The sequence below is a fragment of the Oenanthe melanoleuca genome, chromosome 1, assembly GCF_029582105.1.
Source record: "Oenanthe melanoleuca isolate GR-GAL-2019-014 chromosome 1, OMel1.0, whole genome shotgun sequence".
NCBI lineage: Eukaryota > Metazoa > Chordata > Aves > Passeriformes > Muscicapidae > Oenanthe > Oenanthe melanoleuca.
In genome coordinates this window covers 5,607,822-5,665,009 of record NC_079333.1, presented here as the reverse complement: position 1 = coordinate 5,665,009, position 57,188 = coordinate 5,607,822, and the positions used below count along the sequence as shown (strand labels likewise).

The 57,188-nt window shown below is 45.4% G+C and overlaps 2 protein-coding genes across 4 annotated transcripts; one reads left to right on the top strand and one right to left on the bottom strand.

Moving 5' to 3' along the window:
- Positions 1-2,533: 2,533 nt before the first annotated feature.
- Positions 2,534-4,612, bottom strand: GJA8 (gap junction protein alpha 8). Its single transcript, XM_056489875.1, has one exon. It carries the CDS (start codon positions 4,610-4,612, stop codon positions 3,419-3,421), a length of 1,194 nt encoding a protein of 397 aa, XP_056345850.1. The 3' UTR covers positions 2,534-3,418.
- Positions 4,613-38,334: 33,722 nt separating this feature from the next.
- GJA5 (gap junction protein alpha 5) lies at positions 38,335-56,875 on the top strand. 3 transcript variants are annotated; one of them, XM_056499368.1, is made up of 2 exons: positions 38,335-38,609; positions 54,061-56,875. In XM_056499368.1, the coding sequence occupies exon 2, from the start codon at positions 54,110-54,112 to the stop codon at positions 55,223-55,225; it is 1,116 nt and encodes a 371-aa protein (XP_056355343.1). In that variant the 5' UTR covers positions 38,335-38,609; positions 54,061-54,109; the 3' UTR covers positions 55,226-56,875. The 3 variants fall into 3 exon arrangements, with proteins under 3 accessions (XP_056355343.1, XP_056355350.1, XP_056355361.1); XM_056499375.1 differs by having other exon boundaries at positions 38,341-38,615; XM_056499386.1 differs by lacking the exon at positions 38,335-38,609 and adding an exon at positions 43,221-43,810.
- Positions 56,876-57,188: the final 313 nt, after the last annotated feature.

The window sequence follows — 57,188 nt, the reverse complement described above, 5'->3', positions numbered from 1 at the left end:
AGCCATGTGATCAGTTAGGAATTTATTTGCACAGGGAGCCAAGGGGACAAACACGCCTTTGAATGATCCAGGCATGGCTCTAATTGTCCAGTGATTTCCCCCTTCCCAAGGAAATAATATTCCCCATTCATCATATATATCTCTATGTTTTGCTAAGTTATTTTTTGAGTAGAATCATACAGTGAATTCACAGCTCTAAGGCTGTTATGCAACTTCACTAGGAATTTCTTGAATAAACAATTAAGTTTGTCTCATTGAGAGGGAATAAATTTATGTGCTATCACATCCATAAACAGCAATAATCCTTTGCTCATCTGTCAGGCCTTCCATCCAAGGACCTCCCTTTCCATAACTAGCACATGTCAGGCCTCACATCATCATTGTAAGGTAGAAAACAGTTCCCAATTGCACAAGAAGGAAGAATGACTCGCTGACAGTCCCACAGCAATTTCCTTGCAGAGATGAGGCCGAGTGTCAGAGGACCAGACTGTTCCCTGCCCCATTTGCAGCATTGTCCTGATGTTGTGGGCCGTGCTTGGTGGCTACAGATTCACTGCCAGCCAGGCAGAGTACTTGAAAACTGGCTTTTAAAAAAAATAAAAAAATCAAGAAGCAGTTGAGTTGATGCAGGAGGAAAATGCCAGCTTCTCCTTGTGCTGTTGGGCCCCAGGGGAAGAAAGGAGCGTCCCTGTGGCAGCTGTGAGAGAGCTTCAGTGTCCATGGAATACACTGCACATGGTGCATTTTACTGAGGCTCTCCAGTGAAAAAGGACATAATTAACTTGTGGTGATTAAAGACTGCCCCTCCTGACAGCCACGTTGTGAACAGTGTGCTCCTGATGAGCGAGCACTCATCCTTAAGTAGTCCTGTAGTCTAATGAATGTATGAATGTCAGAGATCAGGAGTGGAATTGTTGAGTAATTAGAAGTCAACAGGGGTGGGTGTGATTCAACCTTGCTATCTGGAAGGGTCAGATGCTCTGATGCAGATACCTCATACTAAACTGTTAAAAGGTGGTGGTTTTCACCTGCAGGAAAATATATTTCCAACCCCCTTCAACAAGTGGGCTGGTTGATGCTTAGAATCATTCAAACGCTTTTATCTGTTTCTATAGAGAAAATAAAATAGATCCCATCTAGTGTAAGTGTGGTGATTGTGTTGTTCCTCTAAATCTTAGCCCTTTCTTTAGTTCTTGTAGCTTGAGCCGGGCACAGTGGACTCTTCCTGATGAAAAATATTCTTTTTCCTTAGTTGTGATAACAGTTTTCCTGTTTCTTTATTAAGAGAGTGGATAAATGGTAGCTTCCAGGTTCTCTCTCTGCCTGTGTTGTTTTGTCATATTCTTTCCCAAAGCTGAGGAGGGACCTTCCAGTCTTTCTGCAAAAGGAAGGACACCCAATGGCCTTTGCCTAAGGAATAAATGTTTTGACCTCAGGTTGCAAACCTTGGAAAAATACGCAGGCCCAAGAGGAGCAAAAGGATGAATAGTTAAAAAAAAAAAAAAAAAAAAAAAAAAAAAAAGGACAATACATGGCACCTCTGTGGCACTGAAGAATCCTAATGCATCCTACAAACTTTCTACATATGTACAGCTTATCATCACTCAGCAGTGAAGTCCAGCCACCTCCGTGGCTGCGTGGCCAGGCAGGGAATTCCACCAAAGGGGTGAGATCAGGAGCAACAGGACTGACTGTACTGGGGCTGGAGCAGGGCCCAAGCCTGCCCAGGGCTCTCACAGACACCCATTTGCCTTCCCTGGGCTTTGAGTCAGACCTGCTACAATAGGAGGCCGCAGGGGTCTTTTCTAGCTAATGGCGGGATGAGTTTGATGCATTGTGCCAAAGACCTTTTTTTTCCCTGACCTGGATTAGAGCCTGCCCTGGGAACAATGGGATGGGCTGCAGCCCAGCAGAAAGAATTTGCTGAGATGGCAGGGACTGAGGTTTGCAGAGCAGAGCAGAGCAGAGTGCATACCTGCACTTTTTTGGCATGAGGCTCAGTTTTGGGGGGACGTAGCTGTTAACCTGAAGCTTTTGAACGCATTGCTGCGCTGTCCCAGCCAAGAGTTGCTGCTGTAGTCCTAAAATTAGAAATCTATATTAGACATCTAAACATTTGCAAGCACATCATTTTCTGCCTTCTGTAAAAAAAGATTTTTCTGAGTCTCTGAGAGTTCTATACAGACCTGTTGGCACAAAAGGTCTAAATCATCTTTCGAAAGGCATTGTCTTAGTTGAGCTAGACTTTGGCATTTAATTAAGAAGTAGCCCACTGAATGGCTCCCATTTGTCAAATGATAAACAAAGGCTGTCAAAATACTTTTACCATATCAGTATTTTCAAACTTGATCAACCAGTTTTTGTATTTAGAGGTTTAAAAAGTCACATAGTTACCCAGACCCTTGGTTTAGGTCCACAGGTGCCTTCAGGACTCTGTACCTGAGATTTGCTGAGTGCCTGGGAGCCTGGGAGCTCTAGGAACTGAACACTTGTCAGGATCATACCATGAAGGCTTGTATTTGGTTACGTGCTCTGGGGGCTGTAGCTGTCCCCTCCTTTCTCAGAAGATTTTTCCCTCTTACTTGGCTAAATATAGCTTTAGATCTTTAAGTCACAAGGCTACAAGTAAAAAATATCACTTGAATTTATTCTTTCCAGTATTCTGAACTAGTCTCAGGGCTGGATGACCCTCTTGGGAACAAATAATCCATCTCTGGGCATCTGCTAACTCCTAGTAGAGAGCTACTGTTAACTTTGCCCACTGTCAATGTCACTTGAAGAGCAGAAATATTTTTGACCAGGGAAAATATTTTTACCTAACTCAGATATGCATTCACAGAGAAATTTGCAACATTTTTGCCTTTATTTTCTGAGTAAAGAAGGGAAGTTTGGCTTAGTATTTTAGTGTGTTGATGCTAAGCATAGAATTCATTTTGTGAATTAAATAACTGCAATTCCATGCCAACAGCTAAGGGGAGATCTGCTCAGTGAGCCATAGGAGGAAATAGAAAGACTAGATACAGTTGTTGATCAGTCTCTCCCCTCACTGGCTGAAAGAGAGATCCTCCCCACATTCCTAGAGAAATGTGGAACACACGGCTTTCAGTGAATATGATCACAGTGGCGACATTTGGGTATCACTGCCATGTTAGGTTTTAAAATAACATCAGTTATGTGTACAGTGTAGATATTACTGTAAGGAGTGAGCTGGCATGTGGAAACAGGGAAATACAGGGACATATGGGGCAAATAAGGCACAGTTACCATGGTAGTACCTTTCCAGTTGAGAATCATAAAAGGAAATAATATTCAAGTGGCCATTTTAGCACTTCACTTAAAAATATCTTTTGATTCTTTCTCTATCTCTCCTTTTCTCTTCAACCTTTTCCTTTTCATGTGCTCCCCGCATCCTGCACCTTCATACAGTCAAATCATCTGACCTGGCCCGGCTGCTGGCTTTACTTAGCCTGCTCAGGGGTCTCATATCAGCGGCGAGTTCAGCAGGTGCTGAAGGCCCTTCCACTTCATCCCTCACCACCTGCTCTTCTGCTTTCTTCGCCCCTGGCTCTTCCTGAGGCTGCTCCTCCTCTTGCTCCTCCTCCTCTGCTCGTACCTTCTCCTCTTCTGGTTCCTTGGCTTGCGCATACGATGGTAACCTCTCATCGAATGCCCTGGAGAGATCTTCCAACGGTCCCATCCCAATCTTCTCCTCAAACTCGTTGTAGGCTGATGGAAGGGGGCTGGGCTCCACCCCTACCTCTGTGAGAGGGAAATAGTGGGACACCGGCTTCTCTTCTTCCAGCAGCTTGTAGCCTTTGGCCTTTGGGATGGAGGGGACTGTGATGGCGTGGAGGGGCTTCTCCGGGACCTCTCCGAGCTGCTCCTCTGCCGGTCTCCTCAGAGCCCTCCGGATTCTTTTCAAGATCAAGTGACTGATCTCCACCAGGTTGAGGAAGAGGGATACGGAAGCCACCACCAGCATGAACATAATGAAGATGGTCTTCTCCGTGGGCCTGGAGACAAAACAGTCCACAAGATTGGGACAGGGCCACCGCCCACAGCGGTAAAGGGGGAGAATTCGGAAGCCATACAGGAAGTACTGACCTACTATGAATCCCACCTCAAAGAGGGTTTTGAAAATGATGTGGAAGATGTACGTTCTCAGGAGAGTACCTTCCAGGCGAAACTTCTTGGTTCCATCAGGGTTGTTGCCTTTGTTTTGGTTTGGAGCCAGGGGCAGCTTCTCTTCATCCACCTCGGCTTGCTGGCGCCTCTCAGCTTCCTCCCTCTCTTTCCTCTTCTCCTCCATGCGGACGTGGTGCACGGCATGCCCGAAGTACATTAGCGAAGGGGTGGACACAAAGATGATCTGCAGGACCCAGAGCCGGATGTGGGAGATGGGGAAGGCCTCATCGTAGCAGACGTTCTCACAACCAGGTTGCTGGGTGTTGCACACAAAGTCTGACTGCTCGTCCCCCCACACCAGCTCAGCGGCCGTGCCCAGGATCAGGATGCGGAAAATGAAGAGCACCGTGAGCCAAACTCTCCCGATGACAGTGGACTGCTCGTTCACCTGCTCTAAAATGTTCCCCAAGAAACTCCAGTCACCCATTTCTTACGGTCTAAGGGAAGAAAAAACAAAGAGGAAGACCACACATTATGCTAAATTTTAAAGGTTTCAGGTTTTCCCCCTGATGTTTTTTGTTGCTCTCAATCAGTATTTCCCTAATATGCTTTGAGAACAGAAAGGCAGTTGCTTGCTGATTTGCCTGTTCACCATGATTTATTAGCAGGAGAAGGGCTGGTAAGCCAGAGCAAGCTGCCTGCTAAATTCTTCCTTCCATGGTTCTAAATGGGCAATTACTTTTCAGCCAGAGAGTATATTTATCTCCTTTTGCAGGTGAGAGTCTTCTGTGGCGCCTTATAGGCTCAGTTCTGTGAGTCTGCTTAGATTTTGTACACGTACAAACACTCACCAGCAATACAGTGGAACAGATTTATCAGCAGGCAGCTGCAGTGGTTAGAAGAGAGGGTGAAGCTTTCAAGCACACAAGCACTTCTGCACCAGAACCCCTCATGGGTCGAACAGATCTTAAATCTATGGCCATCTTCACCTAAACAAACCTGAATTCTCTCTAGGTTGCAAATGTCAATTCTACTTTAGCAATCACTCTGTTAGGTAAGAACAGCAATTACAACACCATTACTGTGTTAGTAATGCTGTATAAGCTTAACAACTACTATATAGATTAATTTACTATATAGAATATGTTATATGCAATATAATTATTTGATGCTATTGGGGCTATTCTTTGCATCCTCTTCTGAAGTTGGTTGCCACACTGACAGTGGAACCAACCTGGGGAAAACACCAAGGTCTCTAACTGGAATCTAAAATACCATTTGCTGTCTCTAAAAGTGCCACTATCTCAGGCTGACACACAGTTCATAGCCAGCTACAGACACAGTATTGGAAAGCTGAGGCAGTCATCCATTTTCAAGCAATGCAAGTCAAATGTTACATCTGTCTTTACTTTTGCATGATAAGAAATTATGCCTAGGTCAGAGCTTCATTCTGCATATCCTAAACTTCACACTATATAATTTCAGGCACAGAAAGATGTATGAATGAGGAAAATAGAGATGAAAGTTGTTTTGTATGGGTTGATTTAACACATCACAGCAGTCTGAAGTCTCTGAGGAATGCAGAATATTACAGTGGCCCAGAAAGACTGACTTGTAGAGACTGACAAGTGAAACAGGGAACATTATTCATAAAATAGCTGTTCACAGGGATCTGGAATTTCATCTCTTAGATACTACCTCCATCTATAGTTCCCTAAATGCAGACACATACACAAGCACTGGGAAAAGGAAGGTACAGTCAACAGCATGAAAATCTGAGTATCTAAACTTCCCTCCTCCTTCAGATACCACTGGGATATATTTGTAATGCCATATGTTGTGACACACCAACGCATACCAGTCTGTTTCAACTACTCTGTGTACGTAGTCACACATAGACAAACACGCAAAATACTGAGAATTCTATGGCTCGGGGGAATTTCACAAATTTTCAATCAAAAAGAAAAGAAAAAAAAAAAGCTTATGATGGCATTTTGCTGAAGCAAGATGGACTCATACTCCTTGCCTTCAAACCTCAGAATATTTTTACCCTGGACACCCTTGTTAGAAAAGGAAGAACAGAACCCAGTACCTTCAGCTTGCACAAACACCTTGCATACATAAGCGGCAAACATATAATTTAATCACCAAGGAAAATTGCTACTTTCTCAGTCATTAAAGTCGTGTAAAGAAGCGTGTTAATGTCAGCGCTTACATTAACAAGTCTAGCAGAAGATTATGCTGTTTACATACATTATCTAAACTGATTTAAACATCCTCTTTCTGCAAATTCACAGAGCAAAGTACACCCGACAGTTACCAATCACGTGCAACTCTGTAAAAAACATGACTACACACGGCACAAGCTTCATTGTCCCCCAGGCACCTCGGTTAACTCCATCCCTTTCTTTCCCTGTGAGTCACACTGATATCTAGGCTGCCATTTGAGCATTTCCACTGCAGCACACAAGAGCCACGTTCTAGGTGTGATAAACCTTATCACACGGAAAACTCACTGTACAAGAGGAGGGAAAATGTTTCCTGTCTAACTCCATCACACGCCTTGCTACGTTTGGCTAAGCCCTCCCTGAGATCACTTCCAACTGGCCACGTTCTTCACAACTCTGCCATGTCCATCCCCTCTGTTTTCTGCAAGGGAAGTGGTTCGAGGTTGCTCAGTTGGTTCAACTGCAAGCAACAATATTGGGTGGACGGATGATGAGTGGCACAACCAGCTCGAGTGCCTGCGAGCAGAGCAGTCAGCCACTCAGCCTCAAAAAAAGGTGGTAAGCCAGGCATTTAGTCACCTCTCCCGTGAAATTGCCTGCCAGGAGGTAAGAGCAGGGCTCTAAGCCCACTGAGAGCCAAGAGATTTGTGTTCTGGACTCTCCCGGGCTGGCTGCAGACCCCCACCCTGCGCTCCCAGACGTCGCAACCTGCGCACGCTACCGGCAGAAGAGGCTGAGCGGGCGAAGGATGGTGAGCAAGCAACTTGCCGCTGTGAGAGGCTCCACCGAAGAAATGTGTCCCCCTCCTCTCTTGGCACTCTGCAGGGAAGAGTGAACTTTTGTCTCTCTTCTTCCCTACCCTAAAAGCCCCGATCTTGTCGCACGACTGAGCAGATATGACTGAATTGGCTCTGATGGTGGGTTTTAGTTGCCCTGCAATATTTAAGCTCCGAGCCAGACGGCTTTATGAAGTGAGTGACAGTCAGTGACGTGGGGAACAATAGGGAGAAAAAAAAATAGAGAGAGAGGCAGAGACACAGAGAGGAGAGTCCACTGAACATGAAAAAGCAGAGGGGGGAGAGGAACAGGCGGCAGGCAGTGAAAACCTAATACATGCATAAATGGGAGTTTGCTCAGTTAAGCGGGGACCAAAGCATCTCTGCAATTCCACTGTGGTTCAGCACAGCTCTGTGTGTCCACACTCACTGGTCTTTAGGTGTTGTGTGGCAGGTGAAAAAGGAACACCAGCATCTCTGAGAGTGGCAACATTAATTGAGTTAAATTGTTAGCCTACACCCAGCTCTGACAGACAAGTTGCATTACTGATTTTCAGGCAGATACTGAAGTGCTGGGTTTATATTTGGCATTGTCAGATACTTTGGTCTGCTCTTTAACATCTTTCACCTGGAAAAAGCAGCAGAATGGGAAAACAAGATTAATAGTCAATATTAATCAAAGCTGAGAAAGACCAGTTTTACAACCTCACCTCTCAATGAGGTTGTAAACTTAGCTCTTATTTTTTTCCTCCAAATGCATCTTGCATGTGCACATGCATCAAGAATGTCTAAATCAAACTGTTTTGTTAAGGAGCATAGCTGAATTCCAGCAGCCCAGCACACAGGAATGTTACCCCAGGCACACTTGCCTACCACCAGTCACCTGCAAAAATGCTGGAGAGGCCACAGAAGAGAGGAATCACGGGCTCAGTAATGCATCCACAAGTACAACCAAATGCCCTGAGAGTATTAATTATAAGTCAAAGGCTATAACCTTACTCTGAGGTATGGTTTTTGTAGTCTTTCTGGAAGCATTGCTCAGAATGTGCTCTTGGTGCTCATCTCTGAAGAAAAAGAGGATTACTGGAAGCAAGATTTGCTAAGCAGTGATACAGATGCCAGGCTCACAAAGTGATGAAGCAGCAAGTAGCTCTCGTCTCCCTTTATGCAAACTCAACACTGAATTAAATTTCCCAGAATGGCATTGGGAGACACTCTGTCTCCAGAAATGCTGTCATTTGAATGAGATATTAAAACACAAGAGCCACAAAATTTTGTACCTTCAAACCAACAGCTTCAGGCCACTCTTCTGTGTTTCTGGGCATTTGTGTCCATGTAAGTTCAGAGCTTCATCTCAGGAGTTGTCTTCCAAAAAAGCCTTTAGGCTGATTTGCAGAGCCCAAAGGTCCAAAGCACAACTGGAGGCAGAGATTATGTTTTTCAATCTGGATTTCAAAAGAACTAAAGCAAAAGTGAGAGATGGAAAAGAATCATATTTTGCAAGAGGAACCAGTCTGGAGACAAAAAGAAGTCACCCTCAATGCACATATTTGGACTGAAAGTCATATTCTAGACACCTTAAGAAATCACTCTCATAAACAGGGAACCAGAAGCAAATATTTTTCAGCCCATGCTACATAAAGCATGGGAACAGTCTTCCTGGAGAAAGGGAACACACAGTGGAGAATTCACAAGTCCCAAGGATACAAAGTTAATAGGAAAAAACATGGTTGGATCAATGAGAGGAGTAAGGGCAGTAAGGAGGAGGAAGGAACACCTTTGTTGTTTTATTTTGCTATATACTACTGAGATAAACTAGTACCAGTACATGAGTGAGTGGTCATCACTGCCATTCTCAACCCCTCCCTGGAAGCAGTAAGAGAGGGAGGACTAAACAGTACCACCAGCATCCAGCATTTCAGAGAGTGCCTGGAGGCTGGTGCATCACAGAAGGCAGGTGGGTCAGATGTTAAACTGCCCATTCCGTTTCAGACCAAAAATGTCTTTTTGGAAAACTCAGCTCTAGCTGAATATGCACATCCCTTTCTAGGCCTTTTATCTCTAATGAGCCAAACTCCAAATCTGGTATACTACATGGCTATAGTCCATCTCTAAATTACATCTAGCTACTGTCAGAGACCTTTCCCATTAACCTTCTATCTGCCTTTTACTAACACTATCCAAATATCAAACATTGTCTGACAAGTTGCAGAACAGCTTGCAGTATGCAGCTGATGCAGAAATTATATTCAAGTCTCTGATTATTGGGTCTGTGTTACCTTCATCCAAACAATGAGGCTGACTTTGGTATCACAGAGTGCAGAGCCTTTAGCATGGCGCACACCCAGATTGCAGGACATTTCTGGTTTGTGGAAAACCAGAGTCTCTTCATCTGGAGGCCTTTTACAAAGGCACCACTGAGCTCTGGGTCAGGTTCTCCAGCTCACTAGGGCCTCCTCACTCTGAAGAAAAGAGTCTAAATGAAAATGAAGCTGGGCAGTGAGGAATTCCTCTTGTACTGGGGTTATGCAGGGAAGTGGTTGTTTGAGATGGACATGAAGAGGAGAGGGCAGAACATGAGAAGAGCAAGAAGGAGACTTGATTCTCTTAGGCATCAGGGTAATGCTAGAAGTCAGGGCTACCTTTGTAGTATGAAAGCAGTGGCTGTGAAAGAAAGGAGACCATAAAAGAAAAGGTTGAGAAGACTGGACCTCATGTGCAACATGTGACAGTCACTGAGTCTGCAAAAGAACTGCAGCACTGATAGTGCCAGACTGAGAAGGGCAAACACTTCCAGCCTGTGTACCTGGCTTGGTATTTATGCTCTCATTAGGCAACCTGTAGATGTGCTGAGTACTTTCATCCCCAAAAACCAGTGCTAAAATAGTAGCAGCTAGTGAAACTTACTTCTGTTAAACACTGTTAACTCACAGTGGCTTTTCCTTGCCTTTGGGACTTTTCCTGCCTTCCAAGAATCATGGGCATCTCCTGCACTTTTAAAATACTATTTTCTTTGGAAAGAAGTTTGCTTCATTGCTGACTTCTCAGCCTTTAGCTGCTTTGAGGCTGGTGAGCTTCTGTCCCTGGCACCACTGAGTCTGCGAAGTCTCCACTGCAACTCAGCCTTTTGCTCAGAGACTACGAGGTCACTTGGGGAATGTGGGATTTTTCATTCCAAACGGATTTCCAGCACAGACATGATGTCAGGACAAGGCAGGGCCATGCTATTGAACAGCTCTGTTCATGCATGATAGCAGATTGTGCGATTATATAGCGCACAACCCTGGATAACGATACCCCTCCCTCAAACAAAGTTATCTTCTGGGGATCTGCTTAGCTAGGAAGTGGCACACGCTTCCTGTTCTTCTGCTGAACACACAAACCTCTCTCTCATGGCTGAGGCTGGACACTGGGAACATTCAGCCTCCCTACAAGAAGCTGGGAGCTTCACCCAGCTCTCTAGTAACACATGTCTTTGTCCACCCCAGCATCAACGTGATCTGTCCTCTGATCACCAGGATCCCAGATTTTATCATCTCTCTGCCACCTACTGGTCTCAGAAATCATCTAAGTGCAGCCAGCTGGACAAATCTTTGAGCAGACCTTACCATGCCCCTACAATCCTGGCAAATTTCACTGCCTGCATTTTTTAGGGCCAGGCTTCCAGATTTTTCCAGGACTCTCTTCAGGCACTGGTGGATATTAATTGCTGGGGAATATGTTTTGCTATGGAGCTGCAAGCAAACCACAAAGAAAAGAGAGGGAGGAAGATATAAAGCATCAAGGAGGAAGAAAAATGGGGAAGTATGTAACAGGAGGGCAGGAACACAGAAGAGGTGAAGATAGGGCTGGGTTGTGCTGAGCATCAAGTGGAGGATTAATACTTATGGGAAACATGTTTTTAATTTAAGGGATGGAACCAAGCTAGACAATTAATAAAGATAAGCAGGGCAAAAGTGGAATGTCTTTCAGTATCTGTTAAATGCAATTCTTCTCTGAAAATTACTGTTCTAGGAGGACCTGGGGAATTACAGGCCAGTCAGCCTAACTGTGATACCTAGAGAGATACTGGAACCAATTATGAAACAATCAATTTATAAGCAGCTAAAGGACAATATGCTGATAAGAAACTACCAGCAGGGAATTTGGAAGAACAAATCATGTCAAACCAAGCCAATTTCCTTCTTTGACTAACAGGCCTGGTAGATGAGGTGGAAATGGTAGGTGTAAAATACTTTGACTTCAGTGAACACTTAAAGAATATCTAGATTACAGGCTCCCAGGGCAGCAAGCAAAGTCACCGTGCAGAGGGTACACAGGTTGAAGTGCCATAATCAAGGGTAATTATCAGGCTTCACTTTTCCAGCTGGGAGGATTGTGTCCCTGAAGTTCTGCCTTCAGGGCTCTTCAGTATTTCCTTGAGTGTCTTGGACAACAGACTGGAGGACAAAATGAAGAGGATGACAGCTGGGCTGGGGGTCAGCAGTCCCTCCTGAAGGCAGGAGGCTGAAGTGATTGGAGTTTGAGAGGAATGTGAGACAGTGGGGAGCTGGGCTCTGCAGAGGTGACTGCACCAAGATCCAGCTCAGGAAAAGTGGCTGCACAGACACCAGGTGTGCTGCTGCAAACTAAATTGTGACTGGTCCAGCAGAGAGAGCTGGGGTGGGACCCCATGTGTGTCTGTTGAGATCCCCACAGAAGAGGACAAATCTCATTCTGAAGTGCTTTAATGCAGATTTTGTGTATAAGGCAATGGAAGCAATTATTTTGTGCATTTCCTTGAAACTGCTGAGCTCCCAGCAGCAAGAGTGTGTCCATGCCCAGGCACTACATTTTACAGGAGATGCAGACAAGCTGGAAAAAGTCCAAAACAGAACACAAAATGATAAGAGAAGTGAAAAAAATGGCTTATAAGGAATGGATAAAATAATTGAGTTTGTTTTCTCTAGGAAAAGAACAACAGGAGGGGAGGCATGATAACAGTCTTCCAGCACATAAACATTTGTTATAATGGGTGGAGAGACTAAACAGTTGTCCCCTACATTCACCAAAAGTAGAAGAGGAAATAATCAGCTTAATTTGCAATAAAAATGATATAGCTAAACATTAGAAAAACACTTTGCAGTGGCAAGAATAGCAAAGCACGGCAGCACACTGCTTGGGGAGGCTGTAGAATCACAGGAGGTTTTTATGAAGAGGTAAACAAACATCTGTTAAGGATGATCTTACCTCATAAGCAGAAAAACAAGGAGGAGGAGAGGGTGGCTTTCTGAGGTCTTTGTCTCTATGGTTTTGGGTAGGGCCAAAGGCCTGAAGAAACCTCAGAGAAATATTTTCAGTTTTAAAAAAACAAAAGAAATAGTGTCTTGCCACCAGTTCTGAAACCCAGCCTGGGCACTGTGGGCTGTCCACAGCACCCAGTGCAATGCTGACTTGAGGGACACCAGCTCAGGTTTGGGAGCAGGCTGGCAAGGAATTCCACCTGAGTTCATTATCTTCTCTGGAGAGGTGCTGCACTGCTTCCCACTGCTCACCCCAGGTGAGGAGGGCACCTCCGGGGGAGTTACAAACGTGTTCTTTGCCCCCAGCGACGCAGATTTAGAGGCGTTTGCTGCCCGTAACCCCATTTCGCTCTGTTTCCTCGAGGGCTGCTGGCAGAGGTGCTGCTCGGAGCCGAGGCGGGCGGCAGGTCCCGGTGCGGAGCATCCTCGGGCTGAGCCGCTAGCGGGCGGTGCGCGCCCGCCGTGCGCGGTACCCGGGGATGCTGCGGGATGTGCCTGCCCCGGCTGCACCCCCCTTCTCTTCGCTGCTCCTTAAACCTCGTCTGCAGACTTGTGGCGCTGCTCTAGTGACTGTTCTGAATACTGTTTTTAAACAATGGTTAAACAGATGGAGATAAACTGACCTTTTAATGTCTCTAATTTTACCTATAGATTCGGTGTAAACTTTGTTGACAAAGCACCTTTTTTTACTAGTAAAATGTGTATTTTCAGCTGAACCTGCATCCCTTTTTTCAGCTTCACAGGTATACCTGCTGACCTGCATGATTTTCCCTTTAATGATAACATGGTTGATAATAGAAACGTCACTAAAAGTATATCAGTAGTAAAAATTCATTAAAAGTACAAGGAAAAAGTAAGGCAAAAAAGATGAATTCTCATTTGCCAAAGGTGGGTGCTGTGCTACTGCAGCAGCAGCACCAGAACCAGGAAGAGAAGAGGACCCCTTTAGACACATGATTTCATGGATCAGCATAATTTCATTTAAAATCTGACCAGATTACATCTAGAAGCACAGACCTGTACAAGAGTGTGTTGGTTAGAAATCCTAAGTTCTTAGAGCATATGCAATGGCATTTCTGAAGAGCAGCTCACAGGCAAGTTGTAAACATGCATTATGCAGCCATCATAAACAAAATGCCTTTCCCTGGGCATTCCCATATAACCTCCTCTTACCTGTTCCTTTCTCTGCCTCCTGCCTAAAACTTTCCCCCAGTGACAGAGGTGGAGCACATCACTGAGAAGATATAAAAACATAGGCATGCTGCATACTTCAGTGGTCCATGGATTCAAATTTCTCTCAGTATATATTCGAGGTTATGGCCCTTCCAGCAGTGCTGAGATCCTCAGGAGAGGAGCAGAGGAGCTGCTGTAGGAGCTGTGAGGCACAGGCCAGTCAGGGAACATTGTTGCTTACAGCCAATCTGGGCTCTGTGAAGTGGATCCAGTGACAAGTACCTGATAATACTTCTGGTAATAATTAATTGCTCCAGGCCTGCCAGTAAAAGAGGAGCTAATAATATCTCCCAGCCTCTTGAGGGGATCTCCATATGTTTGCTTTATCAAGACTTTTTGTACAATCTCTTAACATTCCCAAGCAGAAGGAGCTAGAAGGGACAAAGCTTCTGAAAGAACTTTGTCTGTATGTCTGGAAGCATCCCATGTTACCTCACTGTCCATGGGGCTTTTTGCCTTCCAGTTTTTGATGGGGGCTCATTCCCTACTCCTCTCTCCCTTCTTCTGGGCTCTTCTTACACCACCAAGGCCTGCCTTGCTGAGTGGCAGGCTCAGGGCTCTCAGGAGCGTTGTCACCACCCACTCCTCACCTTTATCTCCCTGCCTTCATTTCCACACCACAGAATGGCACAGTGGAGGTGCACTTTGCACACAAGGTGTGAAGGTGGCCCAGGAGAGCCCTCCAGCAGGCCAGGGCAGGATGGGGATGGCAGAGCAGGCCATTATCTGCTCTCCCCATCCCAAGAGATGTGCATACCTGCTGTGCACTTTGGCTGACCTCAGCTTCCCACTTCCCACAGCACAGCCTGTTCCCAGCCTCTCTGGGGAGGACATCCATGGGGATGGTTCCTGTTTCCCTGCCCTTTCAGTCTTCCTGAGCCTGATAGAATTGTTTCTTTGGGCACAGTGTAAAAGATGCCAGCAAGGAACGGAAGCCTCTCATGCCTCAGCAATTCATTAAGAAGGAAAGGAGGTTACTGAACTTGGAAGCTGTTGAGCCAGTCATTCTCCTTTCCTGATCAAGAAGACAACCTGTCCATAGATTCATCATTCATCCAGAGGTGTTCAGCATTCACTGAGACAATTTGGCTTCAAACTAATAAACAGCCAGATGGAGGGAGTCAAGGATTATCTGTGTACAGACCTGCCAGAAAACATAGGTGGGAGAGCCAAAGGGCTTCTCTCCAGGTTGGAGAGGCCTGGAGAGTTTTTTCTTATTTCCAGCAAACTTCAATCCCTTGCAGCCCTGCTACTGCTCAGTGAATATGATATTCTTAGGAAGAATATTGTTTAGAGCATATCAAGATCCCTTTAAAAGAAGCATTAAAATTCTCTGGGGTCCCCTGTCCGTGTGAAACCTGCCAAAATTTTAAGGAGCTACTTTTATGGCAAACTTCTAAATCATACCTTGGCACATACCCTAAATTACTAGGCCCCATTCTTGTCTGATTGATCAACACTATCCCAGTGAATGCAGCTATTACAGGTAGTTCCTCAGCAAAATATAGGCTTGTTTTTCAATGGGCTGTGTCTCTCCAGTCTCCAAAGCTCTGAAGCAAGAACATGAGCTCTGATATTTCTGTTTGCCCCCCTGCTTTGGCCCAGGGTGCAGCAGGTTTGGAGGGCTTCTACTCCCCCTGAGCAGTGCTGAGTTTATCCAGCTGCAGCCCTGACTCTGCCTTTCAAAAGTGTGCCCTCCTTTACAGGAACACAATATAGAAGTCAAATCCATTCCAGTGCATCCTCTTTAGCTGCATACAATTGTGCCATTCCTTTCCAGTTTATATTCATCAAGGCTTTGCCTGCCCAGGGGACTACAGCTGTAAGACATTGGAATAAATGCTGGCATGGTTTATAAGACAATTATTAAAATCAATAGGTATAGCCCTAAGACAGACTGAGTGGGGCAGAAAGAAAAGTACTTGCTGGCTTGTTTGTGACTTTGAATCACAATTTCCTAGTTATCAGTATTCAATATTTGTGAGTTGGTGCTCCAGTAACAAGATTGATGATTTGGATGGATAACCAAGAAACACTGGAATATTGCAGGACTGGTTGCACAAGAACTCAAAAAAAAAAAAAAAAAAAAAAAAAAAAGAAACCTTAAGTTATTGCTTAGTGATGTTGCTGACTCAATAAACAACCTTGGGGATTTTTTAATGTTCTTAACTTAGCTTCCTCATTCAGCAAGCTTTAAATCCAAATTGAATAAAACTTGTATTTCCCTTATCAGGATGGGTAAAGTGGTAGCAGAAATGTGAGGCTGGTAGCAAGTTCACTGGTCCCCAGCTCACTGCACTCTTATATGAAAGCAGAAGGAGGTCCAAACTGGTAATGCAATGCTTTAAAAGATATATTGCTTTAAAAAGTCCCATTTCCCAGCCCTGAAGAGAATTCTGGGCTAAATAAACACAAAGAAAGTATTTAAATACAAAAACATAAATAATCATTAGCAACTGCTTAAAAATCATTTATGAAGTGCCAAAAATACACAACTGCCTGGTGAAGAAACTGAAAAAACACAACCTGATGTAAAATTGAAAGGAGGCAGCTTTAAGTAAGTGATGTATAACACTTGTAACAAATAGTATGAGAGAAGCTGAATATAAATTAGAAGATAAGAATTGTAAAAAATATGATGGAGGTGAAAGGGGGGGGGAAAGACTGACAAAGGGGTTTTTTTTAAATAGTAAATTAAGACCAGAATGAGTCCAACTCCTAGTATTCATCTGTTATCAGATGGAAATCTTAGATTACTCAATAACAATGCAGAAAACAACAAAAGAAATCAATAAGTACTCCTATCCTACTGCTCAGAGGAAAGAAAGTAGTTGATGAAGACTTTGTTAATAACATGTCTATTCTTGTAGTATCTCATAGGAGTTAAATACCACCCATTAAAATCAGGCATTTTAAATCACCAGGACTAGGTACTTTCCACTGAAAAATTCTAACTTTCTTTTGTTTGTCTTTCCATAAGCTGCATACATAATTCCATTATTATATTGATCTTCAGTATTTCTTGGTGCAATGGGTAAATCCCAGAGGAGATGAAGAAATCTCACAGTCTGACATTTTTTAAAGCCTATGTAGAAGGGCACAATTATTTTATAATTGTTTCATAATTACAGGTAACTACAGACCTGTGATAGCATCTCAGACCTGAACTAAATAATGAAGTGGCTAATGAAGGACACAGGGAATAAAAAGAGGAAAATATAACTAGGGGCAACCAACAAGGGTTTATAGAAAATTCACCCCACTGAACTGTGTTCCTGCTTTTCTCTGAGGAAATTGCATGTGCCATTGTTAAATATAACAAAGCTTGTACAATATACTTGAGATCCTGGAAGGCAGTTTCCCTTCTATCATGTGGCACTATGATTAAAGAACTTGCTTGGCATAAAAATAAGACAGCAGTCATTAAACAGACTATAAATGACCTATCAGACTGGTTCCAAAACACAACTGGGAACTAGAAGTGTGATTGGGGTATCTTTTATAGTGTGTTTGTACCAAGGTCCTGGAGGGTGTTTGGCATCAGGATATTTTAATCAACAACCTGGAAAAAAACATCAAGCGTTTTACAAAAGTCACAAAGTCTTGGAGAGGGGTTGATCATGAAAAAGGGGACTGCTGATCCAGAGCACACCTGATGGCTCCCAGGGCTGGACAAACACAGACTGGGTTTGCTTTAGCACAGGGAAGGGAAGGTCAGCTCCTGCCCTTCTGCAGGGAGAGCAGCTGTGCTCTGCTGGGGAGAACTTTGTCCCAGGAAGCAGTGCCTTCCTGGAGGGCTCTGAGCTCAGAGTAGCTGAGGAGCTGCACGTGAACTCCTGCTGCACATCTTTGGGTTGACACGTAGAGGCAAGGTGGATACAGCTCAGTCCTGCCTGGTTTATCCTCCAGTTTTCATGGAAGCCCTCTGCTGTCAAAAACTCCTGTTATGTGCTCTCCATGACCCCTAATTCATCAAATTTGAAAAAGAGTGCTTATTTTCTGGTTCAAAAGCCAGCTGATTTTAATGAGTACCTGGAGCTTGAATGAAGGTGTCAAGGTACCTCCCAGAAGTGCCTTCTTACCTTGATCACTTGAGATTGCAGATCTACATGTGGGCTGCTTGTATGTAACTTTAAGGGCTCAAATCTGCTCATCTCCAGCCCACCTCCCAAAAATAATTTATGATTTGTGAGGTAGCCCAGAAAGCAGAGTCACAGGTGGTGAAGTGCTGCATCATCCTGAGGATTCTTACACAGCATGAGGGTGCCAGCAGCCTCCTGTTGGGTACTGCACCATTTCAGCCCCTTGGGAGCACAAACACCAAACCTGGAGAGCTGTTGATGAACCTACAAAGAATTCTGAACAACCTGGAGACAGACACTTGCATGAAGAAGTGTCTTGCCTCTCCCTGATGCCCAAGACCAGTTAATGATGAATCTCAGATGTCAAAGGTTGGAACCACCACATTTTTCTGCCAACTAGTCCAGTGCTGTTGGGTTCTTTGAATGTCAAGGCATGGAAAACATGGATGTCTTCGAAACATCAGTCCTGGGAAAACCAAGTCTGCCAAAGAATTTAAGGAAAGGTCCTTTGCTTAAGGAAAGGTTCTTTGCTTAAGGAAAAGATGCCCGAGCTTGCCTGGGCAGAAAGGTTTCGTTCATGGAACAACAGAACAAAATAAACAATTTAGGGTTTCTCCTAGTGCAGGGAAGAGGGCAGGCTGAGGCTGGGACTTCTAGAGGCAGCATTTGATCTACAGTGTGTCCTTGAAGACAAGATGGAGCTTCTGTAGACTGCCATGAAAGGAGATCTGCAAAACTGCCAAGAGATTCTGATGATCCAGGCCCAACTCTCCCTTTTAGGCAAGGTATTTAACAGTGACAAAAGTAAAGATGGGTGTAGGCACACCACTCATCCCTGACCCATGGAAACCACTGCCATAGGCTGGGCCTAACCCTGAAGGACTGCATTATTTAATCTAAGAGGTTTCAACAGCTGTGTGTTTGCTACATGAGGAGAATGGGCTTCTTGGGAAGGATTTCCATCCAGGCAGCAAAGTCCCCAAGCAGCAGGGACTGAGTGCTCTTAATGACTCATTACCTGGGCTGTTCTGCACAGCAACAAGCCCTGGATAAGGAAAGAGCCAGAGAGGGGCGGGGTGGAGCAGAGGTCCCTGCTTCAGATCTGACAAAACCTTTCACCTTTACCCCTCACAAGCAGATCTCCAAGCATCAGCCATCCACAAGCACAGCCAGCTCTGGCACCACTGCAAACAGAACCACAGAATGGGGCTGGGACATGTTTCTGGCAAGAGCCACCAAGGCCAAAAGCTGGAGAAAGGCTTGGAGAAAGTCTCCTGGGGCCCCTGTGCGAGCCCAGCCGTGCTGACCGTGTGCTGGCCCGCAGTGATAACATTGTGTGCCGAGGTTGGCACGCAGTCCAGGTGAAGTCACGGGGGAAAAGCTTCCCACCCCCACAGATCCTCCCCTGCACGCCCCACCCAGCCAGCCCTGCTGCCCACAGGGACACTGCCCTGCCTGCCTGTCCTCTGCTGCCCTGGGCTGGCTGGCTCACAAGTGGCCATTGTGTTTCCTAGCAAGTTCTGTTGATGTTACAGCAAGGACCTGGCCATGCTGGCTGTGTGCAAGGGCTCAGAACCTCTGCTGGCACCTTGTGATGCTGTCCCAAACTCCACCTGCATCAACACCCATCCTTCTCCTATCTCAGACCTCTGATTCTTCCACAGGCACAGACTTGGCTCTGACAAAGTCTGCAGGGAATAAGGTAAGAAATAAAGCAAAACCTGGCATCATGGGAATATAGTTTTTTCACAAAAAAAAAAATAAAAATAAGATGTTCATTGAGGTACCAGAAGCAAAAACTCATTCTAGTTTGGCTAAGAAATACCAGGGAGTAACAAAGTTTAAAGTTTGAAATGGATGACAGAGCCATAGATGATGGTATGTAAAAGGAATGCCTTGATTTGGCTAGAAGAGAATTAAAGCACCATTGATAGATGACAATTAGTCATCACTGAGCACTTCACTGGACACTAATGAAGCTTCATTTACTTTGGGATATCAGTGTAACATTATCCAATAAAAAGTGAACCAAACACTGAGTGTTTGCACAAGGAAGGGTGAAAAGGGGCAATGCCTGGGCTGAGAGGGGATGCCTTTGGGACCCTGAGCTCCCAGTTCTCAACCCCAGAGCTGCCAGCAGCTATGAGCCAACATCTGACTGTAATGCCAGAAAGAAGTGGCACAATCATCCAGACCCACATCTTCACAGACTCATATCAGAAAAGTTAGCAGAAATCCTTCCCATCTCTACAAGGGTCCCCTTTCTGAGAACAATCCAGCCACAACTTTAAAGCCTCATGGGAAGGATCCTCTAAAACCTCACTGAGTTTTTCCAGTAGTTAATTACAGATGGTGTTAAAAAATAGTGCTTTTTCTCATATAATTTTTTGGGGTTTTTTTTAATCCAGTTTCGTATTCCTGGTTTTGGGTCTTAGTACCCCTCAGCCTGCTAAACCATAGGAAGTTTGTTCTCCTTGTAGGTATATCTAGACATTGAAAAAGTTAGCCTTCAGCTTTCCCTTTTCACTCCACCTCTTCAACCTCTTTTACTGGAAGGCACACTTCCAATTCTTTAGCACCCTAAGGCATTGTCCCTGAAACCTCTTCCATCCAGGAATTAACAAAAGCACTGAACAGAGTACATGGGAAGTGACATGTCAGTGCTAAATAACACTCAGCCCTTCCTAGAACCATTCAGTCTGAGGTTATTTACTGAAATCTGCGTGAATGCCCCAGCTACAGCATCCTCCTGGAATTCTGCACCAGCCCCCACTCCTTCCAGAGACAAACTTGCCAACTGATAAATGTAGCCTGTGCTCCTTATTCTTTGACATGTGACTTACAGCAGCTAATGTTATGCTTGGCCCCATCTTTGAGTCATCCAGACTATTGCAGTAATGTTTTATTGGTTTGTGGTTGGGGTTTTATTTTTGCACATCACTGATTTTTGAGTCATTCCTACTCATCAGTTACTATCTTGCTGTCTTGCTCAATAGCATTCAGCCATAAATGACCAACTTTCCAATGTTTACTCCTCCTTACAACTTCACATGTCCACCCATTTGGAGGACTGATGGGTTTCCCATCAAGTCCTAACATCTGCATTGCAAAAAACCAGCAACAACAAACCTTTCTAGAAGCACTGTAGCAGCACCATCTATTCCTGGCTCAGCCTAACTCATCTAATTGATTCTAAGAGCTTTAAGTAAAGTCAGCATTTGAGGAGTGTTTCTGTAGAGCCTACCACAAACAGGTCCCTAATGCAGAAAGTTTTCCCCTCTCTGGCTGGGACAAAAACAAGCTTAAGCACACTCTCAGCTCCATCCTGTGTCAGAAAACCAGCTCAATCCACACTGAAATACAGGATTTCCAAAGAACTGGGCACCAGGAAGATGCATGACCTGCAATAGGGGAGGTGAAACAGGAGGTTGGACAGTCACAGTTATCTTTATGCTGTTGGAAACCCAAACCTATTCTCACATCATCTTTTCAGTTGTTAAATACACAGATATGGGATTACATTCCCATGCCTGGTTGCCTCAGGGGCAGTACACAAATTACAAATAAGCAAATATATGGATTCCTTGACTTCCAAGGGATTTTTTAAGATTAACCACTTAACCCCTAATTACACCAACTGGCTAATGAATAAGGTGAGGCAATAACCTTGCCTGGTAAGATTCACAATGAAAAAAAAATTAATTTCATCCCAGGGAGGAAAAAGGCTCAAGGATCTGGGATTTCCCACCTGGGACAGGGTCACATAGTCTGTACCTACAGGAATATCTGAAGTTTCACATTTTCCTGTAGGATCACTATAGAAGAAGGTATGACACCCAATGGTTTTGCTCTGTGTAAACAAAGGGTCCAGGTGAAACAGGTCCTACCTGGACAGGCACTTTTCTCCCCACTGTCATAGCTGCTAAGTGTGAGAACAACCTACCTCCTAGAAGATTTTAGTTTAGCTTTTAGGGACACTTCTGTTCCTGCATCATCCAAGTGGTTTGCATTTAGTAACCTTCACTTCAGTCCCGTGACTAGGACCAGACAAAATAGAGCAATGCCTTACAGATAATTCCAAATCACCAACACCCTGCATACTGTGCACCCCAAGGAATGGCTGTGGCCTGTGGTGACAGACTCATGGAGATTTTTAATGCCAAAAGCCTACATGCCAAGAACAGCTTCAGAGACCCAAGCTGCAGCACCACTCTTCAAGCTAGCAGGGGGGTTAAGGATAAACACAGCATCCATGACTACTGCGTGTGGCACTTCCCCTGGAATTCACAAAGAAAAATACCAAATGCATTCCCTTGCTCATATCAACCTTCACATTACTTTGGGGAATACAGAAATACTCAAATCTGATACAGAGGAGCCAGACCATGCTAGAGCCACAACAGCTCCCCTCAGCTGAATTCAGGATCATTATACAGGTAATAAATTCTATTCTCATTGAGAGAGCAGTGGGGCTTGGGGACCCATCATTTGTGCACTTGCCCCCACAGAGACCCTTAGCCTAGCTAGCTGAAAAAATACAGTGTTTATGGAGTGTATTTAATGGCTGACACACTTCTTCATTGTATAGAACTATGCTAATAATTCTCCCACCTTTGCCCAATTATTTTCTTCCTCTGTCCTGCTTTCTTTTTGTTTTGACTCCTTCCCCTTTCTGTCTCTGCTTCAGCTTGATGGGACTTTGATTTCTTCTTTGCCCCATGACTCTGTCTTCTGTCCCCACAAGTGATGGGCTTCCTCCTCCCTACAAAAGCATATTTCAGTAGTATTAGATCTGTTCAGAAAAGCAGACAACTCCTGAGTGCTGTTAGATTCTTATTGTTTCATACAGGAAGAGCCTGTTTATAGCCTGGAGCTTGCAAGGAATTTGAAATGCCTTCTCCTTCCACTTGGAGGGCAAGCAGCTGAAGAGAGCAGGAATCCTGCCTCCCCTCACAAATGTCTTGGCATTCCAGATATCAGCCTTACCTCTAGATCCTGCAGCCCAGTAAATATGCTATCACATATCCCAGTGCTCACCCAGCCTATGCAATCTGATAGGCCACCTATATTGAAGGGGGTGATTAACATCTAAGAAGGGATGGGAGGTGACCTTCCACACAGCCATGATATATTTTTGGAAGGGCAAGACAAAGTCAGAAGGTCTTCCTAAACTCTTTGATCATTTAAGTTTCTGGTTACCAAATAACCACCAGTATCCTTTCCATAAAGTTATTTATTCTTAGCTGCACAAATTCCCATCCCCACTTCTGCAACATTAGTGTTTACTCCTAAGCTGCATCTTTCCTCCCAGCTACCTCATCATCCCCCAGCAGCTCCAGTAACCCATTCCCCAAATGCTCTCCTTTTCCTGACTGAAAGCATACCATGCATCTTGCTTGCTGCACTCTTCTCTCACCTTCTACAACATCCCAATCACTTGGCTTGAGCAGCCAGCAGGACACACTTTGAAAACTTCCACTTCTAAGACCTCCACACAAAGAAAGTAAGAGAATCTACTTAATTCCTGGATTTCTCATAGCTTCTCTCATTCCCCTGACACTTGTACAGCTGTTACATTCACATCTGCTGCTGCTAACTACACTTGTTTTTAGCAAAGCACAGCAGGAGCTAAAGAAACCTAATTCTGGTAACATTATAATACCAGAAATACTCCCCCACTTTCATTAACTTCATGCTCCACTTTTTATTTTCTCTATTCCCTTTTTTGCTGGCATGGTGAACCTTTTCACTAGGTCAGCAGCAAACAGGAGCAGCTCAGCTGGCAGCTCACATCCCCTCACTGCTTCACTAAGAGTGCAGGTGGCTGGCACTGGGTGCCTCAGAAGAGCACCAGAAAATAGCAGCACCCTTAGGGGATGCCACATCAGATATCCATGGAAAAACAGTTGCTGAGGGCATGGTTTCATAAGGACATGGATATCTCACACCAATCTGTAGCACATGTATCCATTTTAAAATGGGACTCATCACCTTGCTGTCTTTCCTGGTCTATGTACAAAATGTGGGGATGGGGAGGAAGGGTGTCAAAGCAGAAAAAAAAAGTGATAAAATCATAGTAAGGCTGGTGGTGATATAGCCCAATAAGTCACTAATTAGGATGTTTCACTAGAATGTGGGAAAAAGAATAAAAAAAATCAAGATCAACATTTTCTCCATTTGACCTCGAGTGTCTTGGGCAAAAGGCTCTGCCCTAAAGGCTGGAGCACATTCTAGAATAAAATTCACTTAAATCTGAAGTGGAAGTTCCTTAAAATTTGAAAGAAAAACCTGTATGAGATATAGTCCTGACAGAGGGAGAGGCAGAGGGATCCCAGTGGACAGAAGCAAGAACTAGATATCACCCTCAGGCTGTTACAAAATACAGACTGAGGGCATCACTGACAGAGACCAGGTGGCATCAGCAGCACTGGGAATCCAAGCACTGCTCTCAAAGGGCTAACAGTGGGTGCCAGGTGGCACACTGGCAACAAACACCTTGCCTAACTCCTAGGTGGGCAGACAATCAGTGTCCATGTCAAGGGGAATTAGCTATTCACTCTTTTCAAGGTGTTGTGGTCTCAATCCTGCCTAGCATGAACAGAGTCCAAAAAAAAAAAAAAAATTAAAAGACCAACAATATTGAAGTGCAGCATAATAAATTTTGAAGGCTTGGAAAAGAGGCATGAAGGAGCTTTTCAATTAAATAGACAAAAAAATCAGGTTTCAGAGGAAAAAATGGTGAGATTTTATAAGTTCATATGCTGAGACACAGTAAAAGGTGTGGGGATCTGAATGTCACTGTCTGGGAGGAGTGGAAATGCTGGGGGTGATGAAGAATGGTCCAGGTTTCCCACACAGAGTTCCAGATGTTGGCAGGGGGTGGTGGAAGACTGGAGAAATGGTGAGGCTCTGAAAAAAAAAGATGCTAGTACAAGGTGTTGGGCAGAAACAAAAGAAAGCAGAAGAGGAGAACAGCACAGAAAAGATCAAAGTTGGTGGGAAAAAAGTAAGAGACTTCTAAAGGTGACTGGGGCAAACTAGATATTCCTGTGAAAAAAGCTTTGGGACTATGATTTTGAAAATAAACTTTGAGGTATCCCAGCAAGTACTGGAGAATAAGAACTTGGCAAAGCTCATGTCAATACAGGGAATATGGAAGGAGTTCATTCCATTCTGCAAGTTTGCAGCATGTGGAAGTGATTACAGGGATGATTCCAAGAGCAGTGCTATATAATAGATCTGGGATAATAACATTCAGTGAGTAACATAGTACAGAGTAGAGCTGTAGCCAAAGAAGAAAAGAATATGCCAAGAGCTGTATAAGCCCATTTTCTGAATAAGATGTAAAAGAAGAACAGCAACTCAAATTGAAACCTTTCCTTGATTTCACTGCAAGTTTCTGTTGTTAACTGTAATTCATTTCTCTAGAGAAGTCCCTTGTTTCACCTTTAGTCATTTAGAATATTTGGACTAGTAAGGGCAAAGTCAAAACTTCAACCATGAAAAAAAAGTAAAGGATTTTCACCCCAGATTCTGTGCTAAAAACTTTAGAAGTTTTTCTCAGCAAAGAACTCTGGCATAATGGATTTTCTCTCCAGTTCAGGAAGAAGGACATTAAGTTTAAGATACTGTAATTATTTTTTTTAACAAAATAAAATTAAAATTAAGGAAAAGAGTATCTAAATTTCATATTCAGAAGGAAAATTATTCTTGCCAGGCATTCAGGTTTCATTGTTCTCCTCTAGTGGCAAGATACTGTTCACAGTTTGGCAGCAGTTACATGTTTCAAAAATTACATACCTGCTCAGTAGATGCTCAGGGTTTTATATTCAGGGGCCCTCAGTTCAAACCCATCAAGAGGACTGTCCCAAATGTATCACTGCAAGTTACTTACCTGTTAAAAAAAAAAAAAAATTAATTAAAACTACCTTTAAAAATTTCTGTGGGCCCACAGGTAGGCCTAGAGGTAAGGTAATGTGGGAAAATAATATGATTTTTTAGTGATAACTAAGGTTTGTATGAGAACTATTTAGGTGCTTAATACCCCAAGAGAGAAAAATGTTATTACTGGAGAAGAGAGAAAAAAAAAAAACCACCCTGGGCAATCCTTCCCAACTCTATTGTTTGTAGCTCTGAGCACTAACATCCTGCAATCACTTCTCATGGCTCACACTTCCAGCTCTGCCAGGCATGGGAAAGTCACAGCGAGCCCAACTTTGGCAATCCCCCATTCCGACCCCAAATGCGCCTGCTGCCGGTGCCATCACAGACACCTTGGCGACCATCCCGCCCCCGCCTTGCCCAGGTTTTGGGGTGTTCCTTTGTTACCTGGCTGTGCCCTGGGCCGGTGCTGGCAGTCAGGCTCCCATGCCGTGCAGGGATTTCTGCAGGGCTGCTCGGATCCCCCCGGCCGCGGCATTTTATCGGCGCCGCGAGGTGAGCAGGACACGATAAGGAAGCGCTAAAAGTCAACGAGGTGCCGCTGACAAGGGCTGGAGCTGGGCTCTGCCTTCCCCACGGCCACGTGTGTGCTGACACTGAGCAGCCCAGGCTCCTTCTCACCAGCTGCTGCCTTGGAAGGAGGCACCTTTCACCCTCTCTGTCCATCCATCTGTCCGTCCATCCCATCTCCACTGGAAATGTCACAGCACCAGCCCTGCAGGGAACAAAGTTTTCCTTATGAAAGGCCCCTGGGATCCTCACAAAGAGATTTTTCTTTGCTCAAACACGCTGATGGATGTGTCCCCTGGTTGCTTCGTGCCTGCCCACTGTTCCCTCCCAGGGAGGAAGGGTTTGCTGCCCAAAGTGATTCCTTTCCCAGGCAAGCACTCCCATCTGCCTGGAGCAGAGCCCCCAGCAGCATGCCTGGCATACACACCCCACAGAGATTAGCCCCAAGGCCTGGGAAACCTGCTGGGACTAACAGCCTGATTAGGACTTAAGTCTTTTTCCACCAGATTTTCAGGGGATGGTGAACAAGCTCATAAGAAATTAATTTATGTTGTGCACCCACAGTCCCTGAGCTGAGTCCCACAAAAGAAAAGGAGGTTTAACCAGATTACAGAGCAATATGTGCTGTTAGAGCAAAAACATCCTGGATCCATTCTTGCCATGGCCACCATTAACTCCACATGGCAAGAACAGAGACAGCCCAACCGGCCACAGTCTGACTGGAATAGTTTAAAACAACCTGAAACTCAGGAATCTGGACCCAAACATGTCCCAGATATGCCTCCACCACCTGGGCCACCACAGGTGGGGCCCAGTGGCTCAAGCAACACTACTCTAGAGAGCAACCAACTCACCACAGCACTGCTACCAGGCTCTGACACACAGCAAACCCCCACAGCCTCTGTAAGAGGCTAAAGGACTCCCTTATAGTCCCATTGGGCAGGTGTGGTTGGCTCAGCTGCTCCCTTTCCCAGCTGGTGCCAATGGTGCTTTATGGGCAGCCTCAGCACAGACACCCAGCTCTGAAAAGAAATGTTCAGTTCACCTCCAGGGAGCCGCCCCTGTGCAAGGCTGAGCTTCACTGAGCCTTCAACCAGCCCAGCTGTGTGATCCTCTGGCACCCTGAATTTACATTCATAGAGAGAAGAGTGAGTCACTTTTTCTTGGTGTGTGCTTTTTTTGGAAAAACACCTCCTGAGATATCCACGCTTTCTGTTTCCTGGTTTTCATAAAGACACCACCACCACCTCCCTGCTCTGTGAGACCCAGTACAAAAACACATCCCACCAATGCACCTCCCAGGCAGCAGCAGGACAGGCAGAGCCTCCTGCTCACTCCCAGGACAGCAGGCACGTAGGGTCTGGGGGTGAGAGCTTGGTGTTGGGCCAGGCCAGCCCTCCCTGTGCCATACCATGCTTGTGTTGGCAGGCACCACTTCCCGTGCTGTGAAAAACACAGGCTCCCAGGAGACTGAAACACTCAGGGATATCACTAAAGGAGATGTTTCTTTCCCAGAAGAAACAGATTTCCTATGTGGGAACTGTCACACACTTAGATGTGGATGCTGACCTGTTTGTTTGGGGAAGAGGCTGTGACAGTATCTGTAATGTGTGTTGCTGTAGAGATATCTCAAATATCTTGTAGATGCTAATTCAGCCTAATTTGAAATAATTTGTCCATTGCCTGTAATTTCTGTTTCTCTCTCCACCCTGCCCCTCTCTCTGGTTCCTCACAGGCATCCACAGCCCCTGATTCTTCCATGCTAGCAGTCCTCAGGATTTTGGTGGAGAGCCTGAAGCTCCTCATGGGCTCCATGGACAGTGGCTGAAGGTCTGCTCCCAGCCCCAGACAGGAGCAGTGAGTTTGCCAGTCTGGCAGGCTTCCCCCAGCATTTTCACAAGCACTTGCTTACCTTGTTTGAGCTTCAGGGAGTTCAGTTTGGGGTGAAGGGTAGGTCAGCTCTTATCTCATATCTGCACACACAAATGTAACCCTTACCAGTTCCCTTTGCAGCTCCAACAGTTCCTGCCCAGCAGCACAGCCTGGACCACACTCTCCCCCTCTGCTGAGCCCTTTCAGCAGGAGGCAAGCAGAGCCAAAGATGTCCTAGGGACCCCCCAGCCCTGAGGAAAATCCTGAATATCTCTGGGCTTTCCTCTGCCCCACTCCAGGCTGGGGGGAGAAGCTCTGGGGTGATACTCAGGGATGACAGGAGCTGGATGAAACACCCAAAGAGGATCCTGCAGGGCTCTGTGAGATTCAGAGATTTCAAAAAGCCTCACTGGCCCCCTTCTCCTTCTGTAAAATGTTTTTAGTGCTTCTGAGGTGGATTCAAGAGCTTTGAGCTACTGGATCTTGCAGTTTGTTTAAGCAAATATCACTTCTGTCAATTTTCCAAATGTCTGTTCACACACAGACTGTCTTAGCATCCTGCCAGGGCTCTAACATTCATCTATGAAGAAATTTTCTGGAAATCTGTGCCTGCATCCCTGTCTTGCCTTCTGACCATTTTAAAACCAAACACATAAATATAAATAAAACTGTGGGTGTGAAAGAGTGCATTATCTAAAGCCTTGCAGGTGTGTGTGGCTCAGGGTGCCCTGCTCAGACCACAGCCACCTTGTCCTGACCACAGCACATCACACTCATCTCCAAGTCCAAACTAGCAAATCATATCCACATCCCTCAGTGCTGGAGACCACCACAGGACAAAGAGCAAAACTGAGCAGGGGTGGTGTGGGAAGGGAATGGTGCAGCAGGCAGAGACACTTGGTCTGTGTGTTTTCTTTCCTTAAAGATAAAGCTTTGCCCCAGTCAAAGGAGAAATCAGGAACAATGCAGGAATCTTGGAGAGGCCCGAGCTGCCACCTGAGTCAGCGTCTGGGCAGGATATCGATTAGCAGGGCCATTCTTTATTGCTCTGCTATTGTTCAAGAGCAGCTCCCCCACGACACAGCAGGCGTGGGAACACAGCAGCTTTGGTGTTAAAAAGTGCCTTTATCTCTGAGCTGAGGAGAGGGGTCTCTGGGAACCAGAGATGGTTGTGTCTGATAGTTCAGGGAATGCATTCAAACCTTATTCTGGGATCTCTCAGGTCCTGAGGCACACCAACACCATGCAGCACACCCCCATCCACCTTTTCTACTGAGCTGTGCTCAGGTGCTGGTGAGTTCAGAGAGGTGCCTGCTAAAAATTCTTGGATTTCTCCTTGAGCTGCTGTAGCTGCTGTGATGGCTGCTCCTACCAGACCTTGTTTTTAAACAAGCCAGGTTGAGTTCTCTAACTTGTGTGGCACAGCACAGAGAACAGCTCACCACCAATGTCTTTATCCCTCCTCCTGAGCAGGTTTTTTTGCCAGTTTTTTGCAGGATAGGCTCCAGCCTGCACTAGCTGCCACAATGATGTCAGCAGGTGAGGGCATCTCCTTGTTCAGCAGGGTGTTACACATCACTGCCACTTAAATTACCCACCTGCCTGCAGCCAGCCAACAAGCCAACACAAGTCCTGACCAAGTGAACTGACAGACACTTGCACTGCTTCCTGGGAGCTCTAGACAAGAATAAAGAAAATATTTGGTTTCTTGGTAATTCTCAGTGCATTAAAAAGCAACACACTTCAGTACATGAACACTTCTGATTTGGCTGAGTTAGAGGACAAGCAGTGAACAAGAACCAAGTTTTCAGCCAGCCAAAATATTTCTGGCTGTCCATAGAGCCATACAGTTGGCTCCTGATTTTATATTCTTTGTAGGTTTGCAAAAATATCTCATCTATAACCACTTTATATATACACATGGTGGTCTTTACTTTTACCTACCCATAAGATGAAATAAGAAATGAAAGTCTTTCAGGTACTGACTGGACAAACATCAATATACAAATTCACTTCAAAGACACCCCAAATGAAAGAGCACAGTGCACTAGGGAGTGGATCTCCAGACACAGCAGACACAAGGCATTTATTCCCCAGCATCTAGAAATGCTCTACAACATTGTCTGTGTAAGATTGCATGGTTTGGTAATAGTGTGACTACACCAACTTTTTCTGCAGGCTTTCATGCTCCAGTTTCATTCTTTCCACGAATTTTTCACCTTTCCAAAGTTGAAAAGCAGTCAGGAATCAGCCAAGATTCTCCTCCTCCAATCTGTGACAAGTGGACAACCAAGCTAAACTTAGATGTTTAATAGCTGATGGCTTCCCTTCTACAAAAAGCAGAGCTAGTGCACAAATAGTGTTTTTCAAAGATGATGGACGTGTTGTCTCAGGACTGACTGCCTCCCTGCCAGCTTGTACTCAGTGCCCAGCACAGAGCAAGCATGCACAGCTTGGGAATTCTGGGGCCCAGAGCTTGACTCACTCTGCTGATGGAGATACCACAGACACAAAAGTCTGGAGCCACTTGGCTCTGCAAAAGCCAACCCTACTCCAGCACCAGCCTGCACATCAGTCCAGAGCTACACAAAGTAGCTACTGCATCAGCTCATCAGTTTAGCAAAGGTGTTGATTGTGTCCTTATCCACTTATTTGGGCAGCCAGGAGTTGAGGAATCCATCATCTTATCCACTACCAAAATGCAGTCCAATAAATGCAGCAGGTTGCAATTTAAGGGATTTAATTTTTCCTCTCTCCCTGAGCTCAAGTGGCATGGTCATACTTTCCCTGTTTACTCTGTGACCTTCCCCCTCTTCCACTGCTCTCCATCTTCCAGTGAAGGTCCATCTAAAACTCCCAGACTAATGGGACCAAAGCACAGGTTCCACATGATCCCACTATCATCAGTACTGTTGAACACTCAGTGTGTTCCCTGACCATTTATTCACAGTGCTCAGTTCTTCATTGATGCTCTCCCAGGATGATTCAGGAGGTCCTTGATGAATAACAGCTCCCACAGGACAGCATGGACAAAAGCACCCAGCTTGGGGTCTGAGGGAGGAAGGGAAGCAAAGGAAAGCTGAATGGACATAAGCTGTGCTGTTCATCATTCTCAAGATGAGCAGAGCAGTCTCTCATCAATATTAAGACATTATCTTTTCAGCTCCAGCAATAAGCCCCATGTTTGGGCAATCATGCCTCTCTTGTCATGGAGCTGCTCACAAGAATGCTTCCTACAGCCTTTTCTGTGAGGAGTTAAGGTTACCCTGGAGCCTGGAGTACTTAAAGATCATTGCCCTTCCTCTGCCAGTGCAGCAGCTGATATTCCTCCCTGGGGTTTCCAACTGCTTCATCTCCTGGCCATTTTAGGTCACTCCATCACTGCAGTCCAGGCTACAGCCCCCACAGGAACTTGTGCCATGGTGTCTCAGAGTAGAGATGGCTCTTTGGGACAGTCTCAGAAATCCCCTGGCACATGAAAAGAAAGATGTCAATCTACAAGGCACTTCAGCAATTGTTCCCTAAATGGAATGGGAACTCAGAGGCAAGAATAGTCCCTGTGAAACCTGGGGACAAAGTATCCTCTGCCAGGAGCCTCAGTCACACAACAATGATACAGGGAAAGCAAACAAATCCAGAATGTCTGTATCCATTTTTCAGGATTCCTTCTTACTGAGAAAAGCCAGCCATGAAAAGAAGTTGATACATTGATTTCTAACCAGGAAAACCCAAGCAACCAAAACAAAAATGGCCATTCTGACAGATATGTACCCAGAAAAGTAAATAAAATGTATTAAATAAAATGTAATAAAATGTAAATAAAATGTGTGTTAAAACATAGAAGAGACCTCCTCAATGAGCAATTTAACCCCCCAAATTAGGAATGTTATTGATGCCATGGGACATATGTGCCAATGTATAACATCACTTACCAGATACATACATCAGTAGGTAGATACATTTGCACTAGTTAAGATTTTTGTCATGTTCTTGTTCCTTTTCAGGTCACTACCATACCTTTTAAACAATACCTGTGCTTTGGGATATGTCCCTTTTTTTCTTTTTTTCTCAGTGTTAGACTTGCAAACTTCATTAATTTTCTTCTTTTTACTTATTCATGATCTGTAACAAAGCTCCTTCTCAAACCAAGGCCACTTGGCCCCCTTAACAGCCTGATCTGAGGATGTTTTTTTAAATAACACAAATAATTTCTCCTTTTACTACTTCTCTTGAAATGCTGAAGGAACTATGTACATTGATATGATTTTCCTGTATAGAAGATGCTGCATTGACCTCGACCTGCTCTAGACAATCTGCTCCTTACAATTTATAATCATAGCAAAATTCAGGGAGGAAGGGACATCAAGAGAGTTGAACTTCTTGTTCTTTAATTTTATCAGCTGAGACCAGCCTTTCTTTTTGACACCAGTTCTTCCAGCAGCCCATCTTTATTTCCAGACAGACTGGGAGTCTGGATTGCCTGGATGGTGGCAAAGCTGAGGAGGGGTATAGCTCAGAGAACAAACTGTTATCAGCTAGAGCTGCTTGGAGGCTGCTCTGGGTAAGACAAGAAGCCTCAAACATGTCCAGAACTCTGAGGGCTTTGAGATGGTTTGAGGTACAGAAGTGGTGGGTCTTCTCTGCTGTGTCTCCATTCTCTTCACTGCACCTCACAACCCAGTCCAGAATGAATTTCTCCATATGATCCACACTGACTGTGTCACCAGAGTCACCACAGATCTGCTCCAGCAACTGGAAATGCTGCAGGGCATTTCTGAGCATCAGCAGCTGGGTTCAGCTACTTGGACAGGAGGTAGCAGCAGAAGACCAAAGGAAGCAGAAGGCCCAGAAACTTCCATCTTTAGACAACTCTGACCATTACCAAGGCCAGATAATATTAATGTTGGCATCACATTAACTTTCTTCATCTCCATCTTTTTTTTTTTTTTTAATAGCTGAACCATCTCACAGCTTTGTTGTGCTTGGAAACAAAATGTGAGTTCCCATGCAGGTCAGCACAGAGCAGATTGCCTGCACAAAGCAAGCCAGATACCAGTCCACAGATCACCACTGACCTCTGCATGGATTCCTCTAAGGCTGGGCTATTTGCTTACACAGCTGCAGGCTCTTAGTTCACATCACTTTGGTGGCTGAAAGATAATTTTGTGTCTTTTCTGTGCTGGAGATTTTGCATGGGCCCACTTTTCAGAGTGGAGAATAATTATTTTTAACTATATGAAGTAGTTTATTGTATCTTTTTTAATGCAAGAATGAACAGACTTCTGAAAGAAGGAGGAGAAATTGAAGGATTGCTCAGGTGGAAGGTAAAGTTGTGTGACCTGGATTGGAAAGAATTTGACTGGAAGACTGGCTTGGATTTGTTTAGACCTACCAGAGAGAAATGGGAGAAGAGTTTTTCTCAGAAATATTTGGGAGAGGGTTGTAGGGAGTTCTGGAGAAAGCACCTCATGGGGCCAGCATGGACAGCCATGGACAGGAGAAACACTTAAGTCAGGTTTAGATTCACCCTAGATTGTGGTATTTTGAGAGTTTTCCAGCTCTCAGGAATCTGATAGCATTAAGGCATCAGCCTCTACTCTCAAGGCAGCATTTCTCATGTTTTCCAAACAATTTGGGAACTGCAAATCAGTGCAGATTTCTCAGCTCAGTAATTGTGGTGTTGCCTCAGCATTTTCCTATCAGGATTCTTCAAAGCCCTTTAGATTCTCTCCCCAAATGCAGCCATCCATCCTCCTCCAAGAAACCCCAGACCTAACTGATTATTACCAATAAAATTATTGATGTTGGAAATGCTGATACAGGAAGATGAGGCTATTTAGGAACATTTTACCAGATGCTGGTTGAGTGATACTGCATCATTTCATGCAGCACATCACAAAACCTCTTTCTTCCCTGCTGTGTTAAATTGTTACTTTCCCTGAGGGAGAAACATGGTTTTTCACAAATCTGGCTAAGAGGAAAGTGGGGAAAGAGTGTGGGAATAGCAGACAACATCAAGGATTCCCATTTCCCTATTCTCTGCTGCTTGTGAGCAATCTTGTGTGGCTTTTAACCACTGCCACTCATTTTCTGGAGTGCTCTTTCAGTGGCAACATCCTGTGCTGTCTCTGGTTTGGTGACAACACTCCTAAATACTGACAGCATTGTCAGAAAAATCAGTCTTGGGCTCCTCGTGGGCTGAAAGAACCAATTTACTGCTCTCCTTCAACAGGCATAGGATAATTATAGGAAGTCCCTATGCCACATCACATGGGTATCACATGCAAAAACCATATATCCTACTAATGTGCACTGCTTAGGCATCTCTGTTTCTCACACACAGAAAGATGAAACTGATCACCCCCAACCAGGAAAAAAATTGCTTATTATTTTGATAGCTATTTTTTCATATCCCAGTTGAACCTGAGGGGTAGTTTTCAAGGAAAATAAATTTCACATTTCTCACCAAGAAGCCAAACAGAAGTGTGAGATTCAGAACAAAACAAATGAATTTATAGCTACTTCAACTTGTTTCAATCAAGTTTAAGTATTTCTTCCTTTTCTGCCATTTCAAGGAAATCAATAAACATCAGCAAGCAAACACAATCCTGTCTGACATCACTTACTGGGCAGATTTTATCCCCAGGTTTCTGCATGAGCTCATACAGGGGTTTTTCCATAGTGCAAGCCCATTTTGACAACATCTGTCAATGACTAAAACAGAGATATAAAATACATTAATCCACAAATGAAACATTTCTGTACAGGTAGCAATTTTGGGGATAATTTTCTTTTAGGTGTCCTGCAGTCATATTTCATCTTTGCCCCCACTTAGCATTGAAAACAAGAAGCTCCAGCATGCAAAGGACCCAGTGAGAATGCAGTGCCTGGATTTATATGGAGCAGGGCATCATACCATGCAGGAGCACCAAGAGAGGATTCAAATTAAATGGGAAGCTCAGTGGGGAAAGCACTGCCAGGACTTTGGTCCTCAGAGAACTCCCTAGCCTCCTCCCCACTCTTGTAGCTTTAAACATGAGCTTGTGGCCACCTGGAGAGACAGCAGGGCTCCCTGTGTGGCTGTGGGGAGAAGCCAGGGCATCACTTCCTTGGCTTTGTGGCTGCAGGTGACTCATGCACACACCTGTTTCCTCTGCAGCCTCTCACCTCTCTGGGCATGGAGTGGGGGGGATGCTGGTACACAGACAGGGTTTTACCAGGAAACCCAGGTGTCCAGAAAAACAATGAAGGAGATTTGAATTGACCAAATCCTGCACCCTTCCAGAAAGCAAAACTGGGTACAAATATTTCATTTGATAAATCCTCAGGACACCACGTGCCTGCTGCATGCCTGTGAGAGATTTGCCTTTATGCAGCCACACAGAAGGGCAGCATGAAGGACAGGGCTGCCTGCTTCTCTCACAGGGCTCATGGCCCACTTTGGAAATGAAAGCTCCTTGAAAAGCACTTTCCCTGCCCCACAGCACTGCTGGGCTGAGCTCTTGCACACACATGGATATTTGGTCTTCTGCTAGAAAATGCACCTTTCTAATCTGCTTGGGCCAGCAGTGTCCTCCTGTACCCAAACCCCTCTCCCCCCATTTGCTGTGATTTACTTTACAGAAGGCTTCAGAATCCAGCCAATACACATCAAAAAAGTGGTGGGAAGAATCATGATTCATGGATTTTTTCAATTAATCACGTTCTTAATTTTACCCAGGAGGTCATGCCTTGAGATTCTTTCAGACCATCACAAAAGAGAACAAGCTGGCTGGGAGCAATAAGCACCATCTGAAAATCCTCCATAACTCAGGCTGTTTACTTTTCAGTTTCACTCACCATCATCCAAGCACATGCCTCTTTTCCCTCAAATCCTTTCAGCTGTTTCTTCCTCTGGATCTGACTTCCAGGGAGAGCTCTAGAGATCCTTGCCTTCAGAGCAGATTCACGTCCTGATTTCTCTTCCCTCTGTGGAGAAAGCAGAGAGCAGGCTGAGGTCCTCCTACCCCACTTGCTTTAGGAAGAGACATGTGCCTGTGATTCTTTCCACCTTGGCAGCCTTTTCCTGAAGCCTTGAGATACAGAGCTGGGATCTTGCAGCAGCACAACTCCTTCACTCCAGGCTGGGAGAGCACATCCCAGGAACTTGGTGCAGCACTGGCACCTCATGGCTGCATTCTGGGGTGAGAAGTCAGCCATGTGTCCAGCAGGGTAGGAACTGCTGGCATTCCAGAAGTTTCTGAGAAACCATGTTGGGTCCTGGAAGAAAAAAAACCAAAAAAAACCAGGAGTTTCAATAATCCAGCATTTTCCAGTCTATGACATTTGTACAGGGAGGGACCTTGCCCACACAGAGGGCCCCAAGCTGTAACTATATCAAGTCACTCACATGACCAAGACTTTGCAGGATCTCAGCCCCAGGGGCTACCAAGAGTCCAGCAGGCCTGAGAGACTGACAAAAAGACACTCACAGCTCACATTCAGGATCAAAACACTACTTACTAGAAAAAAAGCAGAGATTAAGTGATACCAGCCTAGATGACACAGACCCCAAATAAGTGCAGATAAAATATTTTTCTGCTGCCAGAACACCATCATGAGATTTGCACATGGCATCTCTTCCTGCAGAGGCTGTGGAGAAGTATATCCACTATCTGCTGTCTGCCTCAGAATTCCCCCAGGAAAGCTGGCCAGGCCCTGGTTAGGCAGTGTAGGGTGCCTAACTTCCAGACTATCAAACTACACTGCAATCAATGCAACTCAAGAAGGTACTTAATTTTAAGTAAACACCTACAGACTGTGATGAACTAGGATGCTGCACTGCTCAGAACACTTCTTTGGCTGATTTGTTCACCAAGGCAGAATCTCAGGGGGACAGAAATTACAGAAACCTTCTAAAAGCTGCAAGGACGCCTTAAATAAAGGGAAGATTCTGGCATTTACATTAAAATTACACAGTTTTTAAGAGCCAGTTTCTTAGGCCCTTACAGAGATACTGCACTCAATTTGACTCCTTATAAACACATAACCTGGATAAATTAGAAGGAACATATAAACCAAGATCTTCTATCACTTGCCAATACAAGATGCATTATTGCCCCAGGCCTCAGAGAAAACTGCAGCTTTGCATTCCCACTTTTAGTTAAGCTAATGAGAAGAAGGAAGAGAATTTTTGAGGTGGGCTTTTCTTCCTTTCATCTGAAAAGTGTTTACTGAGCTGTGCAAAGCCTGTGTGTATAGCTCTGGGAGCTCAGTACCTCAGCACCTGAGCTCCTAGAGACTGCACTGCTGAAAGGAGAGGTGAGTTCTTCCTGTATCCTCCCTGGAAGCTGGTTAAACACTCAGTTAGCAGTGCATCCCTCTGAACAAGGGATGTAGAGTTTGCAAATGCCTCTCAGTTACCTGTTCTATTCTCTTCTTGTCTCGTTGCAAATCGTGAAACTCCTCAGGAAGGTTCAGGCTCACAGACACTTTGTGACTGATGGTTTGGCTGCTCATTCTCACCAGCCACATGCCAGCCTGTATTCAGTGACTTCATGGTGTGGCTGCTTTGTGGGAGCTGGATTGGGAAGCAGACTGCAGCTGCTTCTGAAGGATATAAATATTTTTTGCAGTCGAGGGGCTCCAGCAGTCCAACAGGGTCAGGGACACCTGGGCTCTATTCCTGGCTGTCCTGCAGACCTGCTGCATTGTTTAGCTCCTTTCAGTGGCTCTAAATGAAGACCTTTTCCTGCCAAATTTGTTTTCTTAGGTGTGAGGCTTCCACTTGAAAACTGAGCCACAGTAAGGAATTTGGGGTGATGGGACTGGCCAGTGAATGCAAGTCCAGGCATTCATTTGATAACAAACCCCACAAAAGCCATTGCACTGGTGAACACCACGAATGGCTCACAAGCCAACCTTGCTCACACCATTTACCAGTTAGCCATCTGCTCCCTTCAGATATTATTTTATGGCTTTCCTTTGTTTTCACTAAAGCCCAAACAGGAATGAATTTGTGGGTCCTGTAGCTAGCCCTTTTAAATAAATACTTCTGCCATCACTCTAATAAGTTTGACAAGTTGGTCACAGGCCCTGGGCAGGAAGCTAATAAACTTCAAGTTGCTTTTCTATTGTTTTCCTAAAACAATTTGACTTCCTTTCTGATAGCCTCAAATTCCTTCAATAAAAATAGAGTAGCTGGGAGCCAGAGGAAGAGCTGAACCCGAGCCAAGTTGTGCTCACAATGCCGCCTGCGTAAGATCACATTTTATCCTGGTCCACGAAGACCCTTTAAAAGAATAGCAGGCAGACAGCTGCCAGTGCATGTCAGGAGCAGCTCAGGACTGGTCCTCCAGGCTGGAGGGGATCTCCAGGCAGTGAGACAGTGTCAGACCACAGGCTGAGCTCTGGGGTGCGCTCACCCTGCCCAGAGTGTCCTCCTCAGACACTTCAGGATCTCTTCTGGGAGCTGAACACTGGCAGAGAGCTGGGCTCCAGCAAGGCTGTGCTAAAGCTCACCCAACCTTCAGTCAACTTTACCTGTTCCTCTCTCTACCTGTGCAGGCTCAGCAAAAAGAGGTAAAGGTCTGTTCTTTCTTTTCTTCTTTTGGAAACAAATCTATGTATATGTGTGTACACACATATTTCTGTCCAGCAGCAATTCATCCAGCTGGAAGTTGGCAGGACAAGATGAATGTCTGGTGGCTAGGCAGATGAGGACTCCTTGCTTTAAAATGACTTGCTGATCCTTTGGACAAATCCTTTATGCTCTCCACGGTCTGGTTCCTCCACCTGTAAACCAAGGAGGGTGTTTATAGGAGCTGCAATTCCATTATCATCTGCAGAGCACTTCTCAACTACTCAGAGATGCTGCAGAGTTGAGAAGTGGAAGCAGGAGGGGTGAGAGTGCAGTACTTTGTTTCTAGTAACATAAAGCTGACACCTGAGCATTTACTTTGGGATAGATGGCAATTTCTCCTCAGTGAGATGAAAACCTCTTCCAGTTTTTCTTCCTGAAAACTTTACTGGCAAATGAGTCTGACACAGAGTGATATTTCACAACTTGCTGTTTCTTGTTTCCTCTTTTCCCACTCTGTGCTAGTATGGTAGTCTGGGTTGGGAAGATGAAAAATCCATCCATATGGAATAATTTGGATGTTTTTACTAATGAGGAACTGTGACTATAAAATTGTTCTTATTCGGGGGCCTTTGCTACTCCTCTTCCCTTGGGCCCAGCCTGTCCTTGGGAATTTGCCTCCTGCTGGAGGATGCCTTCAAACTGTCTCCAGAGGTCTAACGTATAACAGAGAACTTCTCTCTCTGGCCTTCTCTTTCAATCATATCCATGCATGGGTATTTGAGATAAAATGTTCCACCAGGAAGGTACCATCCTGTGGTGCTTTAGAGAAGGTACTAGAGGTGCCTGTCCAGTGTGGAACATCATGAAGAACCAGAATAAGTGCAGTGTTGTGGCCAGGCACCAGAGATGAACTCAGCCACTGCTGGGTGGTGGTTTCTTCTGAAATTTCCCAATGCAGTAAACCTGACATCCTCCTCAAGGACAAAGTCCTCAGTAAGGGCAGGAATGTACAAGACATTTTCCCTTCAGACAATCTCTTTAAGTTTTCACATCCCAAGAGAGCACCTAGCTGCATTTGAAAAGCCTCCCAGCAAAGCCAGATGCTCTGGGAACACCTGTTTTATGTGAAGAAGCTCTTTCATATGTGAGCTCTCATCTATACTACTGCATATTTGCAGACCTTCTCCATGCATCATTTTGGCTTGTTCTTTTTGTTTGTTTAAATCTCAGGCACATGAATCCCTCCATTAAATATCCATGAGATTAATGCTGAAAAACTCATCACACAAACTCTGTTCCAGATTTACCTGCTTTTCATATGCAAGGTGCAGATCTGATAAGGCACTAAGGCAAGTGCAGGAAATAGAATGAAAAAGGGACCTCTTGGCTTATCAGGTTCAATCCCTTTGAATAACGGGCAAGTACAAAACAAATGGCCTTTTCTAAACTTACTAAACTCTGTCCTAAATCTCATTAGGTTTCCACCCTAACTTGTGCTGCTGAAATGCTGTTCCAGCACCTCCTTGCCTGCTCTGTTGCTTAGAAACCTTCTGATTTCCAACCTAAATTCATTCATGGCCAATTTATATCTATTTATTCTTGTGCCACATTGTCCTTTAGCTCATGTAGCTCTGCTCTCTCTTGAGCACTTACTTTCCCAACCCCCAATTCCTAAAAGTATTTATAGGCAGCAAATCTCTCCTCTCTTAACCTTTGTTCTGCCAGACTAAGTAACTAAGCTCCCTTATAGTACTCACCCTGCAGGCACACCACACCGTGGCTTAATTACTTTGTGTAGCTGCACTAGCATGAAGTTCAGTGCAAAATAATTAATGCTGAAAAGCTCAGACTGGTAGCACATCTACTTTCACATCAGCTCAAATATCTCTGTGCAGTCACTGTTGTGACTGTGATAAGTAAATACACTGCTGGCTGAGACACTTTCCATCCCTCTGACCACCCCACTGCCTCCCCCTGCACCTGCTCCAGGCTGAATATCCTCCTTGCATGTGGGAAGCAGCACTGCAGACACTATTTTGGAGAAGTCTCATCCTCTTGGATGACATTACTTCCACTCATTGCAACTGGAAATACTGCTACATCCTCAGTGTTTGCTTGCCTTTTTCACCCTCACATAGCATTGCTGGTTCCTCCTCCTTTGAACCCATGAACTTTCCCCATCATTCTCCATCCCTCTCTCCTGGGAGATGGAGATTCCTCTTACTCTTCAAGCTACAAGTTCCTAGTGTGTGACTTTGCATTCTCCCACTTAACCTCACCTTGTTCCAGAGCCTTCAGCTCTTGTAGTGCTGGAATCCACCTCTGCCCTCATGATACCTCCCAGCTTGGTTTCATCAGCAGATTTCATTAGTATTTCTATGCTCTGTGCCAAGGTAATTAACAGAAATATAAAAAAAAAAGATCAATCCTAAGAGCAATCTTTGAGCAGCCTCACAAATAATTTCCCTTCAACCTATTAAGGAACTGCTGCATCAATTCTGTCAGTCTCTTACTCACTTGAGGATTTATTTAATAATCCCTGTCTTCTTCAGCTGAATCTTCTACACTAATTTGCTTCTTCTGGGACACCCTATCATATGGTTTACTGAACTCCAGGTAGATAAGGTCTGCTATGTTTCTTTTACCTAGGGGGTCAGGAATCCTAATCCAAGAAAGCTCTTAAGTTTTGATCAGAAGATAGTACATGTTGTTTTATTTTCCCTTTCCCCCCGGTTTTGTTTCTGCTTTCCTTCAAAATGCATTGCACAGCATCACAAACTGCTGTGATCTGTGAGCTGACATGGCAAGCTGTCAGCTGTTCTCCTCATTCCCACTGTCAGGGGGAGCATTCTCTTCCACTTGCTCTCCTCACTCAAGTCAGACACGTTTTGCATAACAGGCTCTTGGGGAGGGGAGTCCAAATTCTTCCTCCCTGCTTAAGAATGAGCAAACAAGCTATTTTTTTAGCTGAGGGGCTGCCAGGACACCTCTGATTCCCCTTGAAGAGGGTGCAGTAGAGAAGGGATGACACATTGAGGGGCAGGCTGATGTATCTCTTAACATCTCTCCTTTCTGTCTTTTGCCTCCCTGTGTGCCTTCTACCAATTCCTTTTGGTGCATCAAAATCCAGACAGTTACCACCAGCACCAAAAGAGAAAGAACTCATAAAAGATACCTCCTGTGCAACATGCCTGTGTTGGACAGAAACCTTCTCCCCTCCCTCATCCATTCATAGAACCAGACTGTATCTGTACCTGCTGGATTCAGGATTACCTCTGCATGCCACTCAGGAGCAACACTTGGGCAGAAAACACAAAGGAGTGAGCAGGGAGAACCAGCCCTGATCACCCTGAGTGTACAGCAAAGTGTCAGCCACACAGGGAGGTGAGTGTATTTCAGACAGCTCTCTCAGAGGATCTGTCTCTCTACAGCATGTGAGAAACGCTTGACAAGCCTTATCCCTAGCCTATCCCAAAGCCATCTGTGAGCTAGACCTGTATTATTAACACCTTTTTTTTGGACACTTCTATGATGAAGTCCTTGACAATCTCACTGGCATAAAATCAACGTGAGTTTACATAATAATGCTTCATGGAAATTACTCTAGAAAGGCAAAAAACTGGAATGATATCCTCCTTCCCATGAATTTACATTGCAGATACAAAACTGCCACACAGGAGAGGGAGAAACAACTCCAGAAACATTTCTATTTTCTTAAAAGCCACAGAAGGGCTTTCAATAAAGTTAGAAATGAAGCAGCAGATGACTCCATTCCAGGAGGTTACTGAGCTGCTGTGGGAATTCACTGTGCACTTTCTGTCCTGCATCCTGCACTAACCATCAGGGAGGATACAGCCCTCCTGGAAAAGAGCTGCACTCCTAACTTCAGAGTGAGTGTCCACATAGGAAATGCTTCCAGAGGTAATCTCTGCACAGCACTGTCCCTTTGTAGACTGGCTTTCAATCTTGTGACTAAAAGAGATATTAAATGAGTGGGAGAAAAATTACTAGAAGACTTGCCAGCATCGTGTTTTAGTCCCTGGATGCTTTTGTGTCATGATCTGCACTCACTGATGCATAGAGACCACCAGGGAATGTTCTGGGTGGGAGGTACCTAGCCTGGGAAGGATTGCTGGAGGGATAACCACCAAAGCTTGTGTGCAGTTCTCAGGTCAGCAAAGTCTCCTGAGCAAATCTCCCTCTCCTGCCACTGATTCTTTGAGACCTTTATCAAAGCCAGAAGGCATCTCTGATTCTGCCTCCTCACTGGGCCTTTCCTGATGTGCAGGAATCAGAGGCTCAGCTTGACACAAACATGAAACACAAGACCTTCAGACACTATGTCAAAAACATTTTTAAGAGAGGCCCAAATGCTTGCATGTCTGGCTGTGTGTGCAGGGAGGTGGTGGTATGGTGGTGTGACAAAAAACACCTCTCTTGACAGGCAGATTATTCTCTATTTATCAGTAAGGGGGCATGTAAAAAGTTCCTGGGAAACATTTGGTGCCCTTTAGGAGAAGGCTGCAGCTGTGATGGGCCCCTGGTCCAAGCCAGCAGAGCAAGTTCTGTGTGGTTTGAAGAGGTGCAAGACCCTGCTCCACATGAACTCTGCTTTGCCAGATTAAGCCTGAACGAATCAGAAATATGTCCTTTGTTGATTGAATTGTCATTTGTCTTGCATGGAAAAAGCTTTCCAGGGTCTGGCTGGTGTAACTATGGGGCAAAGCTGTCTCTTTTAATTTGGGGAAGGCTTAGACCATAGAATGTTATCTGTGGGAAGATGTGCAAAGGAACAGCAGCAGCAGTGACTGGAAGGGATTGCGCGGAGCCGGCAGCGAATGAATTCTGTTGGAGAGAGGAGGGTGGCACAGGGAGAGGCTGAGAATGGAGAGGGAGGAATGAGATCCATGGTCTTTAAAGGAAAAACAACAGGAAAGCAGGTTTGAAAATAGAAAGATTAGTCTGGAGGGGGTGGGAGAGACAAGAAAAGTAGGTGAAGAAAGAAGAGGGGAAAGGCGGAGAAGCAGTGGGGAAGACAGAAAGTGACACAGACAGGGGGTGGAGAAAAAGAGAGGAAGAGAGAGAGAGAACCATATTAAAGGAATAAAACCAAGAGAAGAACAAGGAGTTCAACTTAACTACAGAAAGGAAAAGTGCTAAAGCAAGGAAAGGAGACTGAAGACCAGACACTGGAAATCAGGTAAGCAACCATGAGGGGGAAATAACAGAACTGCAGAAGTGCCGATGGTAGATCAAGTTATTACACTCAAGGGGAAAACAGCACGAGGGGAAAAAAAGTATTTGGAGAGGCAGAAAAAGAAGGATGGCCAAAAATAACTTAAGAAATTTACTATTTCTTTCATTTTCTCTTTGAAACATTCCCACTAGTAACACAGTGGGCTTGGGACATTTTAAAAATTAAACCGTTTTGCCACAGGCAGCTACAGAAATAACAAGTAGCCTCCCTGCGATGAGCACAGATACCAATAGATTCCAATGTATAGGAAAGCATGATAAGAGCCCCAAACATCCTCCCTCAGACAGTATAAAGTGCAAATTGCCATTTCTGCCAGATCCCATTTCAGCCTGCTGTCAAGCTGCTCGTGGGACGGTGGTGAAGGGAACTCTTACCTAGGAGAGGCTGTCGGGGTACAAACACTTTATCAAGTGTCCGCTTTAACCGCCTATATTCCACAGTGTGCTTTCCAAATATTGCAGTGTCTTTTCCTTGAGGGTATTGTGTCCTGGCTGGTCAGTGACATGGAGCCTGGGAATGCAGCTCCAGTGCAGAGAAGTGCCTTGCAGTATCTGGCAGTCACACGTCCTGTGCGTGCCGCCAGGAATGAATGCCCTTCTCCTCCATCCCGACCCTGCCCGTGGCAGCCTCAGCAAGGAGCACGCAGACCTGAAGGGACAAATGTCCTCTCCCACACCAGCAGCTGCTGTGTCTTTTTATCTGCCTTCCTAACTTTTCCTCCCCTTTTTGTACTTGGAATAATTATGCAATTCCATTTCCATGATTTAACACTGCTTTTTCAAAGAATAGCCCACCTTGAGAATATGGTACCCCTGGAACACACCCACGTGGAAAGAAAGAAATAATCTCACTGAGTGTAAACTCAGAGTTGTTGACTAATTGCCACCTCAGATCTGTGGTGGCTCCTTTGATTTCCTGAAGGGCTGTTTGGCTGCTCATTTGTCTTGTCTAAGGAGTTTTGTGACATTCTGGTTTTAACAGCTCAGGTAAACTGAGGCAGTGTCCATGTCCTTCAAGTACCCATAAAAGTGTCTTTTTTGGACCAACCTCAGCTAAAAAATACTTGTGCATTGAACTCTCCCTCCATGATAAAAAACCCATCAGAATTCCTTGGTGAAGCAGTGTGTATGAGAGTTTTCCCCTGCTGTCTCTGTGTTCCTCTCTTTAAAGAACTTAATGCATGTAACTTATGTGTGCATATGTGTGTGCAGCTAGGAGCAGCTTAAACAGTTATTCAGAAGACTCACAGCATTTAGTATTTCCACCAGGAACCAAAAAATTCTGCATTTGCTGGTATTTTCAAAATCTACTTTGAGAAGAGCACGCATTTCTAACTTTGTTCCCTTTTTCCTTGGGAGCAGAGCAGAGCAGAATTCTCCTTCACTTTAGGAGAATTCCTGAGCCTTCAGGGTTTAAAATACTCATCAGGCTCTGGTCACTTGGGAACTATGTTAAGTATTCCTGTTACTATAAGTATTTGGGGTTGGTTGTTGTTTTGCCTTTTTTTTTTTTTTTCCCACTCAACTGTATATATTATCACAATATTTTTAGTACTATATAGGCATTAAAAAATTTAAACTCTGACAGAAAATACAGAACTTCATACCTTAGTCTCACTTCTCTTTTTGACCTTCAGACAGATTTCACACATTCTGCACACATTTGCCTATTTTCTGACTTTTCTTGCAGCATTGAAAACAGACAAGGAGGAATGAGTAATTCAGTACTACACTATGCCATTAGGGAGCATAGTTTGGAGACTGCTCCATGCTTTGGGTGCTGTTGTATGAGGCATGAGGATAGAGGCTTAGAAAATTAGAAATAATTCCCAGAAAACAAGAGAGACTTCAATATTTGGGCTAAGAATTCATAAAGAGGGAGGAATCAATTTTATTGCTATTGATGAGCAACAGAGAGATCTCTGTGAACAACAATCAGCATGCTAACTCTTCCCTGAAACATAGAAATATTCATGCCACACAGCATTCAATGAGCAGAGATGCATGCTTTTAAGTCTCTCTAGTGAGAGGGGTCAGGGGGTTTTAATGTAAGAGCTTATATTTCTGCCTTTCTCCATTTTTTATGGCATTATGGACATGCTTTGAGAATGGCTGAGAATTTCCATATGAAACTGCTCTTCCCCAGAAGCAGAAAAGCTGACAGATGCCTTGGTCAGGGCACAGGGCTGCTCAGAAAGTGAAGCAGCCTGCCAAGGGTGATGCCTGCAGAGCTCCAGGGTCCTCTGCTGCACTCAGATGTCTGGTGAGGAAAGGAGGGAGTAGTGGGATGGGAGAAAAACTGTCTCCAGTTTGTAATCAGATAAAGCTATCCAAGAGGACTGGGGTTAATTCTTGCTTCTCAGTCCAATTTCCTCTGTCACAATGAGGCAAATCACTTAAACCATGCTTCCCCACAAATGTCCATTTCTTGTTTTTTTGGTATCTGATTTCTGCATGTGGTGCAACTGGTGGAAGTGATAAACTCTCCCACTCCAGCACAAACCAGACAGAGCTCTGCTTTGAATGCATATTATACACTGCTAAGGACACTGGAAAAAAAGCACCAACAGATTAACCACATCACGAAAGAGCTTCCAAAATTAATGAACAGTTTTTATCTTAATCTCACTGCTTTAGTTCCTTGGCTGCACAGCTGATCTAATACCCTCTCCTCACCTCTGGGTGGTAATGAAAGTAAGTAGATTTATAATTGTGAAACGATCAGATACTGTTGTGATGAAAGCCATAGGAAAACCCATGAGGAAACTAATAATTCTGTCTTTAGAGCTGGACTTGAATAATGTACAGTAAATGAGGCACAGGCCACCCACTGAACAATGAGGAGAAAACAAAAACATTGAATAGCTGCTGTTCAAGAAAGCTCCTGCCAGGCTGGCACAGAACAAGGCAGGCATCCTGTGCAAAGAATGAGGTGACAATGTGAGGATGTGGTTAAGGACTCTGAGAGGCACAGGCACAAAGAGATTGAATTAAGATTACTGAGAACAGTAACCCCAGCATTTCCTAACTCCCTACTGCTGGGCTTTGCTAATTTAGTATTAGTTGGTATCAAGGGGGGGGGTGTATTTTTGTGCATATGTATATGGTGCATACACTGAGTACAAAAAATAATGCACTCACATAGCCAGACTGAGCAAGGATACAGCAATGAGGCTGGAGCGTGAAAAGAATCCTACAGATTTTTTAAAAGAAGGAAGAAATGAGATTTGACAAGACAGTAGTAAGTGGGAAATAGATAGTCACTGAAAAATTCCCCTTTGTAAGGCTGAAGGAATTATCAATTTGGGTGCTGTACAGAGTTAGCTGGTCAAAACTGTCCAGAAACTGAGGCAATGCTCTCTGGGGGAGCTTGACTGTAGTGAAACCATGGGGAACTGATAGACAGGGAGATTCTAGGGTGAGAGGAAGGAAGAAAGGATGGGAAAAGTCTGAATGAGAGCTCCCCCCTTCTCCCATTACCTCTCCAGTCTGTTTTATTCCAACACTATAACGAGTTGCATCTCATGCAGTCTGTCAACGAGCCTAAAATCACATGGGCAGGTTTAATTGCTGCTGTATTGTGCCCAGTGTGAGGTCTGCCATCACTGCACATCTCCTTACACCAGCCTTCCCCACTGACTGAGCAGTGCTTGAGATCAGCTTCTCTCAGCAGAGCTCAGGGACAGCTTTCACTACAGCAGCCTCCACATTTCTCAGCTTGTTTTTGTCTTCCAGAGTTCTCTATGCCCTCTTTGGCTATCTCCTCACCTCTATTTCGCCCAATTTAGTGTCATCTGCAAATTCATGCAGGTCAGCTTCTCTCTGCAAAGAGAAAGATACTTGAAAGAACATCAAGTTTCCAGCATTTACATTAAAGAGAGAATTTACTGGGGGGGGAAGGAGGTCCTAGCAAAAAGCACAGTGACCCTTCATTTAGTTTATCCCAGGTCCAGTTTTGTCACATCTGTTGTGGTCTCTAGGGACCCACATTTCTCTGAGGCAAAGAGAATCCCAAGAGAATTAGAAGATGCTCCCTGCATTTTAAGTGTAAGCCTGGATACCACTATCATGTAGCCATTTGATACCAGCTTTTCAAATCTAGTGGGATAAATTCATCCCTCAGCTTGACTCATCTGAGTTCAAGGTCTCTTCTGTTCTTGGTCTCCTGAGACTACATCAGGCAGAGCTTGGCCCTAATATTTGGATATATGAAAGCACAGGAGAAGGAATAGCATTAGATGTTCTGGACAGACAACTAATAAAAATTCAACTGACTGGGAGTCTGCAGCTTCCACCATCACTTCAGATGAAAATATTTTACATATTATTATCATCTGTGTGTGTAACACATCCCTGGTGTACACACTTGAAGGTGTTGAGTGATTCCCCTCTGTCTGTGTCCCTGTGTGCGTCAGGGCTGTGTGCCTGTGTCCCTTATCTTCTCACCCACTCTCTTTTTTGTGAACTCTGAGATTTTCCACATTTGGGGAGGAGGGGGAAAGCACACCTCATCAAGGAATAACAAGCTGTCTGCAACTACAAGTAGGGCCAGTGGTCTGGATACCAGTATGACCCTTCCAGAAATTACAGTGAACTTGGGAGGAGCAGAAAGATAAGAAACATTGCATGTCTGTCTTCTAGGACAAGAGCTGTTAACACAGAGCTGTTCTTCTCCCATGAGATTTCAGCTCTAGAGTCAAAGTCACTCTGATACTGGCTCAACACAGGACTTTGAACCCAAGGAACTAGAATGGAACCTATGCAAAAATGTCAATTATTTTTCTTTAAAAGCATAAGTACAAAGATATTTATGGCAGTCTTATGTGCAGATCAGTAACAAACTTGGCTAAAGAACAGGCCTGGTTCAGGCAGAAACTTATCATAAGGATGTGCCTGCACATATGAAGTCAGAGAGGATGTTTGGACAAAAATGCCTAACAGGTTGTTGCTTGTCTATTGTATATCCATAGGAAGAAGCCAGTGCCAGTAAACTCTGAACAAAAAGATACCTGCTGAGGTGGGCTTTAGCATCACAAATCCTCTGTAATCCAAAGCACTGCACCCACTCTGCACAGTGCATTTCTAACTCTAGTCATCATTTAATGTTGTAAGCCACGTGTTCCCACAAGGCAAAGCAAAACAAAAAAAACCCAAACAAACAAACAAACAAACAAACAAAAAAGCCTCTGGTTCTACCAGGTGTACCTGCTATAGAAGGCCAGCAGGAGAGCATTTTCTTTCAGGTGACCAAGACAGTCTTGTCTGAGGGCACAGGAGAGAAGGGCTGTGGTTTGCAGACACAGATGTGCTGTAGAGGCAGTGTTGTATTGCTGTCACCAGGTTTAAGAGGCAGTGCTACATAGAAAAAAGGACACAATCTTGCAAGTCACAACCCCTGAGCTCTGTCCCAGCCTGTCTCTAACACAGTGACCTCAAACAAGCAGTCTGTCCCTTCTGTACCCCAGTGATCACCATCTGCAAGATAGAGGTGAAAACATCTGCACTGCATGGGATGCTGGGGCTTCCAACAAGGGGCTGGAGATCCTTAAGTAAAATGGCATTAACCAACCTCCAGTGCAGAGCTGGAAGTGTCCTTCCCAAGTGGCTACAGCTGTGAGTGCACAGTTTGGCATTGTGGGCTCCACTCCTGTCTGGGCTCAGCCTAACAAGTATCAGCACAGGGCAAAGATCTCTGCCCACACACCCACCATGATCTGTGGTGCCATGTGCTGGCCTGGACCTGCACAGATAACACAGCTGGAGGGAGGAAAGGTACCATGCCCCAGCCAGCTGGATGCCCCACTGCAATGTCACTGCTCACGTGCCCAGCACCCAGAGGGGACAGCTGCCTCCTCCTTCAGTAGCTTGGAGGGGATGCACTTCTTGCATGGCCTTCACACACAGCCACACACTCCACAGTTTGGAATGTGAGCTGCTTAAAACATCCTGAGCCCTCCACTTTGTTGTGAAATCTCATTAATTCCCAGAGACACACATTTGTACCTGATTGAGCAAATCACACACAGAGATTGGGCAGAAATGGCTTTGAATCCAATACTTTCCCCTTCCCTGGGAACTGTGCTTGCCTCACACAAAGAAACCTTCCTCAGAAAGCCTCTGCATGTGACCCTGGGATCTGCCATGGGGAAGAGGTGAGCCCAGCAAGGGAGAGCAGAAAGTGTTATAATCAGGCTCTCCACTTTATTTTAGAAACATCCCGCAGAGTTGGCAACCTCCTGTCACCTTCCTTGTGGGAAAAGCTAGCTTGAAGTGTTGAGCTCAGCTATTTATATCCCTGCTGATAGTCTCGCCTGTCTTCTAAAGAGGGGAAAACTTTCTTCCTAGCGACCCCCAGGGAAATAAACTCACATAAAGATGATTGCACAGGAACAGCCCTCCTGGCTGGCTGGTGTGGATTTGCCAGCTGTTCATCAGAGCCCTGGCTAGCCCCAACCAGAAGGAGCGTGGTGCCTGGAGGGAGCAGCAGTGATGGGAAATGCTGACCTGTCCTTCAGAGCACGTGGCATCACCAAGAGGATGGGCAAAACTGCTCAGGGGGCAACAGACACGTCCCCTCCTGCAGATAAAGGTAGTGCAGAAAAGGAATGGCAGAGAGCAGCCCACGGCTGGCACACCAGCAGGTGCCGTCCCCGCCGGGGTATTTTTATCGTGGAATTTGGCAGTCACAAGGCAGCCTGGAGCTGAGCAGACTCCATGCCTGGCCTGAGGGGTGATGCTCAGCTTTCCTCAGCTTCAGTGGCGCTCCAGGTGATGACTGAGCCGGGCTGGCCACGCTGCTGGGTTTGTGCCAAGCTGTGCTGCTCTGTGTCACACACAGTCTCCCGGTGCCAGGACCCTGTGACAGGGCCCAGCTCTGCTGTGGATCAGCAGAAAGCATGGAAGGGCAGTGGCATAGCCCACTGCTCTTGAATATGCATGACCCTGCTGCCAAGACTGTCTCCTACCAAGTCCTGAGACCCCACAAAAATACCCAGAGGTATTTTTTGCCCAGTCACACCAGAGTTAGACAAGATTTGTCCAACTGAGCCCAAAGTAGGAATATAAAAGGCTGCAGATGCTCAGTCGCTGAGAGGTCAAAGCGTGTGAGGGCAACAGTAGTCTGGGAATGAGGAAAAGGAGCTATATGGAAAATTCCCAAGAATAGTAAAGCTATGAGGAGAAAGGCTAGGTCAGGGGCAGCTCTGCATAGCCAGGAAAAGCTGTCAGGAGGTGACAATCCTTCTTTTCTTGCTGGCAGCAGAGAACTAGATGCTCTCAGAGACCCTTGGTCTGGCACTGCAAAAATAGCTCGCTAATAAATATCAGTAAGCCAAAAATGCTGCTCGAGGAGGGAAACTCCTTCTCTTGGTTTCCAAAATCTGCTCCCCCGTGGCCACCTACGCCCTTGCAGCAGCCACCTCCACTCTCTGCAGGGCTGTAGCAGGATGATCAGGAGGCACCTTAGGGCAGTCCCTTCTTTAGACAGTCTGTGCAGGGGAGGGAAGAGGAAATGTCCCTATTATCTAGCCTAAAACTCCTGATTGCTAGCCTCAGATCGTTCTGATTTACAGCCTCTTGAAGTATTCTGTGCATGTGTGAGACAGGTAAATTGCTGTTCTTCTTGCATCTGTTAACATTTTTTATTTCTGGATTCCTCTTGCACTTATATTTGCTTTATTTTGTGTCCTGAACATCCTGATCTTTACAATTTGCAAGTGTCTAGGCTTAGAAGCCTTCCCTGGGGAAAACAAGCTGTTGTAAAACTCCAAACAACCTGCACACAGTAGAATGGATGGGAAGAGGGGCTCAGTTTGTGATTGTACTTCTCTATGGCAGTAAGAAAAAACCCAGCCTTTGCACATCCAGGAGAACTGTGCTCATATTTACACTACCAAGCAAGGTGAAACAAGAAAAGGCATGTGTAAACAACATAACCTCACCTGGAAAAGTGCTGCCTTGTGAGGAATATTCCACACATACAGCTGTGCTGCAGCACAGTGATGTTGGACACTGTGTAAACTGATGTGTAAACACTGAGCTGTAGGTAGCTGGTTGCCTTCCCTGCACTCTGGGGGAAAAGAAAAGCAAACACACTGATTTCAGTGCCACAGTCTGTAAATATTTCCCATCAGTGATTTATCTGTATTTAATCCCCTGGTGTTCCTGGAATGAAGCCATATGCTAATTTCTCCAGAATGCAGTAACTGCACCAAAGCCATTTGGGAAGTAAGGCAGACCCACACATTCACCAGTTTTCACCAGTGCAGATGAGAGGAGCCAGAAAGACCAACTGATTTTCTGTGTTACTGCTCCTCCAGCTCTGGGCTGGCAGCAAATCAAAGCTTCTGCATATGCCAAGCAGCCGCCAGGATCTCCATCAGCATGATTGCAGCATGCCTGCCAGGGCAGGAAAGAGCCAAACCCCATCCCTTGCTTCCTGTATGTCCCTTCTCCCTTTCACATGGCTTCTGACAGGTGGTGGGGTAGGAAGTGGCCACTGCCCTGTCTCCTTTCCTGGGCAACCCTCACCTTCCCCAGGGCAGCCCTCAGCAGCATCAGGAATTTGAAGATTCAACTTTTGATCTTCATCCCATCCATCCTTGCAGCTGGACACAGCACAGAAACAAACGATGGGATGAATTATGGTGTGTGCTGCTACATTAAATTATATCACTCACATAACTAGAGGAGGGGATATTTTTCCCTCAACAAGTGTATCTGTTCTACAGCTTTTGCTCACAGGAAATCTACACTATATTGCTACAGTAAATTTTCAGCTTTTAACAGTGTCTGCTCTCCACAAATGTTCTTTGCACTATAAAAATAATTGGCTCCTAAAGACAGGACAAGGAACAATAAAGGAGAGTTAACAGTTTGGTCCCTGTGGCTTTGGGATTTACTTTGACTACTGCTTTTAATATTTCATTATGATGATTATTTTTACATTTACTTATTAAAATGCTATTTTCCAAAAGAATGACTGTGGCAGGACATTAGCTCCAAGGTAATACTGCACACTTTATACCACCTAGTCCTTAATTCTCACCAGGGAGAGCTTTGCAGTGCCTGGGAAGGTAAGTATGGTGAGCATAACTGGATCAAATGATTGCTCAAGCACTCCCACAGAGCCCCACAAAAGATGGACTAAACCCACTGCTCTCTTTTTATCCATCAGGTTAAGTGAGTTGGCCAGAAACAGCAGTCAGAGTCAGAAACTAAACTGAAGCAGGCTCTCCTGCATTTCCACTTTGCAATCTTACTCCCAGTCCAGCAAACCTTCCCTGTCGTCAGACCACCTACCAACAGAACTTCCCAGGAGTTGCTGGTCCTTGGGAGGCAATTCAAAGGAGGCTTTTTTCTTTGCCTGTTTCATCTGAACTGTGAATTTTTCCTCAGAATTTAAGGAAAGCAGAAGGAGCAAGACCCACCATTTAGATTTTGCAGCAGTTCCCACTCAGAGAGGCACAACAGGGTGGCAGCAGATTAGGTTTCCAGGACTGGCACAGCCCACCAAAGTCTTTACACTCCCCCAAACATTTGCAGCTTGGAAATGAAACACTTGCAGCTGGCAACACTGCAAAACCAAAGCAAAACCTACAGACATGGAGCAGGTGGACAACAGAAAGGTTTTCTCTGCACTTCAGTGGTTGCACTGAGCTCATAAAGGAAGCCCAGAGCTGTGAGCACTTCACATTCCAGGTGTTGGTGCAGGTAATACACAAAAGCAACATCTGACAGTGCCACTGCTCAGGCTATAGATTCCAGTCTTATCTCCCAGGGGATCAGCCCACTAAGGATTTTCCAGAGTGGTCTACAGAAAGGTGAATGCTGCTTTAACTACCCAGTCCATAAAGGATGCAATATGCAGATCACAGTGAAAGGACTTTCTGAATCAAAAATAAATCTGGCTCACCCTCAAGGTTTTGGGTGTAGATGAGTCATGTAAAAAAAGATCACTTTTTGTTTCAGTAGCTAAATTAAAAAAAAAAAAAAAAAAAAAAAATCCCAAACACGACACAAGGTTTCCAGTGGATGTGAAACAAAGTTTTCAGCAAACCAGACCTCATTCATTTTCAGGTCAAATGAAAACATTTCCTCTGACACAAAACAAAAAAACCCCATTTCATTCCATCCATTATCAGCTGAGCATTTCCTAACCCTCCTTAGAACCATTTTCTGTTTTTTTCCCAACAGAGGCTTGCACTCAGCTCTCAAGGCTTCTCCCCCCTCCTGGTGAGCAGAAATGGGGGAATGGAGTTTCCTGGGAGACTTCCTCGAGAAGGTCCACAAGCACTCCACAGTGGTGGGGAAGGTCTGGCTGACCGTGCTCTTCATCTTCCGGATGCTGGTGCTGGGGACGGCGGCCGAGTCGTCCTGGGGGGACGAGCAGTCTGACTTCATGTGCGACACCCAGCAGCCCGGCTGTGAGAACGTCTGCTACGACAAGGCTTTCCCCATCTCCCACGTGCGCTTCTGGGTGCTGCAGATCATCTTCGTGTCCACCCCGTCCCTGGTGTACATGGGCCACGCCATGCACACGGTGCGCATGGAGGAGAAGAGGAGGATGAAGGAGGCAGAGATAGAGGCGCGAGAGAACAAGAACGGCGGTGACACCTACTACCAGCAGAAGTGCTCCGCGGCAGAGAAGGCAGAGACTAAGCTGTCCGGCTGGGATGAAGCAGGAGGCCAAATCATACTCAGGGGCAGCCTGCTGAACACCTACGTCTACAGCATTTTGATTCGAACTGCCATGGAAGTGGCCTTCATCGTGGGGCAGTACGTGCTGTACGGGATCTTCCTGGAGACGCTGTACATCTGCCAGCGGGCGCCGTGCCCCCACCCCGTCAACTGCTACGTGTCCCGCCCCACGGAGAAGAACGTCTTCATCGTCTTCATGCTGGCTGTGGCGGTGCTCTCGCTCTTCCTCAGCCTGGCCGAGCTGTACCACCTGGGCTGGAAGAAAGCCAAGGAGAGGTGCTCCCGCTCTTACAAAGGCAGCCCCAGAGCAGCCCCCGGCAGGCTGGAGTCCGCCCCGCAGGCAGAGCGGGCTCAGATGTACACCCCGCCGCCGGATTTCAGCCAGTGCCTGTCGAGTCCCAACGGCAAGTTCATCAGCCCCTTCAGCAACAAGGTGGCCTCGCAGCAGAACACCGCCAACTTCGCCACCGAGAGGGTGCACGGCCAGGAGGACGCTGCTGGGGAAGGGCCCTTCATGAAGGCGAGCTACGTGGAGAGTCCAGAGGTGGCGAGTGACTGCGCAGCCCCTGCCTTCCCCGAGAGCTACTTCAGCGAGAAGCGCCGCTTCAGCAAGGCCAGCCGTGCCAGCAGCAAGGCAAGGTCGGACGATTTGTCCGTGTGACCTGGATGCAGCAGCCAGGAGGAGAAGGAGCTGCCCCAGCGCTCAGTGAAACTTCTGCAAAGTGGACTCCAAACTCTGGCCCCTAATGTCCCTTTCTTCATATCCTCTCTCTATGCTTTCCAGACAGCACCTCCCACAGCTCGAGGCAGGGGCAGCCACAGACACTGAAGAGAGACACCAATCTCAGGATACGAAGCCCTCAGCTGTATTTTCATCTTGGGACCCACAGGGATTAGAGACTCCCCACCCTTAGCCTGGTAGAGCACAGCACAGACTCCTGCCCAGTGGGTATCAACTGCAATACTGCATTCAACAGACTAGACCTCTGCATCTTCTGTGGTCTCTTCAACATTTGCAACATCACCTTGGCAGTTACACTGAGCTGAAGCTTCTCTCATCTGCAGAGAGCAGAAACACACCAGTCGACTTTCTGAATGAAAGATTTTCTCATCTGCTTCATTTTGGCTCTTTCTAACCCTCTCTTTCTCTACCTGAGCTCAGATATTGTATACGAGGTTACCTACACAATAAATCCTACTTGAATTATTTGACACAATGTATATAACAACTCCTCCCCATAAATAAGGACGTCTGTGGTCCCCAGTGCACAGCTGCCTCATGTCTAACATTGGAATCCCTTCCTCATTCCTAAGTCAGTGCAGCAGACTGGCCCCAGGGAAATCACTTAGATGACCAGTTGATGAAGACTGGGGAATTTTCCCAAGATACTTATGTCATCAATCCTAAGCAAGACATCCATTAACAGAAATAGATTCTCTCCTGTGAGAACAGATAACTCACAAGTATCATGTAGAAACAAAGTGGTTTTCCCCTTTTTGAAACTCATCTTTCAAGCAACCTGAATGCTGCTGAAAGGGTGCTGCCAGCTGCCCACTTGAGAGAAAAGCATCCTCTGTTTATCTGCAGAAGAGGTACGGCCTGTGTCTTCTCACCAACCTACCAAAACACTTCAGCATCCTCTGTAAGCACAGAGAGCCCTGCTCAGCTCCTGCACATCATTCAGCTCCTCCCTCCCTGCTCTCTCAAGCTTGCCAGCCAGCACTGGTCAAGTTATTTGTCCCACAGCAAGTCTCTGCTCTGCCCCTAGGCCATCCTCTCCACTCCATCCCCAGCACACACGGTGCTAGAAATCACCCATGGACCGGGTCTTTCCACCACTCTCAGAACAAACACTGGTGCCCCAAGGCTGCCCTGTGAGTCTGGTGGGTGAGCTCTGCAGGCAGCTCCCACTCAAGATGCATTTTCTCAGTGCAGAGCTGACATCCCTCTGTTAAAGATCTGCTAAACAGAGCCAAGCTGCTCCCTTTTGTTTTCCCTGCACTGCCCTTTCAGACACAGGCCACAGCTTCCCAACACTGGACTGCACAAGCAAATGGCCTTGGGGGGATGAGGGGACTGAGCCATTCCCTCTCTTAGGGCCACTGAAAGTGAATCCCTGCTCGTGATACACAGCTTTGGTACAGCTCCCTGTACATTTAAATACACATTCACACTCAGATGGGGGAAACCGTGTTTTTGTTTGTAAGTTTTTATATATTTGTATTTTTTAATCCTGAAAAGACCTGTGTGTTTTCCTTAACATGAGATTTTAGTCGTGTCTAGGTTTCTCCTAATAAAGTTCTAACTCCATCCCTCCTTGTGGATGTTTCTCCTCTCACATGGCTGACAATGAGCTGCTAGCAGGGATCAGGCTGCCTGCCAGCCTCTGATGCCCAGAGATCTCAAAAATTCCCATTGCCCAGAGTGGCAGGAATGAGGGGAGGGTTTGGCCAGAGGGATAAATAATAAACAAAGGAAATGATTGATTGACTGGCTAACAGGAACCCCCCTCTCCCAGCTCCCCTGCCTGCCTCTGAATTACCAAGGAAGGAGGAGCTGGTCAGGAAGCAGAGCTTCCATCCTCTTGCAAACAGATGCAAAAGGAGATGCTCCCTGCCTCTCC

Excerpts from the sequence above, each read along its gene's own strand:
- GJA8 (XM_056489875.1), bottom strand. The coding sequence starts at position 4,612 with ATGGGTGACTGGAGTTTCTTGGGGAACATTTTAGAGCAGGTGAACGAG.
- GJA5 (XM_056499368.1), top strand. The coding sequence starts at position 54,110 with ATGGGGGAATGGAGTTTCCTGGGAGACTTCCTCGAGAAGGTCCACAAG.